Genomic DNA, 72089 nt, shown 5'->3' with positions numbered 1-72089 from the left:
AAAGCTAAAATTGTATTGTTCGTGCACAGAATGTCTAAAATTAGTTTGTTTGTTTGGGGTTTAACGCCGTTTTTCAGCCCTATTTCAGTAATGTAACGGCGGACAGTTAACCTAACCAGTGTTCATTGATTCTGTTCTCTGCAAGTAACTGTCAACCCTCCAACATGAATCACAGGTGGAGGACGAGTGATTTCAGGCGCAATGTCTTTCATCAAATAGTCACGGAGAACATAGGTCCCAACCGATCTGCGCTATCCCTATTGAGCTAAGTGGGCGGGCTCCTAATATTAGTAACAGCATTTTGTGTTTGTTTGCTGCTATATAACCTGTATATATACTTATGTTTTGTATTGTACTCGCACTGAATGTCTTAAGAGTAACATATATTTTCCATAAAATTTCCGAAATGGGCCGGCCCACGAGGAAACCTACATTTTGCGTTTTCAAGGTCAATAATTTTTAACTATACAATAACATCTCTGACAAATGGAGGATGGGAGACTAGCACTGGTCTTTCCCATGTATGATGTTTCGGTAAACTGTCTTTCTGTGAAAATAGCTGAAATATTGTTGAAATCTGAAAGTAATCCAAAAGAACATAATAAAACTAAAAAATGTGTTTCAGGCTATCGTTGATTATTCTGGTGAACATGATAGATCCATCTTCGATATCGCGTAATGTCGTAAAAGTTCCAAATTTAATAGTATTTTAGTGCCTTATTCAGTTTAATACAGTTAAAATGTAGCTGTGACTCGGATTAAAAACATAGTCTCACATCTGGTGCGCAATATTCTTTTTCCCTCATATTCAAAACTTGTCCCTTTAATAATTTCAATGAAACATTTTACAGACATTAAAATGATTTGCATTCACTGAAATCTAGCAAGTAAAAAAGTATTTGTGATTAAAATCTATCTCAGTTGAAAGGAAACAAAGTAAGGAAAACAATTAATTAAAAAAACAAGGAGGCTTTAAGAATCTAAGCCCAGCAGTATAGTGCATAAAACCATTTTCTGTTGTAAATGCCTGCATGCCGAAAATCCTATTTTATTTTAGAACACTATAAACTAGTCTAACATGTTTTATTACTAAATTAAAGTTGATAGAATGTACAATGTCCTTTCTTTTCTCTAATAACCACGTTTGAAATCATTTTGCTATAGACGTGGTTATAGATACTAATTCTGGTATGCAAGGTATGTGGCCTATGGTCTGCGTATTGGCAGTAAGACTGGACGATTGACTTGCTTCTGTTTATCATATTAAGCTACTGTATAGCTACAGTGCAGTACATAGATTGCATATGATATTTTTCACCTTTATAGCAAACCAGTTCTCACTTTTATAACGAGTTTAAAAAGTCTGATTAAATTGGGACTAAACAAACAAAGTGATAAAATACAACGGCATATCTATTTTTCAATTAATCAAGCTTTATAAACAATTATATCTCATTATTGCTTGATTTTTATAAAAAAAATTAAATACGGAAAATGCATTCAGTCACTTTTTTTTTAAAACGAATGAATAATTCATCTATAAATAAATCATGTTTATTTTGAACTATGATATCTGTTTATTGCTGGATTTTATCACGAAGGTTCATATTTTTTTCATTCATTGAAAATGCAAATGATCGCTTCCGTAAATTCTAATAAAATTCAGCAATATTCAAATTTTTCTGTTTTTATTTTGTTACTTAGATAAAACGATCATTATTAATTAATAATTGAAAACAATAATATTGTCTCTTATTGAGTTTTAAATAATTATTTCATTTTTTTTCAGGAAATAAAGGTGAGAGTTTTCTAAAATGGTGAGAATTGTGTTGATGTAAGAATTATAATTTAATTGGTCATGACATTACGCAACAAGAATGAGCAATTACAATTAGTATATTATTAATTAAAATCATTTTGTGCATAATCTGAAAAAAACTGCTTTTCGATCATTAAAATTTACTATCCTCTGACAGGGACTATATGTCAAGTTTACAGGGGTTTAATGGACCCTTATCAGACTGGTCCAGACAGGATCATGATTTTTGGGGGATTAAAGTGTCTGGCTTTTAGGGAGGGTGGGGGTCACTTATATAGGAGATTTTCTTTGTTTTTAATTCAACCTATATAAAGAATATATATACAGGCCTCCTGGGGAAACCTTTATTACAGAGTACAACTGTACAGTCTTTCTCTTAACCTTCTTTGTGGCAATGGTGTCTAGTGATGATGCCTGTATCTGTCACTTGTGCACCATCAGGAACAATTTAATGGTACTTAAAGATTAAATTCCAGTTGAGACTGACAATCCATACCGAATAGTCACTGGAAAAAAGTCATGAATTTAAAACTTAAATTTTAACACGCTATTCTGATATCAGATTATGTAAATACGAAGTGCCTATTTCCTTTTTTTTTTCAAACATGCTGATACATAACAAATTCAGGATGTTTTCGCTACATTATGGTAATGTATCGGATATCGTTTCGACGGGGATGAAAAATACATGTATGAGAATTTCCTGTATGTTTAGACAAAGTGTTCTTTTACTTCTATTTTATTGAACATTAGATTTAATTATCAAAATTAATAAAAGACAATGACTTTTTCGTTCAGAAGTCTACGAGTACACAGTACTTATACTATGCAACAAAAATTAAATGGACGTTCATTTTATTCAGAATGTTCGATTTCTTTTTCATAATAATATTTTGACCTGCGTTTGTTTCTTATTTTGTTGGAAAACAAGTATAAGAATCGCATGGAGGGGCACAAATTAAAACATTCTTCAAATCCATGTTTCAAGTTGTATTTAATGCATAAACTATTTCAAGAACCTGTTAAAGGCAAGTAAAATGCGACAATCTAGAGGCATCCTACATATAGATATTTATCCTACTTTCTTGCAAAATAAAGGCAAAAATCAAGGGGTCAGATAAATTTTGCTTTATCTGGTCAGTGACTCGATTTCTATAAACGCGCTTTTATTAGGTACGTGAAACCATGTCACAAATGTGTAGTGTATGCATACCGTATTTGCAATTACTACAAAACGTTTTTATAACGGAAACGCTCGGAGAAACAGAAAGTGACTCGTTTGTTCAGAATTTTAGCTTTCTACATACACTTCAATCTAGGAATATATTGCATCTGTAATAGAGTGTTATTGAATAAAATCATCGAGGAAACGGTTTGCCTATTTGTTCTGTCAAGCGGCGATATGGCGTGTATATAAGTCTCGTCAATCGTTTGCTTGGTGAGAATGGGCAATCCGGCATTCAACTGAACTTCGGACAAAACTTCAATTGGCAGTAAATTAAAATTATTCTTTAATGTTCAGCAGAACAGAGAAGTCGGACACAAAGCAAAACAAGGTTAGCCTTTGTTTTTCGGATCTTTTTTTATAATATTTTTATTTCAAAGACCTGTTTGTGTATCGATGGGGCGTATTAATTTCTGTGCAAGACAGACTCAGATCTAGCTGGTGGTAAACTTTGAATTTTAATTAAAGAAGGCATTCTAGATCAGAAGGCAGAGCCTCGACTTTTATATTTTCTCCAACTCACTTAATAAATAAAAATTTATAAAGCAGTAACCTAATATTCTCTATTTATCGGGCCGATTCGTTAAGATATGTCATGAATTAAAAACTACTATAAAGCTCTAGTTATAGAAAATGACATCTAAAAACTGTGATTCCGTGTGTTAAATTTAGCCTGTTCACTATCTATTTATTTTCAAACGTATGTCTTGTATTAACAGATAATTATATCATAATACTATAATTTCTATAGTAAAGGCAATATATACTACACATATAGGTAAGAGAAACATATATATCATTGGCATGTTTTCTTTCTTGCTTTGAGAAAATCCTACTGTAAGTACGAAGTCCGCTGTCCGCAGTTCGCTAAGTAAGTTGAAAATCTCTATTATAAGAATAATCTATGAGAGAATCCTTTGGAAGCATAGAACACAATTGAGAGACAAATATAATACAAGGTTAGACTGTGTCATTTTTCCCTACTATAGCCTGTTCAACATTTATAAATTCAAGTTCTGCATTCAGTCTTAGTATATACTGCAAAAATCAAAAATAAGTTCAATGAAGTTTTAAATTGTCGTAAAAATATCCTAATATGCAGAGATATCTTCAAGTGTGATAAAATTTACAAATATAAATTTGCTATAAGGCATGTTTGTGGAAATGAACATAGAGATATTTTTTTTCAAATCATGCCGTAACATCGGGATGTTTTTTTTTTACATATTACTGACGATCCGATTGTCTTTGTGAACGTTTGCTTCTGTTATATCTTTCTTGACTTGTAGAACATTCTCGCTTTTCTTTGAAGAAGAACTTTCTTCATTAACATTATTTATAGGTTTTTATTTTCTGTAACACGTTCGTTTTCGATGTCTTTAGAACTGTCATATTCGGGACAACTGTTAGCGTCATTCACAGATTCTTTATTTGTCTTAGCATTTTCTCCGGAATTGTGAGACATATCATTTGAACGGAAACTTAGAACAAAGTTCACGATAGTCTCGATTGAGCCCGGTGTCTTTAAAGTATACTTTGTTATCAAGACGTTGCATTGGCATAGTGATTTGTAGCTTGCATTCTTCTTTTATGTGAAATATAACGAGAACTGTCCTCTTGTATCTTGCCTCTGTAATACGAATGAAAAACATCCAATATGTAACAGCCCTATCATGTACCATTATCCGTGATATATATAGGAATCACATAATATAAAAGCCAGGTTTTAATATGTTGTTTTTCGAATTCTAAAGAAGACGTTTTATCTAGCAGCTATGACGAATCCCCGTGTCTCAAAATTGTGTGATGTATCAATTATTTACAACCATTTCAGGGCTAACGAGCTACACTTTTAACTTCCTTTACTTTGGTGGCAAATTGTACGTCAAGTGTCAGTTGGATGAGAATTTGAATTGATTCTTGAAATCTCGTTTGAGGTATGCATACTTTTATTGTTGTGTCATTGCAACCATGGCAATATGCCCAGGCGATAATTGTGTCATATCTTAGTCAATAATTGTAACTTAATAATTCCGGAGGTACCAAAATTGACCTTAGACACTGTTTTGGTTTTCTTTTTCTGCAGTATCTTTTTTTATTTATCAGATTTTCGAATACTCATGAATAATAATGAGAAAACCAACTGACACATCTTTATTCTAAAATTGATAGTGTCGAGAAGTCCTTTGTTTTTGTTACGGTTCTTTTAAGTACGTTACCGTTTCATTTGATTTTATTGAAAAAATATCTTTCTTAATTAGAAATAATTATACAATGCAGAATACAATTATCATTTATTGTTACTAGATAAACTGCTGAATTCTATTATCAAATAACTGTCATAGAATTTTGCGAATTCATATAAACACAGTTATTATATCAATTTTAGTAAACCCGCGAGATAAAGTTTGGTCAATTTTGATTTGCCAATGTTTGTATACGTTAAATCTGATCCTTCGTTTGACCATTCACCTGGTGAAATCTTCTGGTGTACAATATAAAAGGTATGAGCTGTGTAATACTATTCTGTTTTAGGCTTATGTCTGTAACTTAGAATTCTAAGGAAATGTTCATGAATATTAGTAAGAAAAGGTTAATTGTGTTCAGATGAGAAAAATGAGTGAGTGAGTGAGTGAGTTGGGTTTTACGGCGAATCGACACAAAATGGTCATATGCCGCCGAGAAGAAGTCATATTGCAAACGCCAACTGTAAAGCATAAACACTGATGTAAAAATGAGGACATTCGTGACCCTTATGTATATTATGGACAAAGGATTACAACATTTTATCGATTTTATCATAAAGTGCATGTTTTAAAATTATACAAGATAGGCTTTGTAAAAGGAAGCTAGTATCCGACCCGTTGTCGATTAAATTTCAATGTTAAATATATTTTAGAATGTACGTTCAAATTTAATTTTATGATATGAGGATTTGCTTGATTTTACTGGAAATATTTATGGAAGCTCATCCTCTTTATGGAACTAAAGTAGGGGAGACTTAAATAAGAAACCAATCAGAGGCATTGGAGGGGTGGAGTATTTCTGCTCTTATGGTGCACAGCAACTAGGGGTACTTTCTTTTAGTTTCTTTTTAAATATTGCAAGGCCTACTATTCGGGACAAACAGATGAAACAGGTAAAATAAAGCTCTACTATTTCTGTCTTTGAAGTGTAAATTACTTCGTTTAAAATTGCATAAATTTCTTTGCCTCGAAATCATTGTAGGCTTTTTGGAACGTTTTCATTTGTATTTTGATGTCTCCATTCTCTTCCTTGTAGTTGGCTGCACTGTCATAAAATAATAAAATGTAAGCATTTGTTATAAACTTAGCATCAACATGTCTTACTTGGAAGACTGTATCAGGAAATCAAAGAGTTTATTTAATTTTTTTAATCAAGTTCACGACAGTTGTCTTTGACAAATCCGCCAAAACTAACTATATACGGCACTTATTCATATCATTTTTTTTTCTTTTTCTTCCTTAAAATCGACAGGAAGTATTCCATCAATTACATATCACATGAAATATACATTCAGACCGATAAGTATCTGTTTTGAATTCAGTAAGGAAGAGTTTCACAATTTTCATAGGCATGGCAATCTAAGAGCAATTAATTGAAAACTTCACTACTTTAAATACATGTACTAGCATTTTGACTACAGTAACTAGAGACGGCTTTAATATATTTATTAGAGGGTTTTGTATGATACAAGTTCTCTCCAAGCACTTACCCATTTCTTCAGCGAGTTCGCGTTTTCTAGATCTGTCATTCTCAATCCCTAGGAGAGACAAAGTTGTCTTGCTTTAAAACCTATTGTGCAAAAATGAAACAGCATGTGTAATAAGAAATAAAAATGGGCCATTCCACGAGAAAAACGTGTATTAGTGACAAGACATAATTACTGTATAGTAATTAATTTCATTTGCTGAAAAGTCATGGATTCATGTAGAAATTAGAAATTAGAAAAGGAAGTAGTCTTGAAAAATTGAAGATGCTTTCTGCATAATTATTTTCAGGTTTGAGAGGTTAATGAATGTTTTTTTTCCTGAATATTTGTTACCTTAATTTGTGCTGATGTTTTATAACTAATACATGTTTTATTATAGATAATGATAGATACACTGCATATTTATTGTTAAATTAGTGAAAGAATACTTAACATTGATAAATCACATTTATGTTAGCTGATTTTACACAACCTTTCGTTTGTTTAATGACATTAAGACTTACTATTACTTTGCTAGATCCTGATGCCATCAATATCAATGAAAAGGGCTTGGCGTGTTTTGGGTTTTGTCAAATATCAGACATCTATTTCCAAGACAGCTGGTTTGCATTCTGACAGGGATATAGTGTAATTTAAACATTGCCTTATACACCCATTCGCACAAGTTTGAAATGAAATCGAAGAATACTGACATTGTCATCAAGCATAGTCACAACACGTAATTTAAGATTTGGCACCAATTACTTTTCTGTAAAATTGATATGAGGTACAAATAAAATATAACACCGCATTTGCATGAGCTTTGTGTAGTTTTTTTATTACTTTTCAAAATTATGCATGCCCTTGCAAAGTATTTATCTTAAAAAAATGTTTTCATAAAATATGTTTTATATGTAAGATTAACTAGCTTAGCTTGTAAAAAGCTATTATTTGGCGCGTTGTCGATTTAATATTGTGAAAATAGAAAGTTCTATAACATGTTTTGAACTTTTAGAGAGGTCGTTTAAATGTAATTTTATGATATGCGGAAGTGCTTAATTTTACCAGAAATATTTATCGACACTCATCAGTTACAACATGTAATAGTATATCGGATCTTCTGTGTGAATACAAAGTTACTATTTTATACACTTACTAATTTAACGTGAATCTTGAAACAAATTCTACAGATTTAGAAATCAGTCTCAACATCTCGTTCATGCGAGTTTACGGGTTTGAGAGAAGAAATTGTTTTACTAGTATTGCAAAATGCTGAGCATATCTAGGGAGAAACTGGTACAATTTTTCATATCATTGCACCATGGATCGAAGACATTCCCAAGCATTTCTTGGAAACTTAATAACGTTGAAAGACACTTCATTAATTTATTTAATTTTACGCGTTTTATGCTAAAATAACGTTAACGCAATTTCATTTCGTATTACCCGTATACTTGGGACACGTTGGACTCGGCCAACAACCAGTCTCTCGGGATTCTGCAGATGACATACGAACAAAAAAACAACAACAGAAAACATGCGTTTTCCCTAAAGTAAACGTTATGACTGAAACTTTTTTTCAAGAACTATATTTTTAATTTAGGATATGTATGCTGTCTCTTGTTTCCTTTCGTATTTCCTGAACTGTTTATTTATCATTACATTTATATTATTATGATACGCATACAACTTACAATCAATGCCAGTATCAAAAATTATACTCGTGAGTAAAGACATATACACGGATGGTATTTTAAGTGATGTTGTTTTCAAATATATAGTCGTCTTTATCTCGCATTTCTAAAAAAAATACATCCGAAGTTATTATCTAGATACCACATTTGATAACAGTTAAAAAGTATGTATTTATATTTTAGATACAGTTAGTGATTTAAGATAAATGAAATTGTTTTTCATATGTTTATTTTTAAATAGTAACGTTACATTAGGAAGAACGCTAGTATATATTTATTTTATCTTATGTAACCAGTTTGGAAAAACGGATTTAAATGATCGTTTTTAAGTCAGCCTACACGAGTTTCATGATTTCTAAAAAAGAAGTCAATCCGTTCGACTTTACTCTGTTCCGTCATTGTCAAGTCTATTGCTAATGTTCACAAAAACACTGAGTTGTTATTTCGTTTTGTTTTGTTTTTTGTTTTCGTTGTTACTGAATGCAATGAACCAAAAGGTTCTTTGTAAAAAATAAGGAAAAAAAAAACAAAGCTTTTTCTGAAAGGCTGTGTTGATAATAATTGCATGATCTGTTGGTTATAATGAGTTACAATAAAACGCTGTGGACTTAGCAACAAAATAATTCAGAGCAAACACAGTTAAAGTGTTTTTTTGACACTGAGACAATAAACGATGGAGCATAAACTAGTCAAGAAAACTGGAACGCAAAACCTCATCAGAAATAGTATTAGTAGATAAGAACAACAAAAAAGTATTTGTATCAATTAAAGATTTTTACAGATGTATGAGCGAGTGTTAACCAAGTATATTTTATTTAAGAAATGATAAGTTCCCAGGCATGGTTTATCGTAGTAATAACTCGTGTTCTGAGTTTTTATGCGTAAGAATATGTCATGAAGGCCGTAAGAACGAAAACTCGGGTTATACTACAATAAATCACACTTGGGATTTTGTTATTTCGATTCTAACACGACATACTCGTTTCAACAGTGTTAGAAAAAATGGTAACTACTTTTTACGACATGTACCACTACACTTTGTGCTGCGCATCTGGATCATTTTATACATAGATGATGACATCTCTACTTTGCACGCACATGGAGTATCGCATCACAGAATAAAATATACGTTTATTGGTTTTCTCCAATGTGGATATAGGTTTTTCAAATACTTCAAGGTTATCAGACATTAAAAAGTCAATCCAGAGCTGTTTAAGTCAATATTATGTGTGAATGCATAAATTGAACAAGAAACAGTACTACCAGTTATATGTTTAAAAACTTGTAACCAGGATATGTTCTTTACAGCAGTACAGGCAATGTTATTTTGTAGAACGTGCATTAGGGAAATTAAATAGTCCAGGAGTGTTGTTGAAAAAAATCGTTTTGAGTGCGTATGCATAAACAAAACAGAAATAATAAAATCTGTATAAAGATCCTTTGGATGCAAAACTCGGTTTGATTGAGTCTGTCCATGAGAGGTAATGACATGTGCAACACCTCCCGCGCGCCCTAGCACCGGCTTAAGCAGAACTCTTAAGCGGAACTCTATTACACATATGTTGAATGAATTCCATGATCCTGAAGGACCAGAAAATATAACAACACTGAATCCAAGTACGGGGAGACTTTTTTACAGTCGCCACACGGCACTTAAAGATTGCTGTTGTGATAGTTAATAAAATCTGTAAAAGGATCCTTTGGAAGCAAAAAATGCAACCAAGAGTAATAGCAGACTCGGTCTGATTGAGTCTGTTCATGAGTGGAAATGAAATGTGCAACACCTGAACACGAAAATATAACAACACTAAAGACTTCAAACAATAGGTGCAGAAAGAAAAAAATAATTCAGATTAAGGTCAGGACTTTAGCATGAGCAAATGGAATACAGAGTACAACTGTGTAAAGTTATCAGACATTAACAAGTAAAGTAAGTCCTGATGGAGTATTTCAATTTTGCGTGCAACTGCGTTATTTCAACCGGATTTAGGTATTAGCAAGCACAAAATAAAGTGCACTTTATTCGTGCGGTTCATGTGATAAGACATTAAATTGTTAATTCTTAAGCTAGAGCAGTTGGTGTAAGTCAATTCTATGTGGGAATGCGCGAACGTACTAGAAAATAAGTAAAAGTAAGTGAACAAGATATAAGATAGTTGTGTTCAGGTTTAGTTCTACACAGTAGCATGAACAAGTAGGTAACCAGTTACACTTTATTTGTGCAAAAATCAAGGGTATGCAGAAATCAAATAGTAAAGTTAGAGGTATTGCAGAAAGTAAACGTTTTGTATGAATTCGTAATTTTAAACTAGAAACAGTATTAACAATAATTGGTAAAACATATAAAATTTGTTTGAATATGAACTTTCTACAAGCATGTGCAAATTAGAAATAAAGTAAACTGATCTGTACAAAGTAAAGGAGACCAGACATTAAATAGTGAAGTTATAGCTGTTGTAGAAATATATTAGTGTGTGCGAATGCGTAAATGCAATAGAAATAGCTCGTATTACCAGCAGTTACTGTAGATAAAAGTATTTATATATTGATTTAGTTGTACAAAGTTGCATATACAAGTAGAAAACCAAGAACACTACATTTTGCAAAGTTTCAGATCGGTCAATTTTGTTTGAGCATGCGTAACTTCAACTAAAATAGTTCTACATTTAACATGTTTTACAGATTAAAAAAGACCAAAAAAAAACAAACAACACACTTGTATACAGATTAAGTATAGTTTAAGTTAACACAGTTGCGAGTGAAAGTAAGAAACCAAGTGTGCTTTATTTGTGAAAAGATACAGAGTGATCAGACATTTTATAGTAAAGTAAGAGATGTTAGTATAACTGTTCCCATTATCGGAAAAAAAATAATGTGAAAGTACTTTGTTGAATAGCTTGGAGACGATTAGTAACAGTTTATGCCAATAGATTAAGAAACAAAATTATAAGAAGTACACATTATTACCGTCTTAAAAAGTACAGAATTCATAAACCAGCTGATTACTGGACGCCTAGAAAACCCCTGAAGGACGGGCTAGAGGTCCATTTACCGGACAGCTATTATAACTCATACCCGCTTGAGACAATGACTTAAAATGCTCACAGTTGATTCATCTTATAAAGATTCCGTGATGCAAAACTTGTCTAAAGTTAATGTCATTCATATTAATGTCATAAAATTTATGTAAAAAAAAATAATATGAATTTAATTGAGCTAGTAAAATTGATCATACGTGAGTTGAGGTGCTAAGCATTCTTTACTTAAACAATTAAATTCGCCCGTCACATTTAACCAAATCTGAGCATTGAAATTCCATTAACACCAAAACCAGACTCAAATGCTAGTGATTTTCAGAAATGCCTTCAGTGCTTTTAGATCTCAATCAATTTATCATCAATTGATAAACATCAATCTAAATTTTGCATTAGTTTTTACTAAAAAGGACCGGAAATTTTTCCCAAACGTGTGCCCTTTAAATGTGTTTTATTGTTCAAAGACACCTTTGTTTTTATTACGTTGACCTATAGATAAAGCCATCATTATGACACCATTTTAATAAATATTAGCAGACTAGATGTTATGCAGAGGATACAACAACTGTTATCAACGTTATTTGGAATGGAATTTAAACGGATGTATAGGAAACACTGACTGTGACTATTTCTAGCAGTTTTACATTACGCCTAAGTAAGTTAAACATAATTTGATAATAGTGTTTCATAATATGTTGAAAGCAGCGTGTTATTATTATCGCGAAAGAATGGATTGCTGACCTGGAATTTAAAGAAATGTCATTGAGATTACAGCTGCATGTGATTATTACTTACAATGGTTAGTATGTAATGATTTCTAGATTCTGAACAAATATCTTCAAAAAAGATGTTCAGTGGAAAGATGTCAGGTTTGAGAACTGCTTGTTTGCTTACAATGAATTTGTAGCCCTTGTCTAGGCTAAACAATACTTATTCTCTATAAATAAAGATTGATATGTAGATATATTGCTATACCGATGCCGCAGCAAAATTCCTGTATAAGTAACATGTTTAAAACTTCTCAATGTATCTCTTTGGGATATTTTTATAAACTTAGGTCAAATAATACGCAGTTAGTTAATGTATTGTGAAAACTTTCACCTTTAATCCACATTTACCTGCCGGAAACATAAAAGTCTATTTCATGGTGCATTTTTATGATTGCAATAAAGATCTTACATGAAATAGATACATATTGCATTGGAATTTTTTGCACTGAATATATTGCTGTTATCATTTTCTTACTAAAACTTCAATACTGACTAAGTAACGGTTACTAAGTGAAAGCTTGTGGGAAGAAATGACTGGTTAGCAACAAGTGAAGCGCACTGAATAGTCCACGTTATCTTGATAGACAACAATTCGTTTGATTGACAGATCGGATCCATCCAATACGTATGCAGCTTTATATATAACTTAGGTTTATATATTTAGTAAAAGTTCAGATGCAATGCGCGATCGTTCATAAAGTAAAATAGCACATGATTACGATGATTTCTGTAAGCTTTATGTTCATGAATGAAACAGTAATCAATACAATATATTCGATCTACATAACTGTACAAAAATGAAGGCTGAAACATTATCTAAAACTCTTATCTCAAAACATTAATTAACACTGCCTATGGAAGTGTGTCTATAGATTTGTTTTCTTTGTTCTTAAATTATATATTAAAAATTACTGGCCGAAATTATGTGCTGAGATTTTTTTTTTTCAATAAATACGTTTAATTGATATGTTTGTAATACTTTTTAACTAAATAAAGTGTTCACAGAAAACGTTGTACCCGATTTCATTTAACTATACTGTTATACGTTACTTTTGGCAAATGTAAAACTAAATAGATGTATGAGTCAAAGGTGGAATTTGGGCTAATGATAATAAATTAACATCAACATGAAAAATATGATATCCACTGTGAGAGTAACGATAATTTCTTCATTCATGTTTTAGGAGGAACGAGAGGGTGAATGAGGGGTAAGATGGGGAAAATCTCAAATTAAGTAAACTCAGGTCTTATAGTTCAAAAACGGAACTGTAGTCATGCTAACTTTAATGACTAGGTCAAATACCCTTTGAGATACATGCGACACAAATTGTTAGGACCGTAATGCATAAGAGATACCAACTTCCGTAAAGTAAATATAAAATAAAACTTCAGGTGTCAACTTTACATGCTATATAAGTAAAGTGAACCAACAACAAACACCCGTAAAATGGATTGAAAATTAATTTTTAGTCTGACTTTAAAACATTAGAAATGGAATATTGACAAACGTATACAATTTCAACTTTACAAAGAGAAACTTCAACTTACCTTACAATTTTGCCTAGTTATAAAATTGTCCTAGATTTAAATGAATTCAGTTGTAAACTACCTGTATTAAAACTGCATTGATTAAAAAACTATAATGTGGCGATAAATGTGTGACGTAAATATTAACCGCATTGTTTAATCTTTAATAGAACAAATTATGGGAAGTGGAGGATTAACTTTAGGAAAGCGCATTGAAAGTCTTGAAAGAAAGCTTCCAACAGTCGTACTGAAAGATACAGCAAGTACGTTTTTTTGTATATATTTTCTCTTGTTTAAAATGACATTATGCGCATCTAATACTGCATATAGTGTGTTTTGGGTGAGTGTTCTATAAAAGCAATTTTCGGTTGCTGTGCATTTAGATGTGTTAAATTAACGATAATGCCGCATTAGTATTTGAAGTTGATGCTTTAAAAATAAAGAAATCGGATGGATAAAATAATAGATAATAATAGAATAATTTTTCAATCTTCTGCGCAATGATCTCCCTTTTCTGAAAATGGAAATTTCTGAAGTAGAAGGGAAGCGACTCCTGCTTGCAGTTTGACGTTTTTTTAAAAGACTGTCCCAGTCAAAATAAGAAAAGTCATATTTGGAAACTTATTATTTTGTACTGGTAACAGGAAGAGTTTGGTATTTGGGTTAAAAGCTATAATTTCCTCCATCCTTTTTACATGCACATCTATATAAGCTTGATTTTTACTTGAAAAATGCATATAATTCCACTTTAAACGCAATACCCGATCGCATTTTTGAATCGTTTAGTTTATGCAATCCTTATTAAGATTAAGTATTCATTTGGCCTATGGTTTCTTTTAACTTGATACTTATATATGATTGCAAAGGTTTTTCTAGGATTCGTAGATGATATTTTAAAGTATCACAGCATTATGCATTTTATACGATTGTGTTCCAGAATTCCATTAACAAAAAGTTTTTTTTTTTTTTATGTTAGCATATCTATATGAAGTTTTGATTATGTGTTCTTCCATTTAAGGGTTATTTACACTTGGCAAAATTCTTACCAATGAAAATAAAATTTCGTGCATGTGCAATCTATGTAGGGCAAAAATACATGACCACATCATATCAAATACGTTAAAGTTATATCACAAACAATAGAAGTCTGTATTATAATAGATAAACAATGAAGGACAAAGGAAAATACATGAAGATATTTGCACAACCACAACTGCTTGCTTACATTGAGATACTTTAATTTGGCGCATTTATTATAACTGATGATTTGGGATTCATAATGAACAGGCAATAAACTATTTTTTTTTCAGAAATATTGATCTTTCATCTAGACAAATTTAGGTTAAAGAAAAATGGGAAATTGATAGTTTCCATCAATTTAAAATATGGTCCGACAGAACTTATAACCTGACGCAATTGGCTTACATGATAATATCATTAACAGTCGAACTTAAAAATCAAAAATTAAATTATAGTCCGTTGGCCAATGCCAAAAAATTGAAAATCGTAACCCAGAAATTAGGCAAACGTTGAGCTATGCTATGATGTTATACTAACATTCCGGAAACTATTAAGGGTGGACGTCGGTCTGAGCAACAATTAAATTTAATGACGATTTTATCAATGTTAGTGTGTAATGAATACAATTTAGCATTGCAAAGGTACAACGATAATTTGGATGGTGAAAAAGAAATTAAGAAACGTAGGTGTTGAGGTACCCCACCAACCATAGTAGTACATATACATACGCCGGAAATTTTAAGAGCTTCTAATCCTTCAAAAACCTTTTGAACCCTAATCTTACAATAAAGAGAACAAAATGAATAAATATTTAACTAAAAATTAAATACCTTTGCAACTTAATGCCATTTGGCCAAATCCAAGGTTCGTGTTTCATCTCTGGGCGATCTGAATAATGACAGACGTAGTATTTGCTAGTGGGATAGAAATGATGAACATATTGCAAAAGCTGATACGACCGCAAAAATTTCAAGAAAGTTCCTTATGGGGTACCTCAAAAGGGAATCAGATCCAGCAATATAAGTCTTTATACAAGATGATAGCTGTTTCAAATTTATCCAAAATTATTATACATGCGAGTTAATGCTACCTAAGTTTTCATATTTTGATGACTTCTATGATTCTCTTCTATGCTAGCTTAGGTCTTTTTAATACTAATTATGTACGTAGTAATTAAATCACCCGAAAATTTAGTTTGTTAAGCTACCAACAAAATAGGGTTTTAGATACACAGACTATTCAAATCAATCAAGATGGCCGCCATTTTCCAAATTTCAAAGTACTAATTTCCGTGAATTCGATTAAACATGTACATAATAATAATTCGTTAGGTTCATCAATGATTTTTTTTATTTTACTAATTAATGTGTTGTCCCTATTATTAATGACATATTTCAGGCTGCTTTTTGGAATACTCTTTATTAGTTTAAAATGGTTAAGATAATCATGTTCCTCTTGATCTAAAATTTGGTTTGCTTCAATAATTCCTTAAAAACATTTTTGCCGAATGTCGAAGAACTGGTCTATATATTTCATATTTCTGTTATACCAATTGTTCCTGAAATTGTTTTGTTTTGCATTCATACTGCCGAATTATTCCATATGTAATGGTTTGAATTTTCATTGATAACCGAATTAAAGGTACTGATTAACAATTATATTGTACTAATTCACGGATGCACAGACGATATCATATGGCAATAATGCATGTTTAAAAAATAAATAGACACTATTCTTGTATTGCATCAGAGACTGCATGCCAACCACAAAGGTACATGTATGCACATTTGTATAATCTAGGAACCTCTATTCCGGAAGGTATGCCAAATATTGTGTTGAAGACAGGTGTGTCAAGCACAATGGGTTCAGAAAACACAAAATGCCAAATCCTTAAATTCAAATGAAGTGTGAAGGCATTCACCAGATCGAGATTTTTTAAACAATATAATTATGTGATCAAAGAAATATCATCTAACTTAACCTAGTTTTAAGAAGTTGGTGTTGATAATAAATGATATAAAGTCCTTTTGATTATAAGTTATCTTTATGATAAACACGAATTAATTCAGTGCAGATTAATTATATCAGGATAATAAGGCGGTTAGGTAGATTACGGATTTTTGGACGGTTTGTTACAGATCAACACCTTAATCTTACCTCGAAAGCTATCTAACTTCAAAGTGTAGACAACTTGACAAAATGTTTAGCCGTATAGCAAATACGAAGATGGAATATACATTTTATGCTGTGTCCGTTTGTTCGTGGATATTGTTTGTTTTCCATGTACCTTTCATTTCTTGCGAGGGGAACGAAAGTACAACAACACCAACAAGGTAAGATAAAACATTTTCACTGTTACTAAAAGCAACATACTGCACAGTAGCATTTCAGAAATGATCTCTTCATTTTCAGGTCTGTGTCTCTAAATCGCATCATTTTACAAAATTTATGCAATACTACTTTTTTCAATTGTAAGTGATGTCAAATGGTAAAAAATACAAGTACTTGAATAAGTAATTATAAATCAAAACTTTTGCCAAGGCAAAATTCCAAAACTGCACTGAATACATTTGATTTAAAGTTTTAAATTAAAGGTAATAGAACTTTATAGCCAAATACACCGATGTCTAATTGAATTTCATGACTTCCATCTATTTTGGTCCTTTTAAAGCTAAAACGTTTTCCTTCTATAATTTACAGTCAATAAATAAATAGTACGAAAACAATTCATGAAAATTTAATTTTATGCAACGGTGACTACAAATGATCAAAATATATTTTCAATAAGTTGTTCATTTAAAAGAAACAGGAAAACACAAGCTTAAATGACAATATTTGGTAAACCGGTGAAAGGTAATTGGTAACTACTTCTTATGAACAGGCTCAATCAAACCGAGCCTGCAACATTTTCGTTTATGTTGTGTTTGGCGATCTGTGTTTTTCCACTTTTTTAGTTCACCTGTCACGTAGTGACAAGATAAGCTCTTGTGATCGCCCTTTGTCCGTCGTACGACGGCGTCAATCCACAATTTCTTATGAACACGATAGAGATTACATTTTGCTATTAATTTTAATATAACTTAACATAACTTGTATTGGTATGAAAGATCAATTCTGTTCGAACACTGGTCAGATCCCATCATGGGTTTTAGGGTTATGGCCCTTTAAAGTGTCAAAATTTGTTGTTTTAGTTTTTGCAGCCATATAGAGACTTCTCATGAGCAGACCCAAACAAACCGAGTCTGCCTTTTATTCTGTTTGGTTGCATTCTATGCTTCCAAAGGATTTTTTACATATTTTATTAACTATCACAACAGCAATCTTTAAGTGTCTTAAAGCGGCTGTTAAAAGTCTCCCCGTACTCAGATTCAGTGTTGTTTCATGTTCTGGCCCGTAAGGATCATTGTGTCCATTCAACAGATGTATGTAACAGAGTTCAACTTAAGCCGGTGCTAGGGATCTTCAGACATTTCATTACCTCTCATGAACAGACTCAATTAAAAAGAGTCTGTTATTATTCTGTTTGGTTGCATTCTATGCTTCCAAAGGATTTCGTACAGATTTTATCAATTTGAAGCAAACTTGCAAGATATCTTTAACAATAATACATATTGGATTCCATGATAAATCCTTAAGGTCTAATCCTAGGTTTCGTACTTAAAACCCCTAATTGACCCCTGAAAATGGCAAAATTTGTTAATGTTTACCTTGAGTACATGATGACATTTTATATTTTATTTTAACCATACTTACACACAACTTAATTCACATTAGATCTTGGTTCCTTCGAAACACCGGCTAGATTCAATCATGGGTTCTAAACTTACTGTCCCTGAAAAGGGTAAAATGTTCTATTTGGGCACTTTCAGCCATTTAGAGGTTTCACTTAAGCTTTGATTTGATACAAACTTGCAAAAAATGTTGCTCTTGGTGCTCTCTAGGCCAAGCTCGAAACTAAATCATGCAGGGTCAAAACGTAGGTTACCAGGACAAATTAAAGGAAAACCTTGTTGACTTCCTAGAGGCCACATTTATGACCCTATCGTCATGAAGCGTGGTCGGAATGTTTATGTTGATGATTCCTATGACAAGTTTAAAACTAGGTCACCACTTAAATGAAAGGAAAAGCTTGTTAACGCTCTCGATGCCACATTTATGAACATATCTTCATGAAACTTAATCAAAATTTTTATCCTGAAAATTCCTAGGCCAAGTTTGAAACAGCGTCATATAGAGTCAAAAACTAGGTCACCCGCTCAAATCATAGGAATAGCTTTTCAACACCCTAGAAGCCATATTTATGACCCTTTCTTACTGAAACTTGATTAGAATGTTTACCTTAATGATTTCTATGCCATGTTTGAAACTGGGTCATGTGGGGTCTAAAAGGCGATAACACGATGTGAAGGTAGGATATTTTCATTGCACTTTGCATCATATTTCTGTGTTTTCGCGTCATATTATTTCCACTGTCTTCCCAATTCCACAGTACGAAACAAGAATGCCCCTGATGGAACACGGTATTAAATAGATGAACGTCTTTGTTAAAATGTTCCTATTCCTATTCTGTAGACAAAGAGTACGCACATTTGATTTCGGCAAAAAGTTGAGAGATTGCTCAAAATGTGCATTTTGTACTGAAGCAAAATTAGGAATAATTATCTGTCATCAAAATGCAAACGCACCTGCTTTTAAAATAAGTTTTAAATCTATTTTAATACTAGAGGCTGTGCAAGTAGTGCATTTGAGATTATGATAAATACTAATTCATGCGCATCCATATTTTATTAGTTAATAAGATATGGATACGCAATAAATAAACATCAAGTGCGTACTTGCTAACATAAATGTGCTAACCTTCCTGTAGTAAGGTGTGTAAGAAGGTATGTAGATGTGGTAGGTGAAAGTATTATCTTTATTGGTATTCTTTATGTTCATGGTGATATTCAAATTCCGTGTGTTTGATTACTTTTGGTTAATGATTTGGTTTTCTTTGTATATAAGAAAATGACGTTCTGAATTTTCACTTCAGGGCACTAATTATAGATAAATACAAAGTCCAGTAAACGTTTTATTTTGTATTTTCAGGTCTGATATGATTCACTATTTGCTAAATAGAAATGACTATGATAGCAATTTACCTCCAGGTTTAAAAGATACGTCAGGTATCTTTCATTCTGTACTTTTTGTGTATGAGTCTGTGTACATAACTTTCATTCAAAGCATGACATGTTTCATTGTCATCAAACAAAATCCTAATAAATACATAAGCCTTGAGAATTATGCATAGTTATCTACAATGTTTGTCACTAATTGAAAGTGCATGTAAAATGCAATCATATTATCTATCTACAACGTAACAACTATAACAACTGGACGCAAATACACAGAGCCATGACAGTTACAATAAGATCACCCTAAAGTAACAAAACTCAGATAAAGAAAACTAATGGGTGATGTTCGCCATGTGACAAGTAGCGCCATCAGTACGATTTTTTTGCAAACTAAGTTAAAGGTTAGAAGAGGCTTTTATTCGGATATGGTATATTTGCGACTGTAACAGCATAATATTAATTCGATAAATAACAAACACATATTTCTCGATTCAAATGTAACACTCCTTTGTTGCATATAAGCGTAAACTTAACAAAACCTCTCGAACGACAGCACTGTGCAATTATTCAACAGCCCTGTCAACTGAATGAAAATAAAATAAAAAGGGCCATAATTTTGTAAAAGTCCAAACCAGGGTTATGAATCCTGTATAACGCATATCAAATCACAACAGTATACACGTGTGTAGAATTCAATCCATTCCCATTATTGGTTACTGAGATACCGGCTTACATACAAAATCTTAAGCAAACACTGCTTTGTCGTAAATTCTTGTAAAAGTGGAAAATAGAGTTATGTGCACTGCGTGTCAAATTATGACAGCGAACAAGTGTGTTAAGTTTCAATTCATTCCCATTAGTGGGTACTGAGATACCACCATATATACAAAACCTTAACCTGAAAAGTCCGAAAAATGGGTATAATTATGTGAAATAGCAGAATAGAGTTATCAAACATAAGCAGTTTAAGTCAGTTCATCATAGTGAATAAGTGTGTGAAGTTTTAATCCATTCTAAGAAGTTATTACTGAGATACGAGCTTACGGATACCGACGCACTAGTGTGTCCAATAGCTCTAGATGCCTATTCTTTGTATAAAAATGATACACATATCGCTGTTTTGGTTGAACACTCTTGAATATTATTGATTTTGATATACTTTTTAACACTAAGAGAAACAAATCAATCTGATGTCATTAATGGGGTCACATTTTATATGAAATTTGCGCGTAAGTATAAACAAATGCTTAATTAATATACAGTTCAGCATGTGTTAAGTTACATAATCTGACTAAAGGCAAGTAGAGGTGGCTGGCTGCTTGACAAGACGAAAATGGAACTAAAAGTCGTTTCTAGGTACATGTAGTAAGTTACGTTCTGTATCACTGCAGTCAGGGATTTGCTCATCATGTGACTACAATATTGTAAAATACTATGAAATTGCATCTGTCTACAATTGCTTTAAATTTGATCAAATCTAACATTTTGTACAATTTCAATTATAAGTTGTCAGTGATGAAATAAACAAGATGAAATTAGAAAAAAAAATGCTTTCTTAGGTAGAGTATTTTCGTACAGGCAATTTCAAGTTTTGAGACTATACAGCAGACATACAAGTTGTTTGTGCTTTTCATGTTTACATCCATAACATAGGCAAATAAAGCCGAAAGTCTAAGTATTTCTATAAACTATACATGTATACTATACCTTTTTGTACGTGTAAGACATTAACTTAATCATGTATGTTAAATATTTCAGTAAAACCCACAGATGTGCATGTTCAATTATCAATCTATGATTTGAATTCCGAAAGTGATGTTAATATGGTAAGTATATCTAAAAGTTCGGGACATTACTATTTTAACACAATTTGTCCACATATCAAAATGTTAAATGTAGATAACTGTTTTGGAAGCAAAGCATGTTACGCTATAAGTATCAAAATATGCACATATATAACAATTTCTCAAGCGTACAGGTCCGAGTGTATGACCAATTATTGAAATCTTAACATATATAACACCTATTTCCAGAATGCTCCTCCAGTTAACCACTTATTTGTCTTGCACCTCTTACGACTGTTAGCCATAACAAATCAAAGAACAGCCATTTTATGACACTTTTCAGTTTTCGTATATCGTGTTAGAGATTTAGTTGGGAAGATAAAAAAAAACACAATTACATAAAGCTAGATTATCTTTTTGAACGTTTGTAATTAGCGTCCCCTGCCCCCTTGATCTATTTCAAATGTTTTTATTTTGTGTGTGATAAAATAATTTTACAAACTTGCAACAAACTTGCATTTCCAAGGAAATTTTGCTCATAATGCAATTTGACAAAATTTTATATAATACGACCTGTATCATTCTTTCAGCAATGCATTTTTATGAAATGTATATATATGCTAACATAGTAGTATAGGAAAACAACATTTCAAGAATACCTTTAACAGATTTATTTATATTCTTATAGTTTCTTAGCTGTGGAAGATCAGTCGGCACACATGTGTTGTGCCTTGCAATTATTTCATTATTACCTCTGTTGATATATAAATTAAAATTGTGTACAAATGTTTGATTAAAATAAACCTTATGCGTGATTTTTTTTCGTAGTTAACTACATCCCGACAGTATACGAGGTGTGTCAGATCAATATTGTGAAGTGTGTATTTCTTTATAAGTTGGGCCGATCTGTGATAAAATGTTAGTGTAACAATATGTTGTAACAATCATTTTATATATAAAGATTTCTATAATTAAAATACTCTGACTCTGTTCAAGCTTTTAGAAAAACGAATAAGTTGTGATACATATACACTGAGGGATGTTTTGATTTTGACTCGAAGCTAAAACATATTTGTTACCCTCTGCTTAAACGCTTTTCGTCATTTTTCAGAGTGAATACGAGATCTCACTGTGAAATGAACCTTACAAAATACCCCTTCGACACACAGGCGTGTCCAGTAATCATTCAAAGCCGTTTTTTTTTATTCATAAATAACAAAATCTATATATATTTTCGTCTGCAGATTTGTATATACAAACCGTCAAAAGGATCGCTCTTTTATTTTGTTTGGTATGATTTCGAAGAAACGACAGAACTGTAAATAAATCATATTCAAGTTATTGACCAATAGATACGCAATTGACACAATTTTATATAATACGATCTGTATCATACTTTTAGCAATGTATTTTTATGAAAGTAACATAGTAGGATAGGAAAACAAAATTACAAAAACACCTTAAGCAGATTTATCACAACATTACGTGCTAGGTGAAAGAACATGTCAACAGTAATAGAAAAGCGTTGATGGCGTTTATAGGATTCTGCCGCATGTTTTTTATCTGTGCCTCCTTCTTCTTAGAATCTTGCATGATAATTTTACGCAATACTATTTCAATTGTTATTTCGTCTCGGCTTCTTTGATTTCATGACGGTTTCTGATAATTCCGGTCAGCTTAAAATAAAAATAGTATTGGAGCTTATATTTGATGGGTTGCTTCGAATGTCTATCAACATGTACCTTTAAATTATATGAAATATATTAAAAATGGGAATGGTGTTAAAGAGGGAATGTGGAAAGGGAAAGTCTAACCGAGCCTCTTAAATTCTTTGCTTGGTTGCGTTCCTATGCTTACAAAGGATATTCTTATAGTTTTAAAAATTGTGGAAGATCAGTCGAAGCACAAGTGTTGTGCTTTACATTGGTTCATTGTACCCTCTGTTGATACATTATAACTGAACAATGTGTACAAATGGTTGATTAAAATAAACATTATGCGTGATTTGTTTCGTAGTTATCTACCGATAGTATACGAGGTATGTAAGATCATTATTTTTTAGTGTGTATTTCTTTGAAAGTTAGTCCGATCTGTAGTAAAATGTTAGTGTAATTATGTTGTAACAATCTTTTTATAATATAAAAATTTCTATAATAAAATCATCTAACTCTGTGCAAGCTTTTGAAAAACAATTAAGTTGTTATACATATACACCGAGGGACACAGACGTTTCTGTTACACGAATTTTCGGAAGATTCATATTAGTTTCCAAATTATTAACCTTATCATCTATAGAGTATTTCGATTTCTTTACTTTATACAACACTTTTATGTGATATTTTACTTGTTCCAGTACAGTCTAACGGCCCGGCATAGGTCCAGAAACTCGAAATTTTAAACTCAAAATCATTCTGTATAACACCTATGAAGTACAATATGAAACCAGAATAGTCATGTTTCTTGTTTCTATGACCTTGATCTTATATTGTATATAGCTTATGTCTATTTTCATATTGTTGTTCTAATGTGCCTATGTGATTGTATTTAATGTACTAATTTAAAGAAAAGCATGTTTATGTATTTAAAAACAAACTATTCATAAACAGGTATGTTTATTTACGTTGATATACTACAATGTTGGAAAGGAATTTATTTAAGCTAGCAGGCTAGACTAGCAATCCATGTATTTGTTGTACATGTTATGTGTATTTTTTTTTCCCAAAATATATATAACCATTTAAACTAATGTAACGTCAAAACATTTTTAAACTGGGTACATCTATTTATTTAATTAAAATCGGCAACGTTCTTAAATTAGTTTTGCATAAAGCTTGGAGCTATATTAATTTCGAAAAGGATTAAATCGCTAATGCAAGTTTTGTTTAAACAGGAATATGAATGTACTATGTATATGAGAGTAAACTGGGTGGATTCACGTCTAAGCTATGCGGCTAATAACACAAACTATACAACACTTAAGCTAAGCAGCGCAGATGTGGGAAAAATCTGGATTCCAGACTTATTCTTCCATCATGAAAGACACTCTGAAATTCATGCGTTGCTCAGTGAGAATGTACTAGTTTACATTTACGAAAATGGCAGTGTTCAGTACAGTGTGCGGTAAGAGAATGGTATATATAGAACATCTCTGTAATGTAACTGGTGTTTTGATTTCAATGCTTTTGTAATCTATTATTAGATATCTGTATCTATTCTAATGGCGGAAAGTAGTAATCCTATGTAAATGGCTTTCGCTCGTGCATACAGTTTATTCTCAAATACATCGTTTTATTACACAATATTAAAATAAGTAGAATTAGAAGTTTTTTATTGATCGATTGTTGAATAATTTTGGAAACATATAGATCTTAGACTGACGGTAGCTGTTAAAATGGGAAACATTCTAACGCATCGCAATTTCCATGTTTAAAAAGTACTTTTTTCTTATGACAACGTGACGATTGGAAACATAAGTAGATGTTTTGATTTTGACTGGAAGCTAAAACATATTTCGACGGTGTCGATCGAAAGTCTTGAATAACGAAAACGCCTATGTTTTTCTTTGCCGAATAATGTTCATCATTCTCCCGCGCATATTCTCTCCAAATCTGGGGTCAATAAGTCAATTTGGGGTTAATCACGAAGAAATAAAATACCGAATAATGAGAAACATAGAAAAAACCGATTGATTTCGCTGATTGGAAAAGGCCAAATAGTAAGTTTCAACATTTTCTTACGTTACAAGTGTCTTTTCAATACTTTTCAATACTCGAACATGTAGCTCATCCAAATACCGATTAGCATTGCAAGTATGGATGTTCTGTGTTGTTTACTTTTTTTCAGAAATTGATCTGAAAAAAAATATTATTCAGTATTTTATTTTTTAAGGCGGAAAAAACACTAAAAGTTAGTTTTTTGCCTCTCCTGAAAACCCCCTTTTTATTATTCGGGATTTTCGATCGACACAGTCGATTTGTTACCCACTGCTTAAACGCTTTTTGCATTATTTTCAGGGTGAATACGAGATCTCACTGTGAAATGAACCTTAAACAATATCCCTTCGACACACAGGCGTGTCCAGTAATCATTCAAAGCTGTAAGTTTTTTTATTTATAAATAACAAAATCCATATATATAATTTTGTCTGCAGATTAGTATATATAAACAGTCAAAAGGTCGCTCTTTTTTTGTTTGTTATGATTTCGGAGAAACTACAGATCTGTTAATATATCATATTGACCACCAGACACGCAATACAAATAAAAATGCAATTGATAAGGAAGATATGAAGATATTCAATATACAATTTCAAAGTATATTTCAAATGTAAATGAACAATATTTTTACGCAGGAAATGTTTATGCTGTTCAAGGTAATTGCGTTGTATATCAGCAAATTAAATCTAATTATGAAATTGAATGATAAAGCTTTAACAACTACATGTATAAGAAATTGTAATCAATGTCACATTGATGGCTAAATGTCGTATTCTTATTTCTTTTGTAGATGCCTACACAGCTGATTATATTATTTTTTACTGGCTAGGAGATCCGCCGGTAATAATTGACAACGCCGACCATTTATCGTTGGAGCCAGGCTCAACAAAGAGTGGGTTTTGGTTACCATATAATGCTTTAGGTAGTTATTTGTGTTTAAACACTATATTTATGCGTTCGCTTTCATTTTGCATAGGTGTTCTTCCTGAACGTGTGGAGGAGAGGCAGTATTTAATCGTCTACCCGTATCAAAATTATTGTTCGAAAGTCTTCTCTTACAACTACCAACACCTTTGGCCGAAACTTTCTGAAATGTCTTACTACGAGGCAAACTTGCACATATTGTCTGAACAAGTTTGTGCCACTTCCGATTTTGGACGCGTATGTATACATAAATACAAAGTGTCGTTTATGGCATTAAACTAATCAATACTTATCTAATAAAAGTTAGTCTATGTACAGTGTTGATGGATTCTAGCCCATATACGGAAATGTTTCACTATCAATGGTGATTTTGCATATTGTCAGGAAATGCATTTGCCATAATCGGTAAAGGATTATATCCATATGAAAGTTTATAATATATACAATGCTAGTTTAAGGCATGTTCGAATAACTTATACTTTTTAAGAGATTTGAAACAAACAAAACAACATGAATTGCGTACTTTTCAGCTGGAAATTATTGAACGCTACGATTCTTTACAAACGAGCATCCGAGTCGTTAGATATCATGTATGTGGCACCGACCATTGTTCTTGTTGGCGTTTCAATGTCTTCATTTTTCTTTGGAGATCAACTATCTTCTCGTATAGCAGTCGTCACTGGCTCCTTGACTCAGATAATTTTGCAGTGGGCGGGAGTATACGGGAAACTACCTCCTGTTTCTAGTTTATCACTTCTGGATATTTGGATGTTAAGTAACCTGGTGTTTGTAGGAGCTGTGTTATTTGTTAACGCGATAATATACCACGCTGTCATTAAATCAAACAAGGTAAGGACATCTGTCTGTGGAATACTAAGGCTAACGACCATGTGATATAATAGATACATCCATTCAACTTGTGTAATTTCATTTAGAATTTTTAAAGTATATATATCATTGTGAATCATATTAATATAAATACTAATTTTTCGAGAAGAATAGACTTAGTATTGAAAATATTCTATATTGATATAGAGTTTCTGTCCTGTATATCAGATATGCGGTTATTCAAAGCTTCTATCATATGATTATAATTGCAGGCGAAACAAAAGAAAAGTAAGCAAGATAGTCAAAAGGTAGATATTTTGTTATTTATTTATCTTTTAAATGCTGTATTATTTGTCAGCAAACACATTTGTTACGATTTTTTGTTTTTAACACATCATCGAATTCACCAGCTTTTGCCTTATTTCAGTGTTTACAAAACTAATTAAATACTTACTTGACGGAATTCAAGTAAGTTGTTTTTTTCAAAACTCCTCTTTATAAGGCTGTTATAAACAAAGGGCATGTGAAAATGCTTACAGTTTGTATGATGAAGATAATGAGCATGTACACCGCCTGATAAATGATAGCAGTTATAGAAATAAAAATGTGCATGTGAATAAAATGTCAAACTACCAACAATGTTTTGGCGATGCAGCAAAACCGTTTTACACATTGCACATGTTTTGAAATTGTTACAATTGATTTCATATATGAAAGTGTTTGGAAGAGACTGAAATTTTGACCACCAGACAACCATGTGGAGTAATGGTTGGATTTAAAGGATGTGGATTTAGTAATTAACTGCGTTTTATTTATTTCTTCCTTATAACATATTATAGGATCCACCGTAAACAAAGAACTGTAAAAATGCTCACGGTTTTTACAATTTCAGAAGGGAGAGTATGAACATCTGGTTCGTCTGACATTGATTTGTAAAATCATGGTGACAGGGGTAAGTTTATTTTCCAAATGTAAATAACAAAGTCCAATAGTTTGGCAAAGCAACGAAACCGTTTAAGCATTGAACATACGTACAAAATGTTACAATTGATTTCATAAACTAAAGTGTTTGTTTTAGAAGTGACTGAAACTTTAAGGTTACATGCATGACATAAAGCGGTCAACTTTTAAGTTACTCGCTGGATGAAAAGTTTCAAGCATGATCAAAAGAGCCAATTTTAAAGTTGAAGGTTAAGATGGCATAGGCACACCAAACTACGCTCCTCTTTCTCATTTAGTTGCTTTCTTACATACACGTATGTATAAATGTGTCTAGTTAACTATGTTTAGAGAAAGAAAGGAATAGCGCAACATCCTCACTTACAGCTGGGAAAATATTTATATGACAAAATCACCTTGGGGCTATTTAAGCATTTGACATTGAATCTAACATTGAAAATGACCTGGACGGAACCTTTATTGTGACATATTTTTAGATATTCATAGTACAAATTGTTTTGTATTTTTGTTAAAGTGTTCTTCTTATCTGCACTAAGGGGCATAAACGCCATGCGAGGTCCTACATTGTTTTAGAAAATGAACAAAGTTGAAACAGTATGCCTATGGTGTAAATTCCTTGTATCTTTGTTCAGCAGTCTAGTCAACTTTAGACATTCGAATATATGTTGCTATATGACATGTTCTGCATGCTTTTATGGTCGCATAAGTCTTAAAACAAAAGCTTTATGAAATACTTTCTTCCTCTACCATATGCCTTAGAGAGAAATGTATATTTTGTTAAGGATGTTTACTTGAACATATACATGAGAAAAGAAAAACAACAAATTATCTCTTTTACAGAAACCTGATGAAACCAATGAAAGCGATTTAACCGCTGAAGACTGGGTAAGAATGCATTAGCCATTTATTCAAATGTTTCAATCTGATATCTATTCATGTACGTTTCAAGTCGCTCTATGACGTCATCCCCTTACACATACGATGTTTACTTTATGCGGTGCGGACATTCGAAGGCAGTTTTCTCTGGAAAAGCTTACATTCGTACACTGTTGACAGCTGGTCATCGAAGCTTTCGTTTGCATCGATCCTGTTCATTTCAGTTAAAATCATGATCGTAAATAATTTTTAACGGTGTCCGAATTAGTAAGCACTGTCCGGATTTAGGCACTAAACCAGTACTGTTGTGAATAGTATTAATTAAAAAAAGATGGGAAAAGATGAAACTTACCATATCTTTTCTTCCTGGCGCCTGATTCTTAAGAAAATTTGGAAACTGGTAAATGCGGATAATTAAGATGTTTTCAGTGTTTTTATTTTGTATTTTAAAAGATATTTTAGAATTTAAAAAACAAACGCTTCAGAAAATAAAAGGAAAAAGAAAACATTATAAAAATGACTTTTTTTTTCATTTACCCAAATACCGGTAATTCTCTTAACTTGGTGTAAATTTGCAAACGTGACTTTTCTCTCTTCGGTAGTATTTCTTACTGAAATAACGAAAATTATTTTTTAAAAAAACGTTTCTGAAACAAAATGATACAGAGCATAAAACGATAACATACAGTCAATGAATCTGGCATAACAGCATTATACAAATCTTTACTTGGGGCCAGTTGAATGAAGATAGAAATGCAATATTTTGAGTTCAAACCAAAGAATTTAGACAAATGCACTTTCAAAATGTCCACTTCATACATACCTGTACTTGAAGAGAAAGCCGTGTTTCTTGATGAATAGCGACGGCTTGTAACATACTTGATATGGTTTTCCCAAATCATAATATCAGTTAATTATACAGAAATCTGGCAATTAGTTCAAATAAGGAATATTATTTAAAAAAACACAAGAAATTATAAAAGCAGTGTGACGACCATTGTTTCGAGGAACTGTGACAGCTTGGAAAGTATAAGCACAAAGTCATTGCCAATGTAGATAGAAGCCTGACTCATATTCAGAAGGAGGATATTTGATGTAGTCATGTAGGAATTTTATTTTAAATGTTATTGATTTTTTGTTTTGGGGCGGACAGTTATGGACTAAACAATTTCGTAGAGGAGCACCCAAGGAATATGTATGTGGTCTTAAAACTAAATTGGGTCTTCAGTTTTATGCAGTTTCCACCATTGACAAATAGTTAAAAGTGACCATGTCCTCTGACGGCCATGTGATTTTAGGAATCGGAATAATCGTGCTACAGCAAAACTTTTTTCAGTCGGACCGGTGATGCGGGAGAGAATATCAATTCAAAAGCTGTTTTTCTTTTAGAAGAAGAAGATTAAAGAACTTGCTTATCCTGAGAACACGTCGGACCAAAACAACCCTGAGAACCCGCCGGACATAAACAGTGGAGGCAGACAACTGACGGTGAGTTATTGTACAATGTCATTTCGACTATGCCTCTTCTACTTGGTTTGATAGTTTAACACAGGAATTAAAACACAATTTACAGGTCACACAAAATAAACTTATACGTTTTATGTTGAATTTAAATCCCATGTCACACATTGGAATTGAGCATTTTTCACGTCTTAACTGGTTACCAGTTTCAAGTAGAGTTAATCAAATAACTCTCTGTCATGTTTATAAAATAAATTTTAATTTTGCTCCTTCATATTTAAGTGAACACTTTACCCCTATCAATACTGTTCATGATTATCCCACAAGGTTCAGAGCAAAGGCAAATGCCTCCCTTGATGGTACAGGTTTTTCAATGTCAGATAGTAAGAGATATGCTCTCCCAGTGGTCAAAGGTTTTGGGAAAAAAACATTTGCTTATAATGGTTGTTGTTTATGGAACAGTCTGCCACAAAATGTTAGGGATGCCACAACCATGTATTCATTTAAACGTAAGGTTAAGGAACATTTTTTAAGCTTAATATGATTTTTAGTTAGATTGCATTATAGATAGATTTTTGCATTGTGTTTTTTACTAGTCAATCATTTTTTATACTAGTCAATCATTTTTAAGCATAGGATTTTTATACAAACTTATCTTCGGGCATTTGCTGTGATTATTTTTTTACTGTGATAGATTATTCTTCCTATGTCATACAATACTATATCTTAAGGACCACAATGAAAATAAGAGTTTATTTTAACTCTTTTTTGTGTTATCCTTAACATATAATGTTGATTGACATGGCTATATTAATTCATACATGTTTGTTTATTGTTTGATTGTATGTTTTAATTATAAGTCGCCATGTAAATTGTACATTTCATGTTGAAATAAATCTATCTATCTATCTAGTGATCGCACTTCTTCACCCCGAGCATTTAGTACTTATGTTAGCTAAATTCTTTATACTTTGGGCAAATTCAAAACATTTTTGAGATAATTCTACAAGCCACTCACTTTGTATTGTGATTGTTTGATACCTAACACTGACCAATACCTTAAAATGGCGCCTAACATCAAGATGGCCACAAATATATTCGCTTATTTTACAGGAATTGATTAATACAGTAGGAAGATATAATACACTTTGCCTACGCAAATCAATAATTAAAAAAAAAATGAAAATAAATATATAAAGTAATATTCCAATTCCAATTTCAATATTCCAAATACAAAGGAGACTGCAAATACAATACAGACACAGGGACACGGTATGAAAATGTCACATGCAAAGACTTTGGGCCCGCTAAATTATAAAGACAACTTGAAACGTACGGACAAAGAAGAAGGAACACACATTGTGTCAGTTCATTTCACATTTGCGGCGTAAGCTGTTTCGCCGCTGGCAACCGGTTAGACATTAGTTTGGCTTTCCTGTAATGCCCGGATGCTGTGCGCCGGTCTTGCGAGATAGGCTATGGGGCAAATCATATGCTTCGGCAATATAAATTCTGATGAAAATTTGAACATGTGTGGTGAATACCCGTAAACGTAAAATTATGCCAGAAGAAACAAGAAATGTCTTGGCTCAGAATTGAACAAGATGTACAATGAAAGAAAGAAAAACATTTGGAAATGCATCTTTGAACACATGATTCATTTGTAGATATTTCAAATGAGCAGCAATTTTTAAAGATCAAAAGATATTCCTTTGTCAAATTAGTTCACGTCATATGCCGATTCTGAAATAATTTCGTGTTGGGACATAATTTCCCATCAGTAACCCACTAGAATAATACAAGAAGATTTTACTTTGGCAACAGTTGCATCTAATTAAATTTTGTCCTTTCTTTACTGTCCAGAAGATAGAATATATTTAAGGAATAAAACACCTGATCGCCAGTTATAAAGTAAGTTCTTAAAGTGCAAGCCAGGTACTAAAACCCTGTGTTGCACCAAAGGGAGCAGCTGAATACCTGAAATGAAGAAACAAATGTCTGGAAACTTTGGATTCACTAGTGACCTCCACAAGTCTTATTACTCGACTTAGTGTTCAGATTAAATAAATCTTAAAGCAAACCATCAAAATGAAGTTTTGCAGATTGAGTGAATTTCAATAACTCTTGATTTTTTTTTATTTTTGGTAAAATAATAGGTAAATACTTACATATACATATATGATGGATTAGTGATTTTTCAGTTTAACTTGCACATTGTTGTTGTTTGCATAGCCATTAACGTTTTCCTCCGCAGCTTACCTACTTGTTACTGTTCTCGTCTGCACTTACCAGAGCGAGGTTGCAGTGGGGAACGGACCCTGCTGTCAAAGTAGGTAGGGAATAACTCCGCTTAGCGAAACAATTACACCGCGTGCAGTGCAAAACCGGGTACAGTGTCTCTACACTACTCATTCATCTGTAAGCAAAGTTCGCAACCGGGGTGTGGGGGAAAAGTTTATTTTGATTTGCGATGATAAATTTCTAAAGGCTTTAAAATAATAAAGAATAAATCAATTAGTTTATAACAAAACTATGAAATATCCTTTGTTCAATATTAGCCTTCTGATATTCAATGTCCTTTAAGGCTTAGTAATAAGCAGCGCGCACCAGTTCTGTATAAAATAGGTCAAAATCCATATTATATGTTCCGCCGAAACACTTGCTGATTTATGTACAGAAATAACAAATTAGTAAGAGCGTGCGTTTATTCTTACACCGGCGAGTTCTTTTTTCTTGCCAATCTGCGTATCCCGGGTAGGGTGAAACGAATTGGTCCATTGTTTTGGCAACGCCTTGGACCTGTCCTTAGTACAATTCCGACTAGGGCGATTATTACGATCAATACTCATTACAGGGCAAATTTAATACAAATGATCTCCGCCCGCGATTTTAATGATAACAAGAGACACTGTAATTTTAGAGTAAAAATATGTTTAAAAGCAAACATTTGGAGTCCTATATGTATGTATTTATTGCCTGGCCCACAAGATAAAGAATATACAACTGTGCAAATATTAGATGCAAAGGTACGGAAATTATACAATGTTATATACACATTTAAGATATATTAATTATTGAAGTCCGCATAACTGGTGTCAGGCAATTACATGTAAGCAATTAGATTAGGCATTTCTGTAAATTGCAATATTATTTGAACATAGAAATAAGTGTTTTCACGAGATCACTTGACTTTTAAAATGATTTGCCGTCTACGAATCCTGATTGTACTCCGAATTTCTACAACTATTTCAATATTGTAACAAAGAACGTTTTAATGTCGATTGCAGAAACAGGTAAAACGAAGTAAAGGGTTGTGTTAGCAGGAGTCTATAAGCGTTGTTTTGTATCCGCGTTAGTGTCTAAAATGCATTTCGTAGTAACTGTTGTTTATGTATAAAATGTGGGTACATTTAAGGACGTTTACTTAAACATACAAATAATAAAAAAACAACATATTACCTGCTTTTACAGAATCCTGATGGAGCCAATGAAAGCAGTTTATCCCTTCAAGTAGAGGTAAGAATGCACTAGCCATCTATTTAAATGTTTCTATCTGATATGTATCCGGCAAGTTTTATGTATATTTTAAGTCGCTCTAGATGATGGTATGCTGATGCGTCAGCCTTTTAAACGGAAATTCATAGGTTAAAACGCAGCTTGGTATAACATAATTTTTGAGAAAAGAATGGTAGGATAACTCCGTTTTGAATTTTTATTTCAAGTTTTTAAACTTTGTTTTTGTATGAATATAACATAACGATTTCATGCGTTTGAATAGAATTTCTAGACTGTTTGCTATTAAATAAATTAATTTAATAGATTTTGATAAGTGCAAATAAACATTCCTTTATTTTAATGGATGCATGTGCTCTTTTTCTGTGTACGTGTTAATATTATCTAAAAATGAGAAAAAGACAAACACACACACACACACACACACACACACACACACACACATATATATATATGAGAGAGAGAGAGAGAGGGAGAGAGAGGTTTAATTGAACAAAATGTCATTAGACCCATGAGTTCACATTGTATATAAACAGTGCATAGTATATTATGTTCAAATGTGGTACAATCATATAGCATATTAGAATTTCAGAAGTTGATAATCACTATAAAATTTCATTAACAATGTACATGATGAGGCAAAGTAAGATATATGCCTAAACAAAATATGTCACGATACACAATTTAAAGCAAATTATACTTGCGTATAAATTTCACATACAATATGACATGTTCGTCTCTATTCTGGTAGACCACAGTTTCTGTAATGAATAATTAAAGTAGAGATCAACTTTAAAGAAAGCAAAAATATGTCGTTTCATGACTTTCGAGTACAGTGTAACATATTACGCTGACTTGACTAAAACTTTCTATAATTTATGAAAGGTTATTAAGGTAAACGGTTAACAGAAATGTGCACGTATGAATATATAAATGCCAATTTGTGATAGTTTTTAATATAAAAATCAATATGTAGCATAATGCTCTTTGTCTTGAGGAGAAAAGTGTTAGTTATAATATATAGGTCTACGGAGTTCAAATGCCTTGTATACAAATATTGACAGATTTTTTCTGGATTTAATAGTTTTCAGATGTTAACAACTTTATAAATATTGGTACCAATAATATTTCTTAATATGATTGTGTCTAAGATCTTTATATATCTGACATTCTAACAAGAAGTGGAACTTATCTTCAATAACATTGCATATAATACACTTTCTTTCATTTCTTGGTATTTTGTTTGGTTTATGCCATCTTCCTGTTTCTATAGATAATCGATGTGCTGATAGACGAAGTCTTGTTAATGCAACTCAGTATTTAGCAGTATTTATTTTATCAAGATAGATTTTAAATTCGAAATCCGAAAAAGTTTATAAGTTGATGCTCTTGTTGAACTGTCCAAAGATTCATTCCAAAGTTGCATAAAATTGTCTTTTAATCGTTGTCTTAGATGGGATAAGAATATACCTTCGTTCCCTACACCTTAATTCAGTCAAACATGGTAAAAACCTAATCTTTCTAATACTGTCTGAAATGTGTTTAGTACTGTTTGACTTTAGTATTTTGAACCAAAATTTAATTATCTGGAATATTCTTGGATTTATTAGTGGCACTCTTCCTTGTTTGCCATAGATTAAAGAATTCTGTGTTTGTACCCTTACGCCTAAAACGTTTTTGCAAAAGTGTATGTGCATATTTTCTAATTTCTTTGACTCATTGAAGCCCCAGACTTCACATCAATAGTTCAGAATTGGAACAATAAGTTTATCAAAACGTTCTAACGTATGTGAAACGGAAAAAGCAGTAAACGTGTGAATATATTTTAAAGAATAAAAATCGCTTTAAGAGCTTGACCCGATAATGTTTTTTCATGTTAAAATATACATTAGAATTTGAAAAACAAACACTTTTGATATGAAAAACGGATTTCTTTCATTTGCATAAATACCGGTAATTTTCCTTACTTGCTATAGTTAACTAAAAAGCGACTTTTGACTCCTAAGTAGTCTTTTGCTACTAAAATAACAAAACAAAACAAAATATTAAAAATATTGCGCATAAAACCCAAGCGTATAATCAACTTATCTGGCGTGACTGCATGCTAAAAATCTTTACGCGGGGCTAATTGAACGAAGATAGAAACAACACTGTAACATTATTTTGAAATCGAACAAACGGTTTCAGACAAATATATTTTTAAAATTTCCACCTCACATATACATGTAGAAAAAGCCATTTTTCTTGATGAATTGCGAATACTTGTAACATGCTTGATATCGTTTTACCTAAGAAATATAATAACCAGCTAATTATACGGATATTTCGAAAGCAATTCTAATCAAGATTTAAAAATAAATCAGTAACTATAAAAACCGTATGACAAAATTGTTTTCGACGAAATGCTACGGCTTGACCATTGTTTGCAAATGTAAGACCATACCAAAAGAAAAAACTCGCTGACATATTTGGAAGAGGGCTCAATAGCAATTTATAACAAATCAAAAATATACTTTTTACGCGCAGCTTACGTGGCCAGCGTACGCCGGAGTGTGCGTTTAATCTAAAACCGGCGATAACTATTATTTGCCGCTTATATGACCGGCGTATCCCGGGTTGAGTGAAACGAATTGGCCCGTCGTTTTGGCAACACCTCAGAGCTTTCAGTGGCACAAATTCCATTGGGGAAATTAATATAATGATAAATGCTCACAGAACGTAACGTCATTACTAGGCAAAGTAAATACAAATAATCTCCAGCCGGCAATTTTAATGGTATTGAGAGGCACATTAATACTAGAATAGAAATACCTTATATTTAATGCAAACATTAAGACTCTTAAAATGCATTTATTATATACCTATATAAATTCTGTTAAAAATACAGCTTGTAAAAAAATCGGTATTGTACCTTTTGTATTGTATGTTGTCCGGCTACTTACATTTACTATGCATGAACTGCTAGTTGAAAAAAGCGTTTATAAAGCTTCACTCAGTTCTATTTTAACGACGATTAACATTGAAGATTTCGTTCAAAAGCAAAACATACAAACACAGAGACGGATGTATATAATAAAAGGGTCATTATAATCCACGCGAGCTGAATACAGCATCCGAGATCGAACTTCTATTACAATAACCATATTGTATTTAATGCCGCTTGATAAATAAAATAAAAATGTGCAAATATGAAGGTATGGAAATTATACTTGTTATATACAAATTTAACATTATATTAGTAAATAATATGAAATAAGGCACTGCCTCAATCGGGAATCGATCAGACTTCAATTCGTCCCTTTTAACTAGGGTGTTAACAGGCAAATTGTTGAGAAGCTCAATGACAGACTTAGGGTGATTACATCAGCTCACACTGCTCAGATGAGCTAAAATTCATACAAACTGAAATGGTACTAGATTGCAACTCTGTTAACAAGACTGTAACAGAAAGGCACACATGTAACAATCTATTTGCACCACGGCAGGTTAAGAGCTCAGACTAGGGAGACATATTAGCCTTCTTGTGCTGGCTTGATTTTTCTATTTGTGTTAATTGTAATTCTGAAATTACTCGCTCTTAGTACCATGCTTGGTAAAACAAATCCTAATTTCGCTTTTATATACACATGACAAAGACTTGCATCACACTTTATTTATTGAATAAACTGTCCACATGTTTAAGTTTTATCTATATACACATTTAAAATGATCACAGATCACATAATTTGTTTTATCCATACATGAAATAAAGCTGAACTGTGAGTAACAACTTTTAATAACAGTACTGGATGCTTTTGTCTGGCTTTGAAATAAGTATTGTCAAAATAAAGAAAATGTGACTTGCTGTAATCTGTATTCTAAAATGTACCATTTCTCTTGCAACAAGAATAAATAATTTGTTAGTTTGTTTGTTCTGGGATTAACGCCGTTTTTCAACAGTATTTCAGTCATGTAACGGCGGGCAGTTAACCTAACCAGTGCTCCTGGATTCTGTACCAGTACAAACCTGTTCTCCGCAAGTAACTGCCAACTTCTCCACATGAATTATCAGAGGTGGAGGACGAATGATTTCAGACACAATGTCTTCTATCAAATCGTCACGAAACAAGAGGGCCATGAAGGCCCTGTATCGCTCACCTGACCTATTAACCTAAAGATCATCAAGATCAACATTCTGACCAAGTTTCATTAAAACATGATCATAAATGTAGCCTCTAAAGTGTTAACTAGCTTTTCCTTTGATTTGACCCAGTGACCTAGTGTTTGACCCCACATGACCCAGATTCATACTTGACTTAATGATCATCAAGATTAACATTCTGATTAAGTTTCATGAAGATACAGTCATAAAAGTGGCCTCTAGAGTGTTAACAAGCTTTTCCTTTGATTTGACCTAGTGACCTAGTTTTTAATCCCACCTAACCAAGATTTAAATTTGACCTATAGATCATCAAGATTAACATTCTGACCAAGTTTCATTAAGATATGGTCATAATTGTGGCCACTACAGTGTTAACAAGCTTTTCCTTTGATTTGACCCGGTGATCTAGTTTTTGACCCTAGATAACCAATATCAAACTCGTTCAAGATTTTATTGAGGGTAACATTTCGACCAAGTTTCATTAAGATTGGGTCAAAATTGTGACCTATAGAGTGTTAATAAGCTTTTCCCTTGATTTAATCTGGTGACCTAGTTTTTAACTCCACCTGACCCAGATTTATACTTGACTTAAAGATCATCAAGATTAACATTTTGACCAAGTTTCATTTAGATATGGTTATAAATGTGGCTTCTAGAGTGTAAAATAGCTTTTCCTTTGATTTGACCTAGTGACATAGTTTTTGACCCTATACAAATCAGGTTCAAGCTGGACTATGAGATCATCAAGATTCACATTCTGACCAAGTTTCATGAAGATATACTCTTAAATGTGACCTCTACAGTGTAAACAAGCTTTTCTTTTGATTTGACCTGGTGACCTAGTTTTTAAACCAAGATGACCCAATATTAAACTCACCAAGATTTTATTGAGGGTAACATTCTGACCAAGTTTCATTAAGATTGGGCCAAACTTGTGACCTCCAGAGTGTTGACAAGCTTTTCCTTTGTCCTGACCTGGTGACCTAGTTTTTGATCCCAGATTATCTAATATCAAACTCGTCCAAGATTTTATTGAGGGTAACATTCTGACCAAGTTTCATTAAGATTGGGCCAAAATTGTGAAGTCTAGAGTGTTAACAAGCTTTTCCTTTGATTTGACCTGGTGACCTAGTTTTTAACCCCAGATAATCCATTATTAAACTTATCCAAGATTTTATTAAGGGTAACATTCTGACCAAGTTTCATTAAATTTGGGTTAAAATTGTGACGTCTATAGTGTTAACAAGCTTTTCTTTTGATTTAACCTGGTGACCTAGTTTTTGACCCCAGATGACCCAATATCGAATTCGTCCAAGATTTTATTGAGGGTAACATTCTGACCAAGTTTCATTAAGATTATGTCAAACTTGTGACCTCTAGAGTGTTAAAAGTCAAATTGTTGACGACGGACGGACGACAACGGACACAGGGCAATCACAAAAGCTCACCTTTAGCACTTTGTGCTCAGGTGAGATAAACATTAGAGTTGTCACAGGAGTGATGAATTATACCCCTACAATATAACCTTATTAAAGAACTAAGCCAAAGTCAAAGCAGCACTTTCTTGAGCTTTGACCTAATGATCTCAAATTCAATACAGATCATCTGCTGGTCCAGATCAATCCCCATATGAAGTTTCATGATCTTCCGCCCAAGTGTGCTCGAGTTGTTATATTGAAAAGGTTTAAATGTTCCGGGTTATCCTGACCTTTGGAACTCAAAATCAATACGGGTCATCTGCTGGTCAATACCAACCTTGTACTAAATTTTGTGATCCTCATCCCATGCATACTGAAGTTATTGTCCAAAAACCGTTTTAAAGAACCGTTATTTATTTTGTTGGATTTAACGTCACATCGACACAGGATAGGTCACATGGCGAATTTCCAGCTTTAATTGTGGAGGAAGACCCCAGATGCCCCTCCGTGCATTATTTTAAAGAACCGGGTCAGTGTGACCTTGACCTGTGACCTCAACATCATTAGGGGTCACCTGCTGGTCATAATGAACCGCACTAAAATTTTTCATGATCCTAGGCTCAAGCATTCTCAAATTATAATCTGAAACACATTTCACTGTTTCGCCTTATTGTGACCTTGACCTACGACCTCAAAGTAAAACTTGACCTGTATTTCATGATGTGACACCTGTGTACCAAACTTTATCATCCTAGGCTCAAGGTCTCAAGTTATCATTCGGAAATGGTTCAACTGTTCTGGGTCACTGTGACCTTGACCTTTGATATACTGACCTCAAATTCAAACAACCTGTATTTTATCATGTAACACCCGTGTTAAAAAAGCTATGATCCTAGGTCAAAGCGTTCGCAAGTTGTCATCCAGAAAACATTTACCTGTTCAGGGTCACTGTGACCTTGATCTTTGACCTACTGACCCCAAAGTCAAACCTGACCTGTATTTTCTGATGTACCACCTGTGTACCAAAACATATTTAAATCGGAAAGCTTTCCATGAGTTATCATCTGGAAACCATGAAAACCAACTGACTGAAAGACAGACAAGCTTACTACATGGGGGTATAACAAAACTTTCTTTTTAAAATTTCATGGAAAATATTACTTAAATATAACTATGTTAATTAGTAGACAACCTTTACAAAATAAACCAGAAAACAATTATCTAAGATAAGATTAATGGAACTTTAGTATGTTTTATGAGCATAAAAAACCAATGTGATAATAGTTCTTTATCTCTTAAAGTAACAGAGCTTAGTCAATCACTGCTATTCTCAAAATAAATTTAGTTTCCAAGTAAATCCTGAATTCCTATCTTTAAAAGTTTTTTTTTATTCAAGTTCCCTTGTTCTTCCGTCTTTTCATATTTTCTGGTGTTTCTTTCTTGCTTTTCAAGTATACTGGTTTTGTTGACCTTCCATTTTGTAGCTGCCTGCTCTCAAGAAGTGAACCTGTAAAACACAAATCAAACATTGTAAACTGATAAAAAGAAACCCCAACAAAGAAGACATGTTTTCATACTCAAAGCTTTCAGAAAGCAGGCAAACTAAAACAAATAAATATAAAATTTCTATTACAAATTAGACATTATTCTGAACAATTTGAAATATTTTCAGCTTTTTCATTACAGAGTTGCCCAAAGTTTTTCCTAAACAAGTCTATGTAAACCATATGACCAAATGGCAGGGCCATATTTAACCCAAGGGGGATAATCTGAACTTACTTGCTTTTAATCGAAACAGAATGCCTAAGTCAATTTTGGTAGAGGGTCACCTAGAGATCATTTCCATAAAATATTTTTGAAATCCAGTCAGGGCTTTTCACCAGCAAATTGGATAGAGGCCAAGGCCTTTAAAATTTGGAAATTTGTGTGTGATAATTACATGTAACTGTCCAGTTTGGGAAGAAATTCTATTCATGGAAAGATGGTGTTAGTGTATAAATTCGAACAGTAATAAATATTTTCAATTCAAATTTAATTTTTACTGTAATAGACTAGAATACAGCATTTGTCAGACTTCAAGTTTTACAAATCTAATCTCAGGCCGTTTCTTCGGTGGTATTATTACCTGTTATGCCTTTTTACACCACGGTCGAAAGATTACCTCCAATTTCTTTTGATACTGCCACATGTTTGATAGATTTCCAGTAATATTTCCCGTTATATGACATTTTGTCAGGAAAATAATCAACCGGAAGTAAACATCGAAAGAAGTATTAAATTTATCTCCTCTGAAGCACGGACTAAAATATAAATTCTGGGACACGGAACATAACGGATTAGACTGGTATTTAAATGCGTAACACGCAGTACTGTGGGCAATAGTAAGACAAACAAGAGCTCCGCCAAGAGGGGCAACATACGCCCGAAGGATTACATCATAGGATGGGAGCAAAATTTAAAGAACTGGTGACTGTTGTAGCCCAAAGGAATGGAACAACAAAAGGAAAACTTCAAAAAACAAATCTAAGTCACAAAAAAAAAATATTCAAAGTCCACAAAAAATCCTTTTCAGGTACAGGTATGTAAAATACACCTAAAAATCAGAGGTACCATCCATGTTGTACCACAGAAAAGTGGTCTCAGTTTTTCCCTAAGGCCAATAATAAAAAAGTTTCAAAATAAGCTATTTATAGTAACACAAACGGGAATTAACCTAAAAACAAATTATTGTAAGTGAACAAAAAAGAGATCTGCCAAATAAAAACAAGAGCACTGCAATGCAGAGCAATATCACAAAACAGTCATATATGACCCTTGACCCTTAAGTGTGACCTTGACGTTAAATCAAGTCCAGAACATGCGCTCTGCACATTGTCTCAGTGTGGTGAACATTTCAGCCAAGTTTCTGTGAAATCCTTCCAGCAGTTCAAGAGTTACAGAGCGGACACGAAACAAACTGATATGACATTTGTCCCCGAAGTCTGACCTTTACCTATAAGAAAGTCGTCCGGAACATGCGCTCTGCACGTCGTCTTGGTGTGGTGAACATTTGTTTCAAGTTTCTTTGAAATCCTTCAAGGGGTTCAAGAGTTACAGAGCCGACACGAAACAAACTGATATGACATTTGATGCCTAAGTGTGACCTTGATCTTGAAGTGAGACATCCAAAACATGTGCTCTGCGCGTCGTCTTGGTGTGGTGAACATTTGTGTCAAGTTTCCTTGAAATCCTTCTAGGAGTTCAAGTGTTACAGAGCGGACACGAATTTGCTAACGGACAGAAAGACGGACACCACATAATACGTTCCTTCGGGCGTATAAAAATCGATACCCGAGAACCGCTTCCTCCGGTAATACTAAAATGTAAACAAAATTAAACCATTTGTTGATGTGATTTTTGGGAAATGTTACCTTGCATTTTGGGATGTTTCTCTGCCACAGTCGGGAAAAAATGCAATATTTTTGGACTGGGAAGTGGCCGAATATAGGCCTCTGTCATATAAGGATGAAAAGCCCTGCCGGCTAACAATTTCTGACAAGAAATCATTTTCAGAGTTTTTCTTTTCGGTTGCCATTTCGGTTGCCATGGTAACCAGAGTTATATATGGAATTAAATTCTTTGGGCAATTTTGAAAGAGGACCACCCAATGATTATTCTCGTGAAGTTTGGTGTATATCTGGCAAGTGATTCTGAAAAAGAAGATTTTTCACAAATTGTTGACTTATTACAGACATCAACTCGTGTTGTCATCCTGTGACAGGTGAGCTAATAATATAAAATTCAATGGTTTTGTCCAGAAATGCTTTTTCATTCAGATACCATATCATGGATTTTCACATCAAGAAAATGAAATGGAGTCTTTACTAAGGCCTAAAAAAGGTTCTTTGTTTTCGGTAACATGCTAAAAATCTTGGGTAGGTAGGTCGGAAAAAGTTTTTCTTTGGATATTTTTTTATTACCGGTATTTTTAGGGAGACTTTTTGGAAATTATTTTTGTGTCAAAAAAGAATACAAATAGGGGGGTTATGCCTCTAGAGCATCATTAAGTTGATTTATAACATCACTGACCATGTTTAAAGCATAAAAAGTGCAGTTTTGCAACTTTTTGTCAAAAAAATGTTCTCCAAGGCCATAAAAACATTTAGGGTCGGGCCAAAAATTTAGGGTAGGTCGGGATACCGGAAACAAACATTTTTTTTTACGCCTAATGTTCCTTGATAATGGATTCTGTGCACTGACTCAACCAATCTATCCACACAAATACTAATTATTTTACAGTATACCATGCTTTTTGAATGATTGAAACTGCTTCCCACAACTGCAACTATATAAAGAAATAGAAAGATAGAAATAAATACCTTATGAGCTGCAAGCAAGTGGTTTCAGTCTGTCAACAAGCACATTGGAGCAGTACAACAATACTATGTATAATAGACCAAGGTGCCTGAAAATAGTGAAAAGTGAGCAAATTAAGAAAACATGGACAACCAGCTGTTTTGAAATTTTCTAAGGTCTAAGGGCTAACATCTTTTTCGCAAAAGCTTTTCATGCCAATAAGATGACCCCAATTATACCATTGGCATGGCAGGAGAAATTTGTTAAATAAAACCTTTTTAAATGAAAATAAAACAGTAGCAAATTTTTGTCAAAATGTATAATGAAACAAAGTAAATGCGGTTAAAAATTTCAGTTTTGAAAAAAAGTCACTGTATGAGTGCGTTTGTTTACAGGACTGACCAGCCAGAACGGCACAACATTACTTTAACCCAGAGAATTCCATGTACCTTTTTGACTCGGTAGTCTATGACGTTCACTTTGCTCGATATAATTGAAAGGCAAAACAGACTGGTAAAGCAGCTAGAAGAATGTTCTGCCTTCCTCAGTTTAGTATGAACATAGGAGCCGACAAAATGCTACAATTGTTTATAGGTATCTGACGGCCATGATTCATAAACATATTAAACTTTAAACATATTTGAGTATGCATGCAGTGTACAAAATTCAGATTTCAACTAAAAGTGGAAACTTCACAGGAACCCATTCTGGCAACCAGATAAAAATTGTCCAAGCCTGACACCAGTTTCACATGCCTGAACTTAAAGCACCATAAAATATCTTAATTTTGCACCATAAAACAACTGGTATCATACCCTCAAAATACTTTATCATATTGTTTAGGACATGCTTGATTGGGGATTTCTAGGAGAACAGAAACTGAATGCATCGAAACAGTCTTCCAACAAGTAATGTGAGCGGCTTCAGTTTGCATTTGCAGAGCTTAATTTTAACTTTTTTTCTTGTTGCTAAATCTGAAATTCTACTTGCAAATTTAGACTTTCAATTAAAAATGTTAGAATATCCTAAAAAATCATGCTAGGACATTAATATTGTTTGCACGGTTTTCCTTGGCGTACAATTTTGTGCGTTATAGCTCAAAATGACCCTCAAAGTAATTCGGAACGCATCATTGATGGCGTAACTTAACTACAGGCTGAAACTACAGCAAGATAAATTTTCGTACCTAATATTATAAGTACCGATTCAACCGTATATACGAAGTAGTAAGGTAGTCTGCGTTCCTAGATATAATTATCAGATAGACCTCTACATCTCTTTATAATCAGTAATCCATTCAACAAAAAATGGCTTACCAACAAAAGATGTTGTGTTTTCTGTTATCTGCACGTGGGGAAACACTGTCACTGCCTTTAATTGTCCTCAAGTGAAAGCGAATCTACAAACATTAACAAAAACCGCAACAATTTTGACTATTATTTGTATTTGCAAAAAAAAGGTGTGAAATTTATGTCTTAACTCGCATTCCATGAAACCGACTTGCATACATGTATTTGTATGAAATTCTCTTACTATACATGAACGTATATGTATTTACAATTTGTCAGCAGAGTGATTTGATTGAATATGAAACGCTAGACTAACGACACGTTTGTTGGTGTTCTTTGGTATGAATCGGACGAAGCCGATCTGATTTTGTAGGTCTATACCAACGAACACCGAACAGCTGGTACCTGAATTTTTATTTCTATTTATTTTTTTGCAAGAAATAGTAAACGGTAGCGATGTTGATACGAGTTTAACAAAAACGAGTACTGTAGATGGGATTAAACGGGATTAAATATTACGTTTGGTAAAACTCATTATTCAGTTGAACATATTGATTAGGCTAGCTGTGGATAAAAGTACAATCATATATGCGTTTTGACATAAATATTAGTAAATGTTCATTTATATGTCTGAGCTAGAATACATTTTTTTTGTGTTGAGCATATCTGATTAGAACAAGCCATTGATAAAAGTACATGTATATTCTAGACGTAACTTACAGTAAATGACCATTTTTATGTGTTCGAGTTAGAAAATATATAGGCATAACTATTTTTCTTCATTATCACATTTATTAAATAGAAGTCATCTATTCATCGATTAAAACATAGACCGACCTGAATCTTTTAGAAATAGCGGATACATTTAGAATACATTTTATCTTGTACATGTATTTCTGTTAACAAAACTGCTCATATTTGTCTTGTGTTTCGTTTTCGGACAAAACAAATTGAAACAGCAAGAAGTCACTTCTATTGTCCATAAACAGAAAATATTGTTTATGTCGCATAAAATAATATTGTCTTTCCTTTCGTTTTTAGACAAGACAAGAAAATTAGGCTGTGTTATTTTTTTTAGTTCGTAACATATGCGTCTGTTCAATATAAATCGAACAAAAGTTTCAAAAATGTAGCAGAAATGAAATGTATAATTTTACAAAATATACGAAGTACTATAGATAGCGGGATCCTCCAGAAGCAAATCCAAATTAATTTAGAAATAATTTTGATTTTTTTAATATGAGACTATCGCAGCTATAAGCAAAGTAAAACTTATATATAAATTTATGTTAAGCACCAGTTAATAATAAACTAAGGTGTTTTCTTTTAAACAACACCCTTAAAAACACGAACTAATTAATGAATAATTATACTAAAGATATGTATATGTATACAATGCAAGACATTAATTGTGTCTAGACAGTTGCAGTACCTACTATGTATTTTGTGCAATACAAATATTTTTGTGTTAGAACTAATTAATGAATAACTATGCTTAAGATATGTATATGTATACAATGCAAGACATCAGTTGTGTCTAGACAGTTGCAGTATTTACTATATATTGTGTTCAATACATTTTTGTTTGTTTCAGAACTAATTAATGAATAATTAATCTTAAGATGGCCAGTCCGCACCTACAACACTTGATCAAAAATCATCCGACACTATCCTCTCTTGCTCGCTTTTGGTGTGTGCCTCTTTGTAAAATATCATACAGTGAATGCTCTGCAATGCTATACACCTTCCAGTACGCAAAGTTACTAATATATGTCTTAAACGAACCATGATATCCAATGACTAACATAAGCTTTTCTACCTATAATGTAAAAGGAATTGCATCAAAAGATAAAAGAATAAAAGTATTTGAGTTCCTGAAACAACAACAATTTTCGATAACTTTTCTACAAGAAATTCACTGTATACAAACTGATTCTGAGAATTGGAAAAGGCAATGGAAACATGATTTGTTTATAAGTGGAAACAGTAGTAATAGTAAGAGGGTTGGGATTTTCATAAACGAAAGTCTCCAATATAAACTTATAGCATATAAGGAAATTATTATCGGCAGACTGCAAATGTTAAAAATAGACATAATGGGGAATATATATGTTTTGATTAACGTATATATGGCCCGAACAATGATGATGTCAGTTTCTTTAAAAAACTAGAAGAAGTGATAATAGAAAATAACAGCGAAACATTAATAATAGGCGGAGATTTTAACGTAGTTTTAGATTATAATCTGGATAAAATGAATGGTAGACATGATACAAATAATAATTGCTCTAAAATAGTAAACAATATAATGTTAAACAACGATTTGTTCGATATATGGCGCATAAATAACCGCAATAAAAAGGTTTTACATGGCACTCAAATCACAAACCACCTATATACTGCAGACTGGACTATTTTCTCGTCTCAGAAAATATATTAAATTTAGTTTCAAAATGTAATATTTCAACCAACTACCAATCAGACCACTCTATTGTGCATTTTAAACTAATGCAGAATAAACAAGAAAAAGGTCCAGGTTATTTTAAACTAAACAATAGCATTATTTTACACCCTGAGTATCAACAAGAAATTAGAAATGCAGTAACTGAAATAGCCAACTTGAATTCAGAAGCAAATCCAAACACTCTATGGGCACTTACGGGATGTTTCAATCAAATATTCCATTAAAAACAAGAGAAAAAATGAAGAACAAAAAAGATTAGAAAACACAATTAAAAAACTTGAATATGAAATTAACCTTAATCCCTTAGATGAAAGACTGGCAGTTGAACTAAATAAAAATAAAAACATTTTGAACGAACTATTAGATGAAAAGTTGAAAGGAATTTTAATTAGAGCAAAGGCTGAATGGATAGAAGGATCAGAAAAAAAATACTAAATATTTTGCAAATCCAGAGAAAAAACGCTCTGAAACAAAGATAATAAATAGATTAGAAGAGAATGGAAATGAAATTACTAAGAAAACTGAAATAATTGAATACATAAAAAAATTCTATGAAACTTTATATACGGAGGACAAATTAATACTTAAAAATAATGACTTTTTCCAATCGAACAATGTCAAATTGGATTTTGAACAGAAACAATCTTGTGAAGGTCTTATAAATGAAAATGAGTGCACGCTAGCATTAAAAGATATGAAAAATATGAAGAGTCCAAGATCAGATGGCCTAACCACAGAATTCTACAAAATATTTTGGAATGATATAAAAACGTACAACGTGAACTCTATCAATTATTCTTTTGAACATGGTGATTTAACAGAGTTACAAAAACAAAGCATTATAACACTATTACCCAAAAAAGGAAAACCTACAGTAGACATCAATAACTGGAGACCTATCTCACTATTAAATGTTGATTATAAAATCGCAACTAAGGTTATTGCCAACAGAATAAAAAAGTTTTATTTAAAATAATAAGTAATAACCAAACGGGATTTATAAAAGGACGCTATATCGGCGAAAATGTACGAATTCTATTCGACGTCATAGAACAAGTAAATGAATTTGACGAAGAAGGTATAATTTTCTTCCCAGACTTTCATAAAGCTTTTGACAGCCTAGACCATTCATTTATTTTTAAATGTTTAAAACATTTTGATTTTGGCCACTCAATTTTAAATTGGGTGAAACTTTTCTATACGGATGCTAAGAGTTGCATTACAAATAATGGACATAAGTCAGAGTTCTTTCCTATTAAAAAGGGAGTTCGTCAAGGCTGTCCTTTATCCCCTTATCTATTCATAATATTATTGAAATCCTTTCTACAGCTGTCAGGAATAATACAGATATTAGAGGTATAAAAATGTCAAATACCGAGACAAAACAAATCGTCTCCGCTGACGATGCAAGCTTCCTTTTAGATGGTAGTAGAAAATCCTTTGAAACCCTAATAAATACACTAGATAATTTTGGAAACGTATCTGGTCTAAGACTGAACGTATCCAAATGTGTAGCTTTAAGAATTGGTTCACTCAAATGTTATATTCTGTAGCAACAAAAAGTTCACATGGACATTGTCAAAAATATCAATTTATTTGTATAAAACAAACACAATTTGCCGCCATTTTGTGTATGCTATTTTTGTTCGCGTGACGTCACAATGGCCTCTCTCTATCCGGCTCGCGCGTTTTGTATTTATACTTGAAATGGAATAGAAATAAAAAAAGAGAGAAAAAAAATAAGGTTTAGAAAGAAACCTCCAGTATTGTCACTAACGAAACTTAAGAGTTTCAGTTAGAGGAGTACGTCTCCAAAGCGCAGCAAGTCCAGGTTGCGCAGCAAGTCCAATTCGGAAGAGTAAGTCTTCCAAGTGCAGCAAGTCCAGGTTGCGCAGCAAGTCCAGTAAAAGGTGTAAGTCCAATTCGGAAGAGTAAGTCTTCCAAGTGCAGCAAGTCCAGGTTGCGCCAGAAGTCCAGTAAAAGGAGCAAGTCCAGTTTGGAAGAGTAAGTCTTCCAAGTGCAGCAAGTCCAGGTTGCGCAGCAAGTCCATTAAAAGGAGCAAATCCAATTTGGAAGAATAAGTCTTCCAAGTGCAGCAAGTCCAGGTTGCGCAGCAAGTCCAGTAAAAGGAGCAAGTCCAATTTGGAACGAAACTTAAGAGTTTCAGTTAGAGGAGTACGTCTCCAAAGCGCAGCAAGTCCAGGTTGCGCAGCAAGTCCAATTTGGAAGAGTAAGTCTTCCAAGTGCAGCAAGTCCAGGTTGCGCAGCAAGTCCAGTAACAGGAGCAAGTCTAATTCGGAGGAGTAAGTCTTCCAAGTGCAGCAAGTCCAGGTTGCGCAGCAAGTCTAGAGACCTAGAGCAATTTAAATTAGAGGAGCAAGTCTAAGAAGCGAAGCAAGTCTAAGAAGCGAAGCAAATCTAAGACGTGAAGCAAGTCCAGGAAGTGAAGCACGTCTAAGAAGCGAAGCAAGTCTAAGACGTGAAGCAAGTCTAGGGGTACAGCAAGTCAAGTATATCTAGGAAACCTTCATCGTGTATACTGCTTGGAAGATACCTCAGATATTGTCACCATTATAGTTAACCCAAAACTTGACAAATTGGGGGCTCGTCCGGGATTAACTATAATAATATTGCAGCTATCATAACAAGCATGATGTATTACGATGAATGGTTGAGACTTGGCGAGAGACTTGGATTGTCCGGTGGAGACTTGATCCTTTTCATCAAAGATAAGGAAGAGGAATGTATAGCAAGGGAAGAGAGAGCTCAACGACGTGATGAAGAAAGGAGACAGATGGAGACGAACTTTGAACTGCAAATGAAGGAGAGAGACTTAGAGATTGAGCGTTTGAGGGTCAACAGAGTAGACAGTACTGATACTTGTAAGGCGTACAGACCTAAGATTCCGAAGTTTGATGAAGAGCACGATAGCATTGACGCATATCTGGAAAGGTTTGAGAGATATGCTCAAATTCAAAATTGGGAAGAGGAGAGCTGGGCCATAAGTCTTAGCTCACTTTTAACAGGAATGGGACTGGAGGTGTACACAAGCATGCCACAAGAAGAGGCCTGTAATTACGATTCTCTCAAGAAAGCGATGCTAAGGAGGCATCAGTTGACTGAAGGGGGATTCAGATCTAAATTTCGACAAAGTAAACCAGACCAAGGCGAGTCGGTCTTCCAATTTATGTCAAGAATAAAGAGATACTTCAGTCGTTGGACTGAACTGGCTGGAATAGAAAAGACGTATGAATCCTTATGTGATTTAATGATAAGAGAGCAGTTTATTGAAGGTTGTTCGGCCGAATTAGCGGTGTTTCTGAAAGAGAGAACACCAAAGTCGATAGACGAGATAACACGTCATGCAGAGCAGTACATCGAAGCACATAAGGGGACACCTTCAATATTGTCGAAGAGTGTTGCGCCACAAAGGAAGCACAACTCCACCAGTCATGAGCAGTCCAGTCGAAAGACAGAAAAGAAGAATGGGTTGCGGAAAACCTGCTTTATATGTAATAAAGCAGGTCATTTAGCGCGTGACTGTAGACAAAACAGCAGGAGTAACACTCCAAAGAGTTGCTTTATCTGTAATAAAGCAGGACACTTAGCCAGATATTGTAAGCAGATGAGATCAGCTCCAGCAAAGAATGACCAGAAGTTAGCAGCAGTGTGTGTTCAAACGGAAGTAAAAAACAGTCCATTGAAAAACAATACTGAAGACGGAAAATTGAAGTTGGCAAGTGGGGAGTCAGTCCCAATACTTGCAGGAGTTTGTACCATTGACAGCTTAAAAGGGGAGAGGAACTTGGAGGTACAGAGAGGATTCGTAGGAACAGAAGAAGTGAAAGTGTTAAGGGACACTGGATGCGAATCCGCTGCTCTAAGAAGAGACTTAGTCAAAGAAGAGCAATTTCTAGGCAAAGAAATAGTGATGATCACAATAGATGGGGACGCCAAAGTGGTACCTATGGCGAAGATATGGGTTGATACTCCGTATTACACTGGAGAAATTGAGGCAATGGTACCAAAATCGTTGATCTGTGACTTAGTCATTGGGAATGTTCCTGGTGTACTTGATAGACCTGATCCTGAATGGAAAAGGAAGATTGCTGATACATCAGTAGCTGCGGTTATGACAAGATCACAGAGTAGAAAAGCAGAGCTACCAACGAAAGCACTGAACGTGCCGAAACCCTCCTGTGAAACAGAAGTTAATGTGGAGACATTGAAGGCATCACAGAAGGAAGATAAAGCATTGCAAAAGCTGTGGGATTTAACAAAGACAGAAGACATGCTCGAAACCAAGGATGGTGCAAAATACAAATTTGCAATAAGAAATGGAGTGCTGTATAGAGTTTATCTTCAGACGAAAGGGGCATATGACTACGAGACCAAACAGATTGTCGTACCAGCGAGCAAACGCAAAAGAGTGATGGAACTTGCTCACGAATCGATCGTTGGAGGACATCTTTCAGCAAAGAAAACTGAGGACAGGATCACGTTAAGTTTTTATTGGCCTGGGATTTCAAGTGAAGTTGGACGATTTTGCCGATCTTGTGACAAATGCCAAAAGACCATTCCGAAAGGCCGAGTTAAGAAGGTTCCTTTAGGAGACATGCCAGTGATTGAAGAACCCTTCCACAGAATAGCCATAGATTTAATAGGACCTATTGCAACAGTGTCAGACAGTGGAAACAGATATATATTAACAGTGGTTGATTATGCCACGCGATATCTAGAAGCGGTAGCATTACCACGAATTGACACAGAAAGAGTAGCAGAAGCACTTCTTGACATCTTTTCGAGAGTAGGTCTCCCAAGTGAAGTTTTAAGTGACAGAAGCAGCCAATTTACATCTGACCTGATGAAAGAAGTAAGTCGTCTTATATCAGTGAAGCAACTCTTCACCACACCATACAACCCGAAGTGCAATGGATTTTGTGAGCGTATGAATGGAGTCCTGAAGAGCATGTTAAAGAAGATGTGCCAAGAAAGACCCAAAGATTGGGATAGATACCTTTCGGCAGTATTATTTTCCTATAGAGAAGTACCACAATCAAGTACAGGATGCTCACCCCTTTGAACTTTTATATGAAAGAACAGTGCGGGGACCAATGCAAGTGTTGAAAGAAATATGGACAGCGAAAGAAAATCCTGAGACACAGAACACATATCAATATGTATTTGATTTAAAGCAGCGGTTGGAAGAAACGTGCAAGATAGCAAGAGAAAGTCTAAATAGAGCTCAGAAGACATACAAACATCATTACGATAAGAAAGCTCGCAAACGAGTATTAAAACTTGGCGACAAAGTACTACTCCTGCTTCCGACAGATAAGAATAAGATGATGCTACAATGGAAAGGACCATATGAAGTTGTTGAGGCTATCAACGGAGTTGACTATAGAATAAATGTTGGTGATAGAACGAGAACATATCACATCAATTTGCTAAAGAAGTATGAAGAACGCAAAGACACGATTGCAGATTGAAGTGTGGCAATTATAGAAGATGACAACCATATTCAAGGTGGAGCGGTAGATGATGAAAGTCTTCTAGAGTTTCCAGGATACACAAGTGGTGAAACATTTTGTGATGTCAAGATCTGTGTAAGACTTACTCAGGAACAGAGAAAGCAAGTCTTAGATCTTTTTCAAGAATTTAGTGAGGTGTTCTCCGAACAACCAGGAACAACTCCTCTCATACAGCACCACGTCGAACTGATTGACCAGAAACCTATCCGAGTGAAGCAGTACCCAATACCATACGCTAAGCGTCAAGATGTGGAAGATGAAATTAAGAAGATGCTGGAAGCTGATGTTATAGAACAATCTGTATTCGAGTACAATGCACCTATCGTAATTGTAAAGAAGAAAGACGGAAGCAATAGATTCTGCATTGACTTTCGACGCCTTAATTCTGTGACCAAGTTTGATACCGAACCTATGGCTAGTGTGGATGATATTCTGGCAAGACTGAAAGATGATGAGTTTTTTTACAAAGATCGACTTATGTAAAGGTTACTGGCAGATTCAAGTTGCTGAAAGTTGCCGAAGAATGACAGCATTTTCTACAGACAGAGGGAGTTACCAGTTTAAGAAAATGCCATTTGGAATGGTCAACTTTGGGGCGACCTTCAATCGTATGATGAGGAAGCTGCTAGCAGGATGTAACAACGTTGATAATTATATCTACGATATGATAGGACATACTCCAACTTGGAATGATCATCTTGTTTTGCTACGAGACCTCCTCCAAAGACTTAAAGAAGCATGTCTTACAGTTAAACCATCAAAATGTTTTATCGGGTTTGGCAATATTGGATTTTCAGGACATATGGTTGGAAATGGAATAGTTCAGATGGAAGAGGAGAAACTTAATCGCATAAGGCAAGCAGCAGTTCCAAAAACCAAAGGACAAGTTTTTAGGATTAGCGGGCTATTACAGAAAATTCATACCTTCATTTGCCGAAATAGCAGCACCTCTAACAGACTTGACGAAAAAGGGACAGCCGAATTATGTCAAATGGGAAGCAAGTCAAGATAGTGCTTTTAATACCTTGAAGGATCAACTCACCAGATCGCCTATTCTTCGACTACCAGAGTTTTCTAAACAATTCATTTTAAAGTGTGATGGTTCAAGTACCGGGATCGGAGCAGCGTTACTGCAGCAGTATGAAGAGGGTTTATTTCCAGTTGCCTTTGCCAGCAAGAAGCTGCTCGATCGTGAGAAGAACTACTCAGTTGGAGAAAGAGAGTGCCTTGCCATAGTATTCGGAATAAAAAAAAATCCAGAAGTATCTTTATGGGAAGGAATTCGTCATACAAAGAGACCACAATTCTTTAGCATATATCCAGAAATCCACACCAGATATTGGAAGATTAGTGAGATGGGCATTATTTTTGCAGTCATATAAATTCCGGATTGAGGCAATAAAAGGATCAGACAACATCTTTGCAGATTATCTGAGCAGACAAGATGAAGATGATGAAGACAGTCCCCACATTACAATATCAACAGAGGATATGCAGACAGAATAAATCAGATATTGTTGCCATGATTTTGAAATATGGAATATTTCTTTAGAAGGGGGCTGTTGTCAAAAATATCAATTTATTTGTATAAAACAAACACAATTTGCCGCCATTTTGTGTATGCTATTTTGGTTCGCGTGACGTCACAATGGCGTCTCTCTATCCGGCTCGCGCGTTTTGTATTTATACTTGAAATGGAATAGAAATAAAAAAAGAGAGAAAAAAAATAAAGTTCAGAAAGAAACCTCCAGTATTGTCACTAACGAAACTTAAGAGTTTCAGTTAGAGGAGTACGTCTCCAAAGCGCAGCAAGTCCAGGTTGCGCAGCAAGTCCAATTCGGAAGAGTAAGTCTTCCAAGTGCAGCAAGTCCAGGTTGCGCAGCAAGTCCAGTAAAAGGTGTAAGTCCAATTCGGAAGAGTAAGTCTTCCAAGTGCAGCAAGTCCAGGTTGCGCCAGAAGTCCATTAAAAGGAGCAAGTCCAATTTGGAAGAATAAGTCTTCCAAGTGCAGCAAGTCCAGGTTGCGCAGCAAGTCCAGTAACAGGAGCAAGTCTAATTCGGAGGAGTAAGTCTTCCAAGTGCAGCAAGTCCAGGTTGCGCAGCAAGTCTTGTGAGAGGAGCAATTTTAATTAGAGGAGCAATTCTAAGAAGCGAAGCAAGTCTTAGAAGCGAAGCAAATCTTAGACGTGAAGCAAGTCCAGGAAGTGAAGCACGTCTAAGAAGCGAAGCAAGTCTAAGACGTGAAGCAAGTCTAGGGGTACAGCAAGTCAAGTATATCTAGGAAACCTTCATCGTGTATACTGCTTGGAAGATACTTCAGATATTGTCACCATTATAGTTAACCCAAAACTTGACAGACATCAGAACAAGCAGCAACATTAGGTATGGTATTTTCGAATGATTTAAACCAGGCACATAAATTGAATTTAGAACCAAAAATAGCAGAGTTTAAGCATACACTACTTTCTTGGAGTTAATGGAACTTATCATTAATTGGAAAAATAACAGTACTAAAAACGTTTGCGTTTCCTAAACTAATTTATCCATTAACAGTTTTAAGCAATCCCACACACGAAACAACTTTAGATTTAAAAAGAAGCATGTTTAACTTCCTGTGGGACGCTAAACCAGAAAAAAATAGCGAGAAATATAACTATACAAGATTATGAAAATGGAGGTCTCAAAATGATAGATTTAGATTCCTTTATAATTTCCTTAAAAGCTGGCTGGGTTAAAAGACTACTCCAAGAAAATAATACACAATGAAAAATACTATATAAACATGAACTTCAAAATTTAGGAGGTACATTCTTTTTCAAATTTAATTGCCATTCGACGGATATACAAAATATGAACATAAAATATAAATTTCTTAAAGAAATATTGAATGCTTGGTGCTCGATAAATTATCATACAAATAATGAGATCATTTCACATCAACTACTGTGGTATAATCACCACTTGAAAGATAAAAGAGGAAATGTTTTCTTTTACAGAAAATGGTTTGACAAACGGATATTATTTTCAAAAGACATTTACGACTACAGATTTAAAAAGTTCTATTCCTTCGATTTCGCTAAAAATCTTTACGATATATCAGAATGTGATTTTATGTTATATCATAAAATAATAGGGGGAGTAAAAGCCAACTGGAAACTGAGATTAAAACATGAAGACATAAATACAATAGTACAGCAAGAATATTTGGTTTCAAAAATAAAACAGGATACTCAAGTAAATGAACTTTTCTACCAATTACAAGTGAGGGCGAAATAAATTACTAATACCCGAAGTAAAAAATTGGAAACACTTTTTTTAAACGACAATTTAAATTGGAAAAGTATTTATACTAACCCCATTGTCAGTACAATTGATACCAGATTTAGAACATTTCAATATAAATACTTAATGAGAATAGCACCAACTAATGTATTCCTATACAAATGTAAAATATCTTCGTCAAATATATGTGAATTTTGTTCAATGGCACCAGAAACATTTATACATATGTTTTGGGAATGCCAAACAATACAAACCTTATGGAGTGATATTAAGACATGTCTTTCAAGAAAAAGTATCGCAGATATCCCTTTTAACTTTAAAACTATTTCACTAGGTTTCTATGGAAACATTGGGAAACGCAAACAAAAATATATTAATTTTATTCTAAGTTTAGCAAAATATTTTATTGTTAAAAGCAAATACAGCAAATCTCCACCAAGCTTTGAATTCTTCAGAGTATATCTTCAATACAGAATAAACATAGAATATACAATTGCAAGCATAAAGAATAAAACGGACACGTTTAATGCGAAATGGAAATAATTTCTTGATGTTGCATAAACAGTACCAAATACAGTGAGCAAAACAAATACTCTACTCTGATTACTCTTTGTTTTTTTACATTATATTACAAATAGAGACACCTCCCAACCCCTCCACCCCCCCCCCCCCCCCCCCCGCCCTCTCTCTCTCTCTCTCTCTCCTTTTTCACGACACTCCCTCATCATTTCATCTCATTTATCATCATTTTCCATTATTCATCATATAGAAAAACAGCTTACTAGAACAAAAACAAAATACATGTCCTTTATTTCTATTACTGTCTGTCATTGTTACAACGTTTAGTTCAGAACTATAGATATATATAACTGAATAATCTTCTATTTGTATTGTCAGATAGAATAGTATATGTTGTTAATTGTTTAATTTGTTCTAAAGTGAAATAACAAATTGAAAAACATGAAACCGACTTGCATTTAGCTAGCGCAAAATTTCAGCCCTGTGATTTGTGAAAGTAATTACATCTTCTGCATGATTATGGTTCTGACTATCTCTTAAACTCTTGCATTTATAGAACAGTTTGAATTCAATTCCTTCATAATTCTGACCAACTTATCAAGCATGCTCGTACTATTTTAATTAATCAATAAGTGTTCCTCAACCTGTACAGTGTGCGATGCATTCTAGAAAAAAAGTTTTATATTAAATGGAAATCATACTAAATTAACAAGATTTATGCATTTTACTAGCATGCTTTTTCAATCACATTAGGAAATAAATGGTAGCCTGGTCGAGGTTGTATCTGCGGCAAATCAGTAGCACGAGCTGAAATTCTGTAGTCATTAGCTATTGAACTACCTCTAATTTCGAACACTGTGCATTCACGGTACGGGTAAAAGCATGTATATGCCCGGGACTAACTGACCTATTTTTAAATCAGATGTGCAAAATTACTGATTGAAATGATTTCTTACAGAAAAGCTGATTAACAAGGTCAAATTTGTGTCTAGTCATGAAAAATAATGCAGTATATGCAAAATTCCGAGAACATGAAAAACGTTTTAAAATCTGTATATTTTTTTCTATAAGCCGATCCGATTCCCTATATTTAGGCTGAGCACAGCTTATGGGCAGAATCATTAGGCAGGGTTTTCCCTAGGATTTTTTATTTAGGAGACATGCTAATTTTGCTCAACTTAATTATTGTGTATGCAGTGAGCCTTAAGAAATAGTAATCTAAAAGGCCCATTTCAAACTTATGAATAAATAAAAATGTTAAAACTAAGGAATGTCTATGCTTTTTATGGGTGGGGTGTTTGTTTACATTGGAAAGTTAGTTACTCACGTTTCTAAAAATGTCAACAGGTCCAACCATGCACATGCAGTACTGGAGTGCCGTCCATATTCTATATAAAATTAAAATAATTCCATTAATCAGTCATGCCTGTAAGTAAAATCACAGATTTCTTAATTTTAAAAAGTTAATATAGCCATTATACGGCTAAGTGCCCAAGAAATTAAAGTACCGGAAAGGGATTAAAATTAGAACTGAAAAGCGACACAAAGGTGAATCTAGTCTCTCATTCCCCGACCTGAAGAACTTGTTGGAGAAAGTTTTTGTTTTCTCAAAGTTTCAAAATGTCGGCGCCAGTGTAACTGTATCTACTCTCACCAGGTCTAGGAAAGTGGAATATTTACAGATTATCTGTAAATTTACAAATGATCTATAAATTTACAGATCAAGAGTTTGAAAACTGCTAAAATTATATTTCGACACAAAATCGCAGCTTGAAATTAATTTATTTACTTATGGTATGTATAAATAAAGGTCAATTGTAACTTTCAGTCATTTCTGTTGACTTTGATTTTTCTTAAAATGCCAAAAACGCAAAGTCAACAAAAATGGCTGAAACCAAAAAATGACCTTAATATATGCATGCTGTAAATAAACCAATTAATTCCAAGCTGCGGTTTTGAGAATAAATGTAATTTCATCCGTTTTCATACACACAATCTGAAAATTTACAGATTGAAAAATCTGTAAATTTATAGATTATCTGTAAATGTACAGATAATCTGTAAATATTCCACTTTCCTAGACCTGCTCACTGTAAATCAATGTAAAGATAAAAATGTTCAAAATGTCGCAGTTTAAAATGCTATTCAGTAATGAATAAAGCATGTCTGTATCACAAATTATATCAGTGTAGTCATGTTACCGGCTGATTAGCTTGTGACGCAACAAAATTAACAGCTTACTTTGAATATTCTTTCGTGTCGCAGACATCTTATTGTGCGGATATTGCGTTTGGCCTACTGATCTGACGGACGCTTATTAACATTAACGAAGACCGTGATATCCCGAATTTCATCGGGGTCGTCGCACGCCCATGGTCTAAACCGGAACTCCATATATTTTTATTTGGATAGTATGTGTTGTTTGGATTACCTCGTATGTCACTGTAGTGGGATTCGATCCCGATTTTCGAAGCGACGAAAATCGATAGGATCGATTCCCTAATAAGATTATGGTAACTGGTGTCAGGCAACTTACCAATTAGGTTAGGGATTGGTGTCTATCAATATGTATTTTTGTTTTGTGATAATCGTGACCTCCTAACTGAAGCATGGTCCAGGTTTACATTAAATCTTCGGCACTGAGCGTACAAACGCTATGGATATACTTTATTAAACCTATGTTAAACCTAACCTTAACCTTTAGTATATTGTACAATCAATAAATGCTTACATGCAATTTGGGCGATTTAATGTTGGCGTCAGTGTCCATGAAAAATAAACAGGTTAGTTATGCTCAAAAAGCAACATCAAATCCGATATGATATATAATGCACACTAATATAAGGTCTGAGTATGAGTTAAAAGATTAATTTGCTAGTCTCTGATTAAATTTTCTGAGCAGCAGAAGGTCCGTGTTTAAACAATAAATAAATTTTAGAAAATTTACCTGGAAAATTAGGTATTCCGGTTCCTATCATTAGCAAATGAGATTTCTACCAGCACGGTAGGAGTACCAGATATGGCATCGATGAATGTTTGATTGCCTGATATTACGGAATTCCGTGAGGGCCGTCGCCTTTGAATGTACGATGATAAAAACGGGAAATCACGAAACTGCGATAATGATAATGCGTTATACTGTCGTGTTTTCACTATCGTACTGTTGCGTTTTTACCATTATATTATCGTGATATCGCGTTTTTATGATCGAGGCATCGTGATTTTGTGATGTCATAATCGTACTTTCGCGTTCTTGCCACCGAACAATCGCGTTATCACCACTGTATTGTCGCGTTATCATTATAGTACTGTCGCGTTAACACCATTGTACTGTCGCGTTATCATCATCGTACGGTTTGATAGTGGATATTGATGAAGATCGACACATATTTTTAAATCGCTCCGGGTAAAATAAATGACTAAATATTCGAAATGATAAATAAAACCTAAACTTTGAAAAGAGAGAGAGAGAGAGTGATAAATCTGTCATATAAAATGCATATATGCGTCCAAAATATAGTACCTTTAAAGGTCCAAACTGGCAGGCTGTACAAAAATGTGATCTGTTTTTGTGAAAATTAAAAGGTTGTATGATAATTAGTTAACTGTCGAAGCATAAATACTAGCATTATATGAAAATCTTGTGGTGTTTTTAATATTATAAAAATGGTTCAGATTTGATTATCTTGTAGTTAGTATTATAATAGCATGGTTAGTCACTGAATACATTTTGAGCTCGAAAAAGTACGAAAACTGCACAATGTCGTTTTATAGGAAGCATCTTAATTTTACCAGCTCAAGGTCAACAGTCAAGGTCAAGAGATCGAACCTTGGATTTTATGTCTGCTCCATCAATAAACGTGATTGCTCCCCTTCGCAAGACAAAGTGTAGAATTGAGCGCTGCCTACTGGCTCTCAGGATCAAGGTCATCAGTGAAGTTCACAGGTTTGAACCTTTAGATTTCATGTCTGCTCTTTATTTCATAAATCCTTGGAAGGATAACCATGAAACTTGGGTGATATGCTCGAACGCGACAGTATAATTATGATACATGATAGTACGATAATGATATTACGAAATCACGATACTGTAATAACGAAAACGTGATATCGCGATTGTAAGAACGCGATAGTATATCGCGTTATTTTCACCGTACTAACGCATTATTGCATTTTCGTTTTCGTTGTATCGTGTTATCATCATCGTGTTGTCGCGTTTTCGTTTTGAAATTCTCAGTTCGTGATTTTGCGTTTTTATCATCGCACTATTGAGTATGGCGTTTCAGATCAGCCCTGGCAGAATTCTGTTTGCTATAGCACAAAACATTGATATGCTATATTCCGTTTGTCATAAACATTTTTGCTGCCTTAAATAGAAAGAAACATCTTTTTTTCAAAGTTGTTATATCAGTATTTTATGCACTTTCAAGAAATAATAACCCTAGTAAGGTAACTGGGTACACTTCGAAATTTGGCCCCTGTCAATAGTTGTAATACTTAAAACTTTTTTATTTTGGATGTCTGTAAATTACAGTGAGAGATAATGATACATGTAAAATTCAGATATCAGTTGTAAAACTAACTGCTGCTAGTTTTGTTTGAATCTTTGAGTCATCTTGGCGCGGGAAAGTATAATCATAGAAGGGTTCCATGCTTGTTGATTGATACTCTTGTACAATTTTGCTATTGTGAGAAAAACCGAGATGGCTATGCCGACATTTCATTTATATCGGGGCTATTACACTGAAAAAATGCATAAAAGTTGGACATTGTTCTTGCCACGGGATCATTGCAGGCTGTCCAGAAAAGTGCAAAATTGATGATTTTGGCATATTAATTTTAGTGGATGATGTAAAGCTTTCGTTTTAATAACTTTCTGTATCATTGTATGAGGGTCCTGATGTTATCATTAAATAAAAGAAAAACACATGGACACAAGTTATAAAATAGCCACTCTGAAGTGTAATATTTTGGCATTTGATACACATCCGGAATATTCATATATAGTTCGGGTCGATCGTACTATACCCACCGATAACCTGTACGCGAAATATGCTTCAGAATTGCAGAATTGTTTTATCATAATTACGTGAAAAGGTATTTAGTCAAGAATGTTTAGTTTCTTACATATGACTTATTTTTATATTAAATATTTACACTGAAATTTATTCTCGTCGGAAAAAAATCCTATGGGAAATACTTCCCATGCAATTAATTTAAATGTCTTCCCATGGCCATAATATGAAAAGTCATATTATGATGCGCCTGGTGCAGAAAAAATGTTAAAAGAAAATGGCTTTTCATATATATATATATATTTCCAATCGGAAATTTCCCATAGGAAAATACCACATTTTGTTGCCAATGAATTTCCCATGGGAAACGACCGTATTTCTATTTGAAAATAGAATGAGAGATTAAGATTTTAATGTTGACTACTGCTTTGTTAGTGGCATCAAATCAAATTGAAAAGTATTGCATGCATAAGTATAGAACTACTTTACTCTTGTGAGAGAATTTTAAGATAGCGTGGCAAATTAAAATTGGCGGCCATTGTACAATGATTAATGCTCACAAAAGCTAATACGTAACGTCATTACTAGGCAAAGTAAACACAAATAATTTCCGCCTGGCGATATTAATAGTATCAAGAGACGCTGTAATGCCAGAGCAAAAATACCTTAACAACAAACATTAAATCTGATATATATATACATTTATTATATACCCAAGTATATAAATTCTGTTAAAACTACAGCTTGTATTTCAAAAGTAAATATGAACAGGCAGGTTGTCCGCCTTGTTTCATTTTATATGCATAAACTGATAGTTAAAAGATATCGCTCATAAAGATTCATTCAGTTCTAATCCGATTTTTGCAAATCCACGCACGCGAGCTTAATAAAGCATCCAAGATCGAACTTCTATTACAATAACCCTATTGTATTTAATGCCGCGCGATAAATAAAACACAAAATATGCAAATATAAGGTATAAACGTATTATCATGGAAATTATAATGTTATCTACAAATTTAAAATTATATTAGTAAATAATAAGATTATGGTAATTGGTGTAAGGCAATTACGCAATTAGCTTAGGGATTGGTGTCTATTTTAATCTTGTTTTTTTTTCAAACACAGAAATCAGATTGATCACGAGATCTATCAAGATGTTTTATTGAAATGTTTTGCAGTCTATAAAACCTGATTTGTGTGTGGAATTTTCAGAACTATTTAGTATTGTAACAAAGGAGGTTTTCATTTAGATTGCAGAAAGAGGAAAATGATGTAAAGGGGTATGAGTCTCAAAGCATTAGTGTGTCCATATATGGGTGCCTAAAATGATTTGTATAGTAACTGAATTTTAATAAATTAAAGTGGGCATATTTTATATCATGTTTTATTTTATCTTAATTTTATTAGTACTGTTATTCTTCAATGAAAAGCGGAAATAAATTAGTCTACATATACATTGCAATTGTCTTCCTGTATGTTTGCTTATCTTTCTTACTTTTATATTTCCTTTACCCTAGTTCGTCACAGACTTTTAGACGAATTTGTATTAAATGGGTTGTCAGATATTCGCATTGACTTTTGCATACAGTTGTATACAAAATATTATATTTATTAAAATTAGTAACTAGCATTTTCGGAATGGCTGGCTGTTGCAGTGGATTCGGCCGCGCAATACTCTTGTTTTTTAATACATAGTACCTTGTAATTAAAATTTAATTAGCTTTTGTTTCTCGTCTTCGAATATTTTAAATTGACGCGGAGTTTTAACTACTTCTATTTTCAATAAAATATCTCTACCCGTTCTTCTTATCTGTGCAACATGCTTAGGCAGATTTTATTATTACTTTTCAATTACAATAATCTTGTGGCATCATGGAACACATATCATTGCTGAGCTGACTATGGGAAAACTGTGATAATTGTCTGTAAAATGTACCTTTTTCACAAGAATAATGTGCACAGAACAAAACCGCATTTGTTAAATACATTTCCTTAAGATCCGAGACGGATTCCAATGCATTGTTTAATAATTTGTGCTTGTATAATTACAGTCTGAGGTACCAACGCTTCAATCAGATTATACTTGTACAGTTTTAACCATAATAGCAAGCATGTGTTTTGCATTTTCTTGTATGCTAGGCAGGGTATGTCCGTGTTTTTGCCAGTGCTAGAAAACAAACCTTGTCGAACATCCAAGGGTGTAAGATGATTAATGTGTTGAAGTTTATGAATGAGGTGGACGGATAGGTCGGGGGTTCGATCCCCGGCAGCTTCTCGGGAATTTTCAGAAACGCTTTTCAGTGTTTCCCACCCAACTAGAGGTGTACTGGTCAGGAACCCTGGCAATCCTTGCGTGCTATACACTGGGCACGTTAAAGAACCAGGCTGTCTATTCGCAACGAGCTAGGCTAAGTTAGCCGGAAAAGCCTGTATCTGACTTCTGGTCTCTCTGTCGTGGGGGCTTTGTCTCACTCTGTCCCTCTGGTCAGATCGCTCTGTGTCTGTACTAGTAGAGGATGAATTTTGCGCCCTGTTTGGCTGCATTTGAACTATGTAAAGCGCCTTTAAACGTGAAATTGATCAAGAAAAGGGCGCTATAAAAATCTGGTATAATAATAATAATAATAATAATAATAATGAATGCGTAAAGTCAAATGTTACTATATTAAATAGTGCTTAAAAGAAAGGCATTCGTTTGACTTTATTTTTTCTGTTAATTGAAAATATTGCATGCAAGAAAAAGAATATACCACATGTTGAAGGTGTGGATGGAAATATCTGACTCTTGGGTGACGTAACTGTTTTGCGGTAACTCAAGAGAGAGCCTCGTTACCGTCTAAATAACTACCATCGAGCCAGATGTATCCATCCGCACCTTAAGCCAGTGAAAGAGTCTTACTTACTAACGAGACAAAACCACACTCTAGACTGGAATAATTTATATCTTAAAGTGCAGTAACAGACAGTGACAGTTCAACAGACAGTGACAACCTATATAGAAGTAATGGTTCGAAGAATTTTTATGTGTGTTTTTTAAATAAAACTGATTCATTCTGACACTCCCAAAGCAGTGTTCAATGTTCGTAAAATAATTGCAAAATATACAAGAAAACTAATAAACTTGTTCGTCGTAAGCTATTTCAAGCAAGTGTAAATCTATACTGATAATTTACAATTTGGATGCGCATTCGTCAACTTTACCTTCTGTCCCTATCAATTGTGAGGCCATATTAGCTCATATATTCCCCCATTTCCCTTCTCTTTCTGGTTTGTTTGTGGTGAGAGAGAGAGGATGGAAAAGTAGATGGGTTTATTTTAAAACTTAATGTAAATACGATAATAATATAAAATATTCATTAAAGAGGTCTACGTCCATCAACGTATGTAAATGCATTATCTACACGTGCTGTGGATTGAGTGTGTGTTCATGTTTAACATCTTTTTCAACGTTTGTTTCAGTCATAAAAACGGTGGGTCTACCTGTAGCAGTGAGCAAAATGCTCAACTTTATAGCGCTGTCTTACAATATTACGCCATAGACACGTGACATGATACCCAACCCAGCCACAGTATACAGACTCGGACTGACCAGTCCTATCCTCTTAATGCTGAACTCCAAGCGAGCAAAATAAGAGTAACATTTTTTTTACGGATTGCTGTTTAGCTCACCTGAGCACAAAGTGCTTGTGCTTAGCTATTGTGATTGCGTCCGTCCGTACTTCCGTCCGTCGTCCGTCCGTCCACACTTTCCTCTAAACAATGTCTCCATTTTCTTTATGAACTCTAGGTCAAATTCGAATATTGGTCATCTGGGATCAAAAGCTAGGTCATCTGGTCAAATCAAAGAAAAACCTTGTGTATGCAGCAGGGGCTGTATTTTTCACTTGATGTGCATGAAACTAGGTCAGAATGTTTGTCTCTATGTAATTTCAAATGATTTTTTATTTTGGTCTCGTTGGGTCAAAAGCAAGGTCACCAGGTCTAATCAAAGAATAAGCTTGTTTACACACGGGATACACTTTTGATTTAATCTTCATACATCTTAGTCAGAATATTGCTATCATAAATTTTTGGATGGTTTAAAATGTGGGTCACGTGGGGTCAAAAACTAGGTCATTAAGTCAAATGCAAGGAAAAGATTGTTTACAATCTAGAGGCCACATTTTTGTTCCAATCTTCACGAAACGTTGTCAGAATGTTTTATAAAATCTTGGACGAGTTTTAATCTGGGTAATGTGGTCTCAAAAACTATGTCACTAGGTCAGTTTAAATAAAATGCAATGCTTGTTTACACACAATAGGCCACTTTTTTGGTCCAGTCTTAATATAAAATTGGTTAGAATATTTCTCTCTATAAAATCTCAAACGGTTCAAAAACTGGGTCAGGTTGGGTGAAAAACTAGGTCACTAGTCCAAATTGAAAAAGAATCTACACTCTAGAGGCCACGTTTTGGCTCCAATCTTCCTGAAACTTGATCAGAATGCTTATCTCCTTAACAACCCGGAAGAGTCTGAAACTGTGTCATGTGGTTACAAAAACTGGGTCACTAGGTCAAACACACACACAGTTATGGTGTGTTTTTAGGTGAGCGACTCTCTTCATTTTATCGATATCAGTTATTTTTGTGTTTCATTTTTCACAATCCATACACATTTCTTTCAGATATCAAATCTTTTTTTTTATTATCTTATCAATGATTGTAAGAATGGAAACGAAATTAAACATACCTGAAGCAGTGACAAATGGATAGGGGAAAAGGGTGGTGATTGTATGACCCAGGTTTTAACTCAGAGACAATCAGGATGTGATTTATCTACATCTATTACGATTTGTCTTTGATATCTTAAAATGTTCCTTAATACAATTCGTATTATATAAATATGTTCATGACTGACGTACATGTATATTGACATAAACCTTAGAATTCCACATGCTTATATTGAACAAAGGGATGGTAAATCAGTATTACACAAATTGACATTTTATTTTTTGTTTTTCTTTTTTCAGTCTGAGAGAGTTCACAAGTTTTGTCGTAAACACGCTAACGCTATTGCTTTCATCTGTTCCGCATTGGTCTACATGGTATTTCTCCTTGTATTTATTTTTGTTTTTTGGAAGAAATAAACAACGGAGGAAATGCTGATGTCAGAATCAGGAAGAAATCATACATCTTATACATACAGTAGTGTTAAAACAAACCATTGTGGTAATGTTGTACCAAAAACAGATTGTGTTTTCAAAACACATGAGGATAAATGTAATTATAAAAAACGGTTAAACAATAATTGCGGTAGCAAATAATGACTAGAGCATATATATACATCACAGACATTTGGTTGTACAAATGGCCATACAACTGTAGAATTAAATATGGCATCTGATTCAAGATTATGGCTCAGACATATGTCTTGAAATGTCATGAAGTTCGAAATTCCAATAAAAATAAAGGAAATGGGCCCATAATGACACTCGTCAATTTTCGTAAGATTACGTAATCTCGTTAGGCAAAAAAAAACGGCATTGTTCGTACGTAGTTCCAGTTCCACGCACACATGGCTTTCCGTAAAAAGCCGGAGCATGCCGAACTCGCATATGCAGAATACGTAATTTGCCGATAGTAATTACACGTCCATTTCTTTAATGTGTCGTCAGCTTTTATGCTTTCATACAATTATGAACGTAAACATATTTTTTTACATGTGTGGTTTTTATTTCCACTTCGTGTTATTTATGTCAAACTATAACGTTTTGAGCATATTGAACTATTGCATTTCATGTTCGATTGATTTCAAAGGACTGCATATGTAAGAAATATTTTTAAAAAATATAAATATGTTCAATCACAAATATTTATTTGAGTAACTTATGTTAGAAATTACTTAAATAATTTTAAAGAACAAGCATAACTCTTAGACTAGTTCTGCCCAAAAGTTCTCAAGAAATAGTTCGTTATGGAAAAAAAACAACGTTTTATCTACACCATGGTCCAAACATTTCAAAATTAATATGATCAGAAGTAAAATGTGTTCAGTTTGATTCACATCTAAATTATCACAAACTACCGATAATGTATATAACACGTTTTGCTTTCTAGATCATACAGATCATATATTTTTTCAACTTTTTCCCTTTTTGAAATGTGTGAATGTTTTCTTTGGTATTGAACACTGTGTATGTACATAATGTATTGTTATGATATTTACATCAATATAGTATTACAACAAGCTTTAGTACATGGTAAAGTCAAAACTTTGTTAAGACATTCGTATTTGTTAGATAAATGAATAATTCACTCCGCAAGCATATAACCTCTTCGTGTTGGTTCATGGTTCTGCTATACATTATTTCTTAAATAAATCATTATATTTGATTAGATTCATACAAGCCTGACTAGAACGCTAATTATCAGAGATCTTATCTTATTAGGCAAATGCTCAGCGATAAATAAAAAGCAAGGCCAAAGTCCAACAGGAAAAACTACATTCAAGGAACACAGCCGCCAATACTCATTAAATACATTTTTTATTATATATATATACGTCAATTCTTTATAAGCTGTGGCTTGTATTTCACAACTTAATACGTACAGACAGAAAACAAATTTCGTATTTTTCTGAAAATCTTGTATTGTGCATGTGGCCGTACTATTTTCACTGATAATCATACTGTTTGCTTTTTCAATTTCTGTAAATAGTGCACATAAGAGTTTTATCATCTTTGCTACAAAACAGTAAACGGCTTGGCAAAATTCACGAGAATCAAATGCAATATCTCAGCTGAAGCTGCTACAGTACTGCTGTATAAATTCTGACACAAAAGACAATTGTTGAAATAATGAAAGCCTAGCTGAAGCGACTTCGTAGAAGAAAAAAAATCACAACCTCTCTAAGAAATTGCAGCTTTACAGTATTTTTTTGTATTCAAGATGAACTTTATAAATTCACAGTTGATTAATATATCACTTAGGTTATACACAACCCATGTATAAATATTTATCGTCATGTTTATCTCTATATTTGGATATTTGATTATTATACTTTTGTTTACAATTTAATTTCATTTTTTGTTGCACTGTCTGAAAAATCATGAATTAAGAACTATGTACTTCTTTATTTAAAATTACAACATATATGCCGGGCAAACACTAAATTTATATATTGATTCTTACCTTATTTTGTTACAAAATATTTTGAGTGGTTGGACAGAGTTTTAATCTATTGCCACTAATATCAAATTACATGTACATAAAGGTTTGATTTAATTTTATTCCACATATAAATCAAACTGTGGACTGATTTCTTGGGAGCATAATCAAGATATGGTCAAAACAAAACATGACATCTTGATTTGTAATGAAACTGGCAGCAGTTAAATTGTGTAAATGACAATATACGATTTCTTTTGCATCTGGACAAGACACTTTTATGTGACCGCTCATTGTCTTAATTAGTTTATTTCTTTTACAGTATTTAAGTCTTGATCAACTGTTCAAGAAAATGATTCTTTGTGACGTTTGGTAACGAGAGTAAAACATTATGTCTGGTAATGGTTTACAGCAATACGGTTTCATCCATTTATGTCATGACTAAAATGTGTAACATATTGTCTGCCCAAGCACGCCTGGTAAACTACAGAGCTACCTCTATGCGGTATACGGTAAACTACTCTGTCGCAACGTCCGAGGTAGTGCGCGTCGCGATAAAAGAACATCAACAAAGGTGAGGATTTAACTTTACAGAGAACCTTAAGTTAGATCATTCATTCTTAATTTGTGGTCGTGGTGAAGTATACCAACAAGATGATTTAGCAGTGAATTTGGCCATTTCGTCATAAGAATAACTGTTAAAGGTGGTCAATCACATTTAATCAACATTTAATGACATTTTTTACTTTTTGTATATTCTGGTAGAGAATTATTTAAGGAACAAAAAGACCGATTACATAGAGTTAGATTCCTATTTGAAATGTATATTTTATCATTTTTATAAAATTTTGTAATTACTCCCCTTTAATATGAAAGTATATAAAAAGCTGGGTATTTCTTTTTATTTCGATACAATGTCTAGTTTTACATTTGCATTTGATAGACATATCAACTATTGAACAATCTGAACCAAAATGCAAGTTTTAAAGCTGTGTGTAGCTTCTGAATTCATTTATTTCCAATCTATCTTGGTTGCGCAACCAAGATAGGCAAAGGGAGGTAATAATAATTTTTCAAACTTGCGTTTCTAATGAATTCCATCTAAATACATATTTTTTAATGCAAATATTTTACAAATATATTACAATATGTCTAATATTTATACATTTCCTTAGGCAAAGTATGTTTATCAAATTTATACTTATGATAAAATAACTCTATCTTGGTTGGGCAACCAGGATAGGAAAATGAAATTTTAAAAATACCTCCAGTGAAAATCTAATTTGTATTAAGTGTTAAGTGAACATAAATGAGTGTAAATGATCAGATGCTAAAGTTTCGAACAAATCCGTTACATGGCCAAAATCTGATTATCTACCATTAATTGAATTTTGATTTGATATATCATGCCTTTTCCCATTAAATCTTAAAATTATTTAGTTTTACACGCTTGTATCATCTTAATTTGCGTGAATTATAAGACCGATGGGTTTGGTGCTTTCAAATTGGCTCTTTCAGCCAAATAGACGTTTTATCTATGTTTTGGTTTGATACAAACTTGTACAAAATGTTTATCTTGATGATTCCTATGCCAAGTTTGAAACTGGGTCATGTGGGTCAAAACCTAGGCAACATTCATATCTAAGGAAAACCTTGTTAACACTGTAGAGGCCACATTTATGATCCTATCTTCATGAAACTAGGTCAGAGTGATTATGCTGATGATTCCAATAACAAGTTTAACAGGTGAGCAATATAGGGTCATGTGACCTTCTTGTTTAAATTTTTAGTTAATTTGGAAATGGTTTAAAGAAAGAAATAGCCTTTCTATGCCTTCAGTTGCGCTTAGTGTTGCATGCATATTTTAATATGTTTCTTTAATTTGTTTTTATTAGTAAACATATTCATTTGTAATTTGTGTATAATTATGTGAAATTAACATAGTCTAAATCTGTTTTTCTTTTTTCAAATGTGAATATGTGTCAATTTTATTCAAGAATTTGTAGTGATAGAATTAAAAATAAAATCTATATGTACATATTCGTTCCAAAATATGCATACGTTTCGTATCTTTGCTCCAAAATGCACACATAAATACCAACACACTGCAAATATAGAATATTGCAAAACTGTAGAAAGCGATGATATCCAGTGAGACAACGTGTTTGAGTTTTCTTTAATGGTGTTCAAAACATTTCTTTAACAAATGGTCCTCGTTTGCTAGACGAACAAAAGATTAACCAAAAGCGTCTTCAATACATACCTACATCCGGTCCTGTGCAGTCGCTTACTTGGCGACTGAGTTACACGGCTGCCTACACAAATGTTCCCTTTTTAATAATCAAGTCCTTATTTTGATATACTATCCTGTTACATGTTTTGCGCCAAATGTCACAGGGGTTGAGAAAAAATGTGAAACCAGACTCGAACCAAGAGCTCGTTATACAGTTAAGATGCTCTACTGATTGAGTGGTGCAGAATGAAGTCGTTATAAAAGCGTCATGGCTCTTATATATATTGCTAAAACCGTCCAAAGAAACAAAAGACACTAATACTATCATTTATAAAAGCAGGATCCGTTACTGAATATTATCTATTTCATGCGTACTTATTAAAGCATATTACTCAAATCAGAACGTATTCCTTATCGAGCGTATTATTTTGTTTACTCTGAAAAATATCCAGACCTTAGAGTACTCAAAAAAAGAAAATTCTGACTTTCATGGAGAGTGAAAACATCTTGACTCAAAGTAATTTCCCAGAACCCATCTCCTTCCTCCACCCCTCCTTACCCATTCCAATGGTCAAAATATTTCAAAACGCCCCTTTGTAATTTAGTTTTGAAATATGTACATATGAGCCGAATCATGAAAAACCAACATAGTTTATTTGCGACCAGCATGAATCTAGACCACGCAGATAGGTCAGGATTCATGTTCGCTGTTTTTCTAATTGCAACAGGCTTTG

The 72089-nt window shown here is 33.5% G+C and overlaps 2 protein-coding genes across 2 annotated transcripts; both read left to right on the top strand.

The window, feature by feature from the left end:
- The first annotated feature begins 16912 nt into the window (after window positions 1-16912).
- Window positions 16913-26622, top strand: LOC128546796 (glutamate-gated chloride channel-like). The gene is made up of 6 exons (XM_053518143.1): window positions 16913-17135; window positions 19891-19967; window positions 21675-21742; window positions 24591-24820; window positions 25714-25796; window positions 26207-26622. Exons 1-6 carry the CDS (start codon window positions 17002-17004, stop codon window positions 26620-26622), a joined length of 1008 nt encoding a protein of 335 aa, XP_053374118.1. The 5' UTR covers window positions 16913-17001.
- Window positions 26623-26885: 263 nt separating this feature from the next.
- LOC128546611 (uncharacterized) lies at window positions 26886-71108 on the top strand. The gene is made up of 7 exons (XM_053517570.1): window positions 26886-27189; window positions 27441-27476; window positions 28061-28120; window positions 28969-29013; window positions 30394-30492; window positions 33937-33981; window positions 66986-71108. Exons 1-7 carry the CDS (start codon window positions 26929-26931, stop codon window positions 67100-67102), a joined length of 663 nt encoding a protein of 220 aa, XP_053373545.1. The 5' UTR covers window positions 26886-26928; the 3' UTR covers window positions 67103-71108.
- The last annotated feature ends 981 nt before the right edge of the window (window positions 71109-72089 follow it).

Source organism: Mercenaria mercenaria, chromosome 11, assembly GCF_021730395.1.
Source record: "Mercenaria mercenaria strain notata chromosome 11, MADL_Memer_1, whole genome shotgun sequence".
Lineage (NCBI taxonomy): Eukaryota > Metazoa > Mollusca > Bivalvia > Venerida > Veneridae > Mercenaria > Mercenaria mercenaria.
The sequence above is the reverse complement of the archived record's forward strand: the minus strand, read 5'-3'. Positions and strand labels throughout refer to the sequence as shown.

Coding starts and splice junctions, on each gene's coding strand:
- LOC128546796 (XM_053518143.1), top strand. CDS start 17,002: ATGTTTAGCCGTATAGCAAATACGAAGATGGAATATACATTTTATGCT. Junction 19,968..21,674: donor AGGTTTAAAAGATACGTCAG/GTATCTTTCATT, acceptor TAAATATTTCAG/TAAAACCCACAGATGTGCAT. Junction 25,797..26,206: donor TCCAGTAATCATTCAAAGCT/GTAAGTTTTTTT, acceptor TTTCTTTTGTAG/ATGCCTACACAGCTGATTAT.
- LOC128546611 (XM_053517570.1), top strand. CDS start 26,929: ATGTATGTGGCACCGACCATTGTTCTTGTTGGCGTTTCAATGTCTTCA. Junction 29,014..30,393: donor ATTTAACCGCTGAAGACTGG/GTAAGAATGCAT, acceptor TTTTTCTTTTAG/AAGAAGAAGATTAAAGAACT. Junction 33,982..66,985: donor GTTTATCCCTTCAAGTAGAG/GTAAGAATGCAC, acceptor TTCTTTTTTCAG/TCTGAGAGAGTTCACAAGTT.